General features: G+C 34.7%; 4 protein-coding genes and 2 non-coding genes across 7 annotated transcripts; 2 read left to right on the plus strand and 4 right to left on the minus strand.

Annotated features, from left to right (window-relative positions):
• Positions 1 to 17,577: 17,577 nt before the first annotated feature.
• On the minus strand, positions 17,578 to 23,589 carry LOC125369720. Its single transcript, XM_048372554.1, has 2 exons — positions 22,510 to 23,589; positions 17,578 to 17,634 (listed from the first exon to the last, which is right to left on the minus strand). Exons 1-2 carry the CDS (start codon positions 23,450 to 23,452, stop codon positions 17,594 to 17,596), a joined length of 984 nt encoding a protein of 327 aa, XP_048228511.1. The 5' UTR covers positions 23,453 to 23,589; the 3' UTR covers positions 17,578 to 17,593.
• Positions 23,590 to 26,497: 2,908 nt separating this feature from the next.
• On the plus strand, positions 26,498 to 26,604 carry LOC112535477. The gene has a single exon (XR_003079595.1). It is a non-coding gene; the product is annotated as a small nucleolar RNA R71 (small nucleolar RNA).
• Positions 26,605 to 30,992: 4,388 nt separating this feature from the next.
• Positions 30,993 to 33,971, plus strand: LOC107260750 ((R)-mandelonitrile lyase-like). The gene is made up of 3 exons (XM_015721687.3): positions 30,993 to 31,210; positions 31,587 to 33,099; positions 33,186 to 33,971. Exons 1-3 carry the CDS (start codon positions 31,120 to 31,122, stop codon positions 33,229 to 33,231), a joined length of 1,650 nt encoding a protein of 549 aa, XP_015577173.2. The 5' UTR covers positions 30,993 to 31,119; the 3' UTR covers positions 33,232 to 33,971.
• A 187-nt stretch (positions 33,972 to 34,158) lies between these two features.
• LOC8260826 (probable pectinesterase 67) lies at positions 34,159 to 36,170 on the minus strand. Its single transcript, XM_002522970.4, has 5 exons — positions 35,518 to 36,170; positions 35,226 to 35,388; positions 34,938 to 35,144; positions 34,600 to 34,844; positions 34,159 to 34,493 (listed from the first exon to the last, which is right to left on the minus strand). The coding sequence occupies exons 1-5, from the start codon at positions 35,799 to 35,801 to the stop codon at positions 34,340 to 34,342; spliced, it is 1,053 nt and encodes a 350-aa protein (XP_002523016.1). The 5' UTR covers positions 35,802 to 36,170; the 3' UTR covers positions 34,159 to 34,339.
• Positions 36,171 to 36,415: 245 nt separating this feature from the next.
• LOC8260825 (DEAD-box ATP-dependent RNA helicase 46) lies at positions 36,416 to 44,105 on the minus strand. Of its 2 annotated transcripts, none has more exons than XM_048373464.1 (8): positions 43,811 to 44,105; positions 41,904 to 43,133; positions 41,497 to 41,718; positions 40,866 to 40,934; positions 40,031 to 40,300; positions 39,586 to 39,936; positions 38,038 to 38,315; positions 36,416 to 37,843 (listed from the first exon to the last, which is right to left on the minus strand). In XM_048373464.1, exons 2-8 carry the CDS (start codon positions 43,116 to 43,118, stop codon positions 36,757 to 36,759), a joined length of 3,492 nt encoding a protein of 1,163 aa, XP_048229421.1. In that variant the 5' UTR covers positions 43,119 to 43,133; positions 43,811 to 44,105; the 3' UTR covers positions 36,416 to 36,756. The 2 variants fall into 2 exon arrangements, with proteins under 2 accessions (XP_048229421.1, XP_048229420.1); XM_048373463.1 differs by having other exon boundaries at positions 43,806 to 44,105.
• Positions 44,106 to 47,332: 3,227 nt separating this feature from the next.
• LOC112535480 lies at positions 47,333 to 47,439 on the minus strand. The gene has a single exon (XR_003079598.1). It is a non-coding gene; the product is annotated as a small nucleolar RNA R71 (small nucleolar RNA).
• Positions 47,440 to 72,089: the final 24,650 nt, after the last annotated feature.

The raw sequence follows: 72,089 nt of genomic DNA on the forward strand, positions 1-72,089 counted from the left end.
TTCAGAACGTGTTGGGGACATGGCCAGTGTTAAAACCAACACGGCCGTGTTCAGCCTCCTCATGCGCGAACTTAATTTTTTTCGGCAACTTTGATGTCCAATTCTGCTCCAATTCTTCCCTTTATCACTCTTTGACTTCTTTTGGACCTAATGCACATAAACAGATGCATAGGGTGAGTGTTGGGACCAATTCACATCCAAATGTACATAAAATCAGCCATAAAAACCCCATTTAGATATGTGTATTCTATGCACATCAAATCATCCCATACTTAGCTCATTGCTTGTCCTCAAGCAATCAAAAGTAAAATAAGGAAAATGAACTACTAAGGAACAACACTTAAACTGATAAACAAGCTAGAGAGCCCCTGCACATATCCTTAACAAGCATAAGTCAAGCAAAAAGAAATGAAGCAATCAATTCAAGTATCACAACCAAGTTGCTAACGATTCACAAAATACTATCTCAACAAAATTATTTAGAACCAACTCCTCACAAGATTCACTTTAAATCACTCAAAGTGTTTAAAGGGTAGTGTTTAATCACTCAATGCATCAAATACTGCCTTACTATATGCTTGCTCTTAAATCCTACTCCTACCACTTATAGAGTCAACAACCATGTCAAGAGGTCTTTATAAGGGTTGTAATGGGGATTAGGTAGGGGTAGGTAGATTGGGTAAGAGTTGAACCTGTGGTATTCTGCAATAAGATAAATGACCTGCACACAAGCCACAATAATCACAAGGGATAAGCAATGAACAATAGTCCAAGGTGGGAAATAAGAATCAAGTCAAAATGTAAACTCCCAAAAGCAATTAAACAATTAGCTCACTTACTTTCTTTCTTTTCATCACCCTTCCCTCTTATTCTTCTTCTTATTATTATTATTATTATATATATATATATATATATATATATATAAGTATATATAAGGGAAGAAACATTCACATAATAGAGTGAATTTCTTTCGGATTGATGGAAGCTACTACAAGTTTCCAACGTTATTCCCAAGATAAAAATTCCCAATAAAAATAACTCATATGCAAAATCATAACCCAAAGCAGAATAAAACTAAGTGGTAATGAAATATGATAGAAATGATGAAAGAAGGGGTTATCTACTGAATCAATAAATGAATGACGGCTATTTGGCTAGAATGAAAAACCTAAGTGCCTCTATCATACCAAAGTGTTAAATCTCTTTGTGGCCCTCATAAGCATTACCGAGCAAGTTCTAAAAGTAAAGACAGTAATTGGCACTCTCAACAAGAAATAAATAAAAGCATATAAAGTGTATGCTTATAATTGAGGCTCAATTTCTCACAAGTGTGCTTTTTGAGTAGGTTCCAAAACAAAATTAAACAAACCAAAGCAACTTAGTGCAAAACTCAAACTAATTAACTTACATTCTTTTGCAAGACTCAACACTATTGGTTTTACCCGATCACATGGACATAAATAGGATTTTAAAAGCAAGTCAACAATAAGAGCATCGAAACAAAGTGAAATTTTTTTAAAATTTTACAAAAGATTGCACAAAGAATAAACAAATAACTGAGATGGGATAAATGAAATGCGATATATACACTAGAAAAAGATCCAAATTTTATATACAAGAACAATAGAAACAAAATAAAAAACACACAAGATAAATAAAGTTAAAAGATAAACAAAATACAAGAAAACAAGTGTATATAAATATCACCCACCCCACACTTGAAGGACACACTGTCCCTGTGTAAAAGAAAACCAATATAAGAAAAGAAAAAGGAAAAAGAACTAATACTGCCCTGACTATATCTCCGGAGGGAAAAGAGGTGCATCATCAGGAATATCAGGGCGCTGGCTAGTCTGTGGTGGAGGAGTGGCTGCTCGCTGAGGGTTGGAAGTAGTGTCACCTGCAGGAGCTGGTGGGTCAGTAGGAACAGCGTCGGTAGGAGGCTCGTCAGGCTGCTTTGTTGAAGGATGCTCAGTTGGAGAAGAAGGGTCAGCTGGATCATCCGCTAGAGGAATGTCAAAATGGCTCTGTTCTAGAACCCGGCTCCACGGACTAGCAGGGACATAATCTGTAGCAAAAATATCAGTGGCCATAGAGGCCTCTAACCTACCTCCCTGCTCAATCAGGGCCTGAAGCATAGCCCTGCTGAAAAGCCTCTACTCGAATGGAGTGCTGCTGCTGCTCCTCTGCCAATCTCTGCACTCTAAGTTGCAGCTCTCTAAACTCAATAGGGGAGACTCCTAAAACAGCTGAAGAAGACCGAGAAGGAGCTGAAGTAGACGGTCTGGAGGAAGACTCTGGAATATCAGAAGAAGGAGGTGGAACATCCCGTACCCGGGGGCTCAAGGTGTCGCTCCTCTCTGCGTGTTGCCAAGAGAGCACTCCTCAATCTATACTCTAGTCCTAGCGGACCTTGCCTACGAGTCACCATCCCCATACTAACAAACTAGGGAAGTCCCAAAGTCTCCATCACCCCCAGCTCTGTCGAATGTGGTACTGCCCCCTCCAAAACCCCTAAGCTCCTAGCCAGCTGAGTAATGTAAGTCCCAAAATAAAAAAATACCTTCTTTGAGTTGTTATAGAAGGCACTGATCTGTCTAGCCAACAAGTATCCCATGTCGACTGACTAGCTCTGGTGCATGCTGTAAAGTATAAACAGGGTCGGCTGGGTCACTACACCATCACTGTCTTCCCTGCCAGTGATGGCCCTAGTCAGTAATGCATGCAAGTACCGCAGTCCCTCAGGCAAGTTAGACGCCTTAGACTGGCTGGCACTGTACCCCTTAGCGTCATCAGAAATCTCAGCCCACATCTACGGATATGACATACCAAGCGTGTGTATACAGCCACTATATACCTCCCCAGCTACATCCTCCTCAGTCCATAAACCCAAGTGTACCCCAAACTGTTGTACACTCATCGTGAAAGTCCGTTATGCTAGTTTGAAACTAATAGCATCCGGCTGCTGAAAGTCCCGCAACTGGCTCTGCAGAAAGAAAGTGCTAGCAAACTCCATATTCAACTCCCTATACGTCGACTTAACTATCTCAAAGAAATGTTGAAACGGGGACGTCTCAAGGTATCAGTGGACTACAGCTGCAAGTTCGACGCTCTCTAGTGTTGGCCAGTCTATCCTACGCCCCTTTCCCAAATCTTTGTGCCTCATCGACTGGTATCTCTGCTCGAAGGTGGGCTGCCCGTGGAAAAGTAGGAATCTATGGCGCTGTAGTGGTATAACTAGGCCTGAACTAGTCGGTGCAACGCCTGAGGATCGAGAGGAAGAGGAACCATCGGTCTGCCTCCTCTTGTAAACTCATGATCCTCATCTAGTGGACATGGTACCTGAAAAAGAAATTTTTAGTGCTAAGGGTCAACGAAATTCTGGCAGCATAACGGCATAAAATGGACAAGCCAAACAATTTAATTCGATAAAGTTAAACCGTTCAATGCCCTGCAAAGAAAATTCAATCCACAATATTGCCAACCATGGTGCTAACTAATTAAATTCTCAATTCATCCATATCAAGTCTAAATTCGTCATAATCCATCACAAGGCAAACCAACAAACTAAATAGAACAAACACACTCATTGATGATATGGAGTTCGATCTGGCAGGATGCTTCACGGACCCTGAGCCACCACTGCCCCCTCCTTCAGCGACTTTCCCTACTCCTCATCTTCCAACAGATCCAACCAATGAGGATACACCATCAGCAGACTCCCAGCAGTGAAACACAAACTTGTGCCACTTTTCTTTTTCCTTTTTCTTTTTATTTCTTTCCTTTATTTTATTTTATTTTATTTTCTTGCTTTTTGCATGCTTAATGTTTTATTATTTCCTTTCATTTTTCCTTTCATGTTAATTTGTTTTAGTAGAACACTATGCTTTCCCATTTTGAAATGAACACTAAGTATAATCTTCAAGAACTATGATGTGCGAGTCATATGCTATACCCAGTTTTAATCTTTCTAACACTGTGGACAGTGTTATATTCAAGTGTGGGGTAGGTATCCCTCAATTATTTAAAAGCAATGATAATGGACCATGCTTAGGATGTTAGGACCTAGGTTTTGCATGACATTCAAGTTTAGTTTATTCTTTCGTAATTAATGAATTAATTCACACACTAGTACTTGATTGTCCCTCTTTATCTTCTATTCTTGAAAGTAATTTCACTATATTCAACATGTCAATTTGGTCGAGTTAAACCGATGTTACTTGAGTTCCTTGCGAATTTACAACCTTTGACTGTGAACTCTGATTATGTCAACCTCGTATTCAATTTATATGATGATTCAATTGATAAGCCTAGGAACCAGTTGCAAATTTTAGCCACTTTAAACGTGAGTCTTTAAATCAAAAAATTGAGCATCCATTGCACATTATGCTCATGAATTTTGGTGTTTGAGTGTGCGTTGTATTTACTTTCATTTCTAGAACTTGCTCTGTAATGCTTGTTGCGGTTACATGATTTTTTGAATACCAATAGATGATTTGGGCAACTTAGGATTTTACCACATCTGGCTAAAAGCCTACCTTCTGTTTCCATTAGTCAACCAGTTTGAGCCGTAACCTTTTCTTCATAATTTACACTTAATCACTACGCATACACCATTCTTTACATTTGTCTTTCCTTTCACCCTGTATACTGAGTAATTATGTGTTATGTTTTTGGAATCATGGTGCCTAACATTATTTTTAATTCACTTAATCTTTTCAGTCATTCTTTGATGCTCCTTTCAATCCAAAATTGGATATTCATTCTTATTGTTTATGTCAATAACCACAGCAGCCCCTACATAAGCTGTTGCAATATATATACATAGTATATATCAAAAAAAAAAAGAAAAAAAAAAGAAAAAGGATTATTACTTACTTCTTAGCTTTTAGCTCTTCTGAATCTAACTCTTATGAGCATCGTTTATTTCAAATAAGGCTTAGTGAATACTTTTATTGCTTAGCACTCAGTTCCTGAAGCATTCAGTTCAATTAAGTGCATAATTTTTCAGTATACTTTACACTTCTATCCAAATATTCATACCTTTACCTCAGCCTCATTACAACCCTTGAAAAGACCCTTTGATTTTAGTATTCAAATATTCACGCTAGCAAAGATGAGATTTATGAGCAAGCTTATGATAAACAGATTTTGTGCAGCTGCATTGAGGGAATTTTCTTATTTACCTGTAAACATTGTGAGTGATTTGAGAGATTCCTGTGAGGCAATGGTTCTTAGTCTTTAATACTGATTTGTTATGTAAGTTATGTTTCGAGATGATATCATTATAGTTCTTTCTTAAAGGTATATAACTTGTTAGTTAATTGAGTTTCATTCTTTATATGTTGAATAGGGTTGAGTTATGAACTTTAGCATGGATTCTGAGGGGTGATTGTTGCTTGTGCATGTATTGAGTTATTGATTGCTTGAGGACAAGCAAAAGCTTAAGTGTGGGGTGATTTGATAGGCATCATATTACACATATTTACATGCCCAATTGTATACATTCTTTTGCATAATTATCTCATTTTATGCTAGAATCACCTTTCTTTTGGTTTCTTTCACATTTCAGGTCATTATCGAAAGACATTGTCAATAATCGAGGGAAATACATGCAATTACGGACCAGAATCCATCAAATTGAGCAAGGACTAGCATTCTGAGGGTTGAGCACGGCCTGGACTCCGGCCGTGCTGAATTGTCAAAAAGCTGCTCCTAGAAGTGCCATTTTGGCATGGTTTCCGTAGCCACCACGACCTCCACCATGACCCGTGGTGGCTCAGCACCGGCTTAGGCATGGCCTGGAAGAGGTCAACACAACTAAATGCATAGTTCAAGACAACCGACTCATCTCAGGCCGACCAAAGACAGCTCGACCACTACCGACCAAGGGACTATATAGGCAAAAACGAATTGGTGAATGAGGATTTGATTTTCTGACTTGATTTCCATTATACAAACTCAATTCATTTATTTTCAGACCTCAATTGTCGACTTTGGGAGATCAATTTCATCAATTGAAGGAAGGATTACACTTGTTTCAACATTAATTTGAAGATCAAGACAAGATTTAGGAGCATTCAAGAGGCAAATTAGGGTTTGATATTTTGAATTGGAAAATTAGGGTTTCTCATCCAACTTGAAAGAGAAGGATGTACATGCCTTTAATTTACTTTTCTAATTTTATTCCTTATTTCGTGATGCTTATTAGTATGAATAGCTAAATTGTTGAACCCAATTGGTGTTCCTATGTTTGTGGATTGATCTTAATGTAATGAGATTTTGATTGTCAATTCTTGATTCTTCTTGCTTTTATTATTAATAAGAAGTCACTTTATTCATGAGACGTTGTGAATGGTGGAGTTTAGATTGCTTTATGTAATTGAGAGATTCATTTAGTAATCGGAAAACTGAATAGCAAGAACTGGTTAATAATCACTTAGAGATAAGGGTAATTGACTAGTTGGGTTAAGAATTAACAAAGCTTAATAGAGGCGGGTTAGACCTTAATACTAATCGAATAATCGATCGTTAGGAAGAGATTCTAACTTTAGGTTATTAGGTTTGGGAATTTGGTTATCTCGAGAGGGAGACTGAATTCAGTTAAGACTTCGTCCACGGCTAATTGCAATTGATAATCAATTTAATCTCTATCTTTACAAAAATCCAATTAACTTAGGTCCTTTAGGGTTTGCTTTTCCTTCGAGAGTTTTCCTAAATCTTTTCAGATAATTTGACATTTAATTACTTATTTGTTCATAATTAATCATAGAACAATACTTTATTGATTTCTTTAGGTTATATAATATAAGACGCTACAGTAGGTCTAGGTTCACCCTTTCCCGAGAATACGACCTTGATACTCACCATTTGTGCTAGTCTGCATCGATAGGTTCACTGCCTTAGATTGTAGCTATGTAAAAAGCAATATCAGGTAGCTAAAAATAAAAAGAAATTTTCTACTGTAGTTAGATAGCTAAGTCCTAAAAAAAATTCTAATATAAGAGCTAAGATTAATGATGAGGTGGGGATGATGGTGGTGAGGGAGGATCAAAGTCAACCGATTCGAAGTAATAATCGAGCTTATATACTTGTCGATGTTGACTCCTCTCTACGTTAGCCAAGTGAGAATCGAGTTCGTTGAGCCTGCGGTTAAGGTTGGTATTCATTGTTTGTAATTGGTTCAGTACTTGGTGCTAACCTTTACTACCCCATTCCCATGCTCTTCTTTCCTCGTGGTCAAATTTGTCCTCTTCTTGCTCCTCCCGACTTTGCTTCCCTTGTTCAACACTACTACTACATCTGCTAGACCCCTTGCGATCTACAAAACACATTGGGCCACCACGATTATGTACCAAATTTGATCTAACCAAGGCATGTATATGAAAATTCCCTAAAGAGGGAATTTTCTTATATGATGAGCTCTCCGAATCAAATCCACATAGATGGATAGCTAAACCCGTAACGATGTGTCTTAGGCTAATGCAACTCTTTGGTCTAGCCAGGGTTCTCAATAAACTTTGCACGATAAAATAAGCTGATGAAATTGACTTATTATTATCCAAACACCATAGAAAATGAAGTTCTTGTTTCATTACCTTGCTAGTTTCTTTCCTTCCAAAGATTCCACCACTCATAAACTTTGAAATTAACAAGTAGCAATGATCAATAAAAATAGCATTTCACATAGTATTTAATATCATGTGAATCCTCTCCCGCCAACTTCTTCCAAAATCTATTTATATCAAATTTATGGTGTTGTTCAGAAAGTCCTCCTTTCTTTAATCCAAAGGCTTGAACTATAGTTGCACATGTGATAGCATAGTCATTCCTAAATAATCTCACTTTTATTTCTTTATCATTGTATGGATTATATTGCAATGTAGTAAAATATTCTAAACTTAATTCACAATATAATGGAAGAACTTTGAATGCAAAATCTGTCCATCCTAACTTAGCTAATAAATCCATCATTCTCTCAAATATACGTAATTTCATTAAGTAAGGAATATCTAAGAACCTAGAAGGTATTTGTTCTCTACTTGCTAAGCTCAAAACTCTATTACCTTCTATGTGGCTTCAGATGTCAAATGATGCTCCATACATGGCTAGCATATTTTGTTCTTCATTGGTAGAACTTGAAGAACTATAGCAGTTCATGATTCATGGGTAAAAAAGCAACTTCCTTTCCTCTTTCCTTCCTTGATCTTGATCTTGGGGCCATTTGTTATGTGATAGTACTTAGAAGAGAGAGTAAAGGACTAAAACTTAATAGATATGGAAGAAAAAGTGAGTATTGGGTAGAAAGAGAAAAATTAAGGAAGGAAAAAGCTTAGTTGTGTGTTAATGGTGGAGGGAGGTGAGATGGGAAAGAAAAGAGAATAGAAAGAATATATATATAGAAGAATGGGTTTAGGGTTTTATAAAAGGTATTATAGGTCGATTAAAATTCAAAGTTTGATTAAAGTTGTAAAGTATATCCCAAATACCTTTAAGTTAAAACTAAAAAGAAAACTCAAATAAAAATAAATAAAACAAATCTGCAAGTTAGGTCCGGGTCGCCGCTGGCTGTTAGTGCCCCGCGGATGGTCTCCCTCGCCAGCCAGCTTCTACACCTGCCTCTTCCGTTGATTCTTTCACGCGTCGATTGGGCATCATCAGCGCGCCGTTAGTTTCCTGCATCCAGCTGAATGCGTAGTTGCTGCGCGCCCATCCGTCATCCCATATCTGGCTGGCTCACAGGCTGCTCTGCACCCATGTTGGTAGCATCGAGTCGAGTGGCCAGTGTCCCGATGATGCTCCGCGGCCCGCTGATTGCTTCCCCAGCAAGCGCATGTGTTCCTCGCGGGCCCGTTGTCCGCTGTCACTAACTCTTCTATGGGCCAGTGAAATGCTGCGATGACAAAGCTATGGGCCCATGCGATTTTCGCGCTACCGCGACGTGGCTTGTCCGAAATTAAATTTTTCAAAGTATTTTTAATTGCTTCAGAATATGTCTTAGAGGTTATTAATTAGTCAAAAATATATAATAAAGTGGTTATTAATATTTTAGTATATAAATATATGTAATTAAATAAAAATGAAGAACTCAAGCAAATTTGGACTAAAATTTTATTAATAAATGAACAAAAAACAATTTAACTAAAAATGGAAAATCTAAAGCAAACTAAAATGACTTAAGAAAACTAAATTCCTAACTAAAGATAAGCAAACGTAAGGAATGTCTAAGTCCTAAACTAATTGTATTTCCTTAGGCGTTCTCTCCTTTTTACTGTTAGTGGTGTCGTTCTTTTTTTGGTGTCCTCAACCTCTTTTAGGCTTGTCTAGTTCGTGTATGTCATACTCATATTTCCTTAGATGTCCTCTTCCTCTTTCAGAGTCGGTAATTATGTTACACTCACTTTCATACTCCAAATCTTCTCCTCTCGAATAGATTTTATCAATTAAGTACTTCACTTGATATTTTCTTTCAGAGTTTTCAATTTTTATTATTTTCTCAAGAGTGACTGGCCTCTCTATTAGTCTTGGGTAAGCCCTATGATAAGCATAAAAGGCGGTGATCTCTTCAGGCCTAATGTCATACTCCATCTTAAGCCTTTTTCTTGGTTGTCAATTTTTGAGAAATCCGGGATAAGGGAATGGTGTAGGTGTGGGCCTTCTAGCTCTTTCATCTTTACTTGACGTTAGTCTTGAACTACATGGAATTTATGGTGAATGGAATGGTGTAGGTGCTCTTCTTCTGATTTTTTCAGATTTCCTAAAGGCAAGTCTTGAGCTGAGTGGCTTGGATTTGGGTGTAGAGTGATTTGGTGGTGATAAAGGTAGTGGAGAGTTTACCTCCTCCTTGACGCTTTCTTACCTAGAGTGCATAATTATTAAAAGCTCTTGAGAAGAAAAGAGATTGTTTAGAGTAGCTTTTAATGAAGGGCAAGAAGGGTCTATATATAGTGTTTTCTTTAATCCAATTTTGTCTAGAATTTGATTATGTCTAGTCATTAGGAAATAACATCCTTATTTACCCCTTAATTACTTGTCCTAATTCTACAAGGAAACATAAAACCTAGTTCTACATACTTTTCCACATTCATATGCTCAATGATTAAAACTAAATGACCTTCATGTAATACATATAATCTCATAAATATTTGAAGCATAATATTGACTAGTAAATTAAGTGTTACCACATAAAGTTCCTCTTTTGTACTTGATGATCATGTAGGTACTAGGATGCTTGAATCTCTTACAAGTTCCTAAAAACAATAAGAACAATACTTAAAATTTAAATTTAAATAATAAAAATATAAAAGATATAATATACAAGTGCTAAATTTATTATCTATAGCTAGACATTGACGAAGTTGTTTCAAGTTGGTGGTGCCTCAATGCATTCCACTTCATATCCATAGGTCATTCCTTCATAGTATAGCTTTAAACAATAGCCATTTGAATCGTTCTTGAGTCTTAATGTTACGTAATCTCACTACACCATGAGGTAAAACAGTTATTACTTTGAAGAGGTCATTCCATCTTGATCTGAGCTTTCCTGGAGAAAGTTTAAAGCGTGAGTTAAATAATAAAACTTTCATTCCAGGGATAAAAGATTTACGAAGTAAATTCTTATCGTGTTGCCTTTTGGTCCTTTCTTTGTATAGCTTGGCAATCTCATTATGCCTCACTATGCATTTCTTCTAGCTGTTTAAGTGCAATAGGCACTCTTCACCCGCTTTGGTTAAGTCCATATTAAGCTCCTTAATAGCCCAGTATGCTTTATGTTCTAATTCGACCGGTAAATGGAAAGCTTTGTCATACACTAACCTATAAGGACTCATTCCAATTGGTGTTTTATACGCTGTGCGATATGTCCAAAGGGGGTTCAAGTGTATAGCTCAATCTTTTCTAAAAGGGCACACTGATTTCTCAAGTATTGACTTAATTTGCCTATTACTAACTTCCACCAGCCCTGACGTTTATGGGTGATAAGGAGTTGCAACTCTATGAGTTACTCCATATTTCCTAAGTAAGGTGTTAAATGCCTTGTTGCAAAAATGTGTTCCCCCATCACTCATTATTTGCTTTAGGCGTTCCAAACCTGCTAAAGATATTGTCCTTTATGAATTTGCATACATTAGTATCATTAGTTCGAGTAGCTATTGTTTCTACCTATTTAGACACATAATCAACAGCTACAAGTATATATTCATAACCATGAGAAGGTCGAAATGGTCCTATAAAATCAATGCCCCGCACATCAAACAGTTTAACCACAAGATTAAAGTTTAAGGCATTTCAGTTTGTTTGCTAATATTTCCACTTCTTTGGCATTTATCACATTTAACACAAAAAAACATGAGCATCCTTAAATAACGAAGGCCAGAAAAAACCTAATTGGAGAACTCCGTAGGTTCTTTTCTTACCACCAAAATAACCTCCACAATGCATTTCATGGGAAAAGGTCAGAATGCTTTGTTGCTCATCTTTAAGTATACATCTTCTGATCTTTGATCAGAATAATGTTTAAACAAATACGGGTGATCCCAAAAATAATGCCTACACAGATAAAAATCTTTTCTTTTCTTGCTATGTTAAGTTAGGTCTCATATTACCACATGCCAAATAGTTTACAATGTCAGCATACTATGGCTCATGATTCACCATAAATAATTGTTCATCAAGGAAAGTCTCATTAATTACCTTTTTAAAACCAAGATTGTCAGAATCGGAAATCAATCTTGAAAGGTGATCGGCAACTATATTTTCACTTCTTTTTTTATCTTTTGTCTCTATATCAAATTATTGCAATAAGAGCATCAACCTAATAAGTCGTGGTTTAGCATTAGGCTTAGTTAAAAGATATCTCAAAGCAGTATGATTTGAATGTACGGTAACTTTAGACCCCACCAAATAAGATATGAATTTGTCTAGTGAAAATATAACAACTAGAAATTCTTTTTAGTTGTTGAATAGTTTATTTGGGCATCATCAAGAGTTTTGCTAAATATAATATATTAAATGTAAAGCTTTATCAACTCTTTGGCCTAAAACTGCTCCTATAGCATAATCAGATGCATCACACATTATTTCAAAGGGAAGAGACTAATCAGGTGCCATAATAACAGGTGCACAAGTCTATCTTTTTTTCAAAGTGTTAAAAGTATAAAGACATGCATCATAAAAAATAAAGTTAACACCTTTAGCCAGCAATTCAGTTAAAGGACGAGCAATTTTAGAAAAGTCTTTAATAAAATGCCTATAAAATCATGCATGGCCGAGAAAACTTCTAATGGGGCAATTTGACAATTAAATCGATTTTTGCCTTGTCGACTTTAATACCTTTACTAAAAACTATATGTCCTAACATAATACCATGTTTAACTATGAATTGACTCTTTTCCCAACTCAAAGTTAAGTTACACTCAATGCATCTCTTAAGAACACAAGTCAGATTACTTAGACATGCATCAAATGAGGAGCCAAAAACTGAAAAACCATCTATAAATACCTCGATGTAGTCTTCTAACATGTCAGAGAAAATAGAAAGCATACATCTTTGGAATGTTGCAGGAGCATTACAAAGTGCAAAAGGCATCCTCCTAAACGCAAAAGTTCCAAAAGGACATGTCTTTTCTTGATCTTCAAGTGCAATGGGTACCTGATAAAATCCTGAAACTCCATCAAGAAAACAGTAAAATTCATGTCCTGCTAAACGCTCTAATATTTTATCAATAAAAGGAAGAGAAAAATGATCATTCTTTATTGCAGCGTTTAACTAATCAATACACATTCTCCACCTTGTAGTCATTCTTGTTGGAACTAACTTCCCTTTTTTATTCTTAACAACTGTTATACCTGACTTTTTAGACACTATATGAATAGACTTACCCAATTACTATTAGCTATAAGGTATAAAATACCCTAATCTAATAATTTTTGGACTTTCTTTTTTACCACCTCTTTTATGTTAGGATTAAGTCGTCTTTGTGTATCTCTAACAGCTTTGGAATTGTCCTCTAAAATAATTTTATGTATACACATTGTTGGACTAATACTCTTAATGTTAGAAATTCCCCATCCAATAGTTTTTTTAAGCCTTCTTAATTCTCTAATAGTTATCTCTTCCTCTGAAAGAGAAAGATCAAAAGCTATGATTATTGGGTATGTATTTCCTTCTCCCAAGAAGACATATTTAAGTGTATTAGGCAACTCCTTAAGCTCAACTTTAGGTGGTTCATTAATAATTTCTAATTCTATTCTAATAAGGGAATCTAAAGGTTCAATAGTGCTTTCATCAAGTGACATTGGAATAGCTTCATCTAACTTATCATGTAAGTCTAAAACTTTTTCACCTAAGTTTTCTTTAAATCTTTCTAATGTTAATGCAACTTCTAACTTATCATCCTTATCCTGTAAATATGTTTCATAAATAAAATAATCCATACAATCAACATATGAATATTCATCAATTGAAGTGCTAAGAGATAGAATAAGAAAATCAAACACTTTAAATTTCATAGTCTCTCCCAAGACTATCATAGTCAGCTTTCCATTGTGCACATCAATAACTATCTTGGTAGTTGCCATGAAATGTCTACCAAGGAGTATTGTTTGCTCCTTATCCATTGCTGATGTATTTTCCATGTCAAGAACTAAAAAGTCAGTAGGGATTATCAGTTTTCCTACCTGAATCAGCAAATCTTCCATTATGCCTCTTCGATACTTAATCGACCTATTAACCAGTTGTAGAGATATGGTAGTTGGCTTCAATTCTCCTAAGTCAAGTTGTGCATATATTGAATATGGCATCAAGTTGATGCTTACTCCCAAATTCAATATGGCTTTAGCAACTTTCTTATCTCCCATTGTAATATTGACAGTAAAGCTCCCAGGGTCTTTCATCTTAAGTGGTAATCATTGTTGGAGAACTGCACTTGCGGTTTTAGATGCCATAACTTTTTCATTATTCCCATATCTCCTCTTCTTGGAATTAAGTTCCTTGAAGAATTTAGCATAAGCTGGCATATTCCTAATAACATCCAACAAAAGCAAATTAATGTCAACTTTAGAAAGCATATCAAAAATTTCAGAAAATTGCTTATCCTGTTTGCTTTCTTTCAATCTATTCGGAAATGGATAGGAGGCTTATAAGGCTCAGCTGCCTTATGAAACTCAGGTCCTGAAAATGCCTCATTGTCTTTCTTTTTCTACCCAAGATTGGACTATACTCTTCCTTCTTTCTATACACCTCCTTCAGTTATTTCTATATCAACTAGTCTATCTTCTTTTGATGTACCTACGTAAGAAGAATCTTTCTCGACTAAATTTTTAACATTATTATCGAATAGCTCACCATCCTTAAGAATATTAACTGCTTTAGCTTGCTCAGGTTGACTTGGTAGTTTTCCTTTCTTGTTTTCATGTACAGCTTCAGTAATTTGCCCAATTTGAGTTTCCAATCGCTTCATTGAAGCTTCTATGAAATCAGTTTTCTTTTCATTCCTCTCCATTCTATCATGGACCACTGTCATAAAAGATTGAAGTGTTTTCTCCAAACTTGGTTTTCTTTGAGGAGCTTGTCCTGGATTAGAGAATGGAGGGTTTTGATTCCTTAGGTATTGAGGCTCTTGATTCTGTTACTAAGCTAGTTTTGGTTCCTCAGTATTTGTGGTGGGTTTTGATCATTATTCCTCTAGAAAATATTTGGATGGTTCCTCCATTTTGGATTGTAAGTGTTGGAGTATGGGTTGCCTAAGCTGATAAGATTTCAACAAATTAAGTTGTCATAATCATTTCCTACAATATCCTCTAATGATTCTTCTAGTTGGATAGGTTTATTTGAACTTCTAAGCCAATATTGACAACAAATGAGGACCTCCGCTGTTGTAGAAAGTAAAGAACTTCTATATTGATCTAGAGTTCGTCCTCTAGTACTAAATGCAAATTTTTTCATGGTTACTGCAACAATAGCCAGTAGGGAACTATCGTCCCTGAAGATTCATCAATTCTAATATATCTTAGTGTTTTGGTTCACTCATTCCTATGCGGGTCCTAGAGTCGGATTCTATAGCATTAATGAAGCTAAGAATTCAGACGTGTAAAGGGTTTGTAGTTAAAAAACAAAAGCTAGTCTTTAGAGGTAGAGAGCTGGCTAGGAATGATTCACTTGTTAAGGATTATGGTGTCACTAATGGCAAAATTAGTAATGGATGCTCCAAGGGATCGATTTAGAGGTCGAGGTTTTGCCAGGGGTGGTGTCCAAGATAAAGGGTTCACATGTTACCAAGTATCAAGGACTGGACAAAATCAATCGGAGTAGACGACAGTTTAGCTAAAGGGAGAGAACAAAGTTCTGGGTCCAGTTATTGCAACTCACCATATTCACCATTATTAGATTCAAGAATGATATAGTTATATTTTATAAGTTAGAATAATTTAGATGTGTCCAGCATTAATCACATTTATTTTAAGGGTTTCTCCAAGTGCTAATGCATATTGAAAATAGAACATTTTTCACAGTTGCAGCCAACAATCTATCCAGCAAAACTAAAAGTAAAAAATAAAAAAATAAAAGAAAAATACCAGGCAGTAGATGAGCAACAGAGACACAGAGGAGGACGTCTACGCTTTTGATTTTCTGTCTAGAAATTTGCCTTAATGGTTAAAGACTCCAAACTAGCTAATCCTTTACCACTCACAACCGAAGCTGTTGGTGTCTCTTTTAGTTCATCGAATATAGAGTCAGCACCAGCGTTAAAAGTGCTATTACTATTGTGCTTAACTCGTGCGAGTCAGAACCTGAAAGAGCAGTGAAATCGCCGATTCAGCTAAGGGAATCAGTATGTGAAGATGGAATCAGTATATGTTCTAAAGAGGAATTGAGAGGCGGCGATGTGTTTTATTGTAGGCTTGACTGGCTTGTAGTATGTGGTACTACTGGGCAGTGAAAAAGGTATTAGGGCATTTAGGGTTAGTTAGTAGATAGTAAATTATAAATCTAGTATTATAGTATGTATACTATATTACTAGTATCAGTATACTATGTGACATATTAATATATATAACTTATATTCTTTATAGAGTATAAAGTATATTATAATATTATAGTTATTTTTAATATGTATTTTTTATTTCAATAATAATTGCTTGAATTATATAAAATGATAAATATAAAATAATTTTTTTATAGAGTATAAAGTATTTTATAATATTATAGTTGTTTTTAATATGTATTATTAATATAATATAAATAATTATTAATAAATATATGTAATAAATTCGATTCTATGGTTTGGTCTGGATCAATACAAGACGGATCGGTTATGGTACGGTTATGGTACGGTTTTTACTAAAGAACCAGTACCAACCGTAATAGTAAAAAAATTCGGATCAGTTCAATTCGGTATAAAAACTTTTGGTTAGTTTAATTCTGGTATTTTTCGGTACGGTTATTCGGTTCGGGCGGAAATCATCGAGATCCATGCTCAGTCCTAATGACCACATACCTTGTTGTTTTGTACATTCTTAGTTGAAGCAAGTATCCTAACTCTTTTAGTTAATTCAGCTATTTGCATAGCCATCTCATTATTAGATACAACGTCATTCACTCCTACTCTTTTTGTTCTCATGTTCTTTTGTTGTGAATTGGCTCATAACATCTCAAAGATATTATAAACCTCATCAGCAGTTTTTTCTAACATAGCACCTGTAACACCCCAACTCAAACTTCCCATTGAATAGCAATATATATATATATATAACTTTATAAACATAATTTACTACTTAGTTACAATATACATTCATACAATTTAAGTGGCATGACATACTTAATATATATAAGAAATATTTATACAATAGTTTAATTCACACAAGTTCCCAAAATGCCCCAATGCTTTAGATAACTCCTCTGGCCCACCTGATAATATTGACTGATGCAAAGAGAGCAATGCACAGCTAAGGCTATCTACAACTGCACTAACCTGAAAAAAAATTTTGCTAAGGAATGAGCTAGCGACTCAATAAGCATTTAATTTACTAAACTATAGTATATTAGGCTAGAATTATCAAATCTTTATCAATACAGAAAATTATACCAACACTTAACTAACAATCACAAAATCAACCATTTCAGTTATTCTCATAAACATATAATTTTATCTCACATAATGCAAATAATCTCAAACTCAACCAAGTCAAATAATTCAATTCCACATTATTTCTATCAAATTAGGATCAGATGACTCATCCTTACATTTCCTCACATTTTTAAATTTCAGTAACCACTTGACAAGACTATCCGCCTTGGCTCGGTCTTGCCATCTCACATACTCGGGTAGCTATCCGGCTCGGCTTTCCGATCACACAATATCCATACAAAAGTCATCAATCCTTAATCACAATCATTTCACTTCACAACACATCACAATCAATTCACTTCACAACACATCACAATCAATTCACTTTATAACAAGCCAAAAACATAACTAATATCAACTCGGTCAACCAAGAAATTATCAAGTACTCAAACAGCAGTCCCTACTCAATATACACAAAGTTTAGTCTATTAAATACTTACCAAAAGTTATAGGATAACAAAGTAATCCTATTCTTTTTCTCTTACCACTTCTTTGCCTTTGGATGAACCTATTCACATATTCAATACAAATACAATTCAATCACAAGGCATAAATATATATATATATTTACTATCAATAAAATATCACATTTCAATAAAATAACATATATTCTAGATATTAATATGATGCATGAGATGAATGACAACAAATCAACATATTTGTTGATGAAGGCAGCTTGTAGGTACTGACTTAGAAATTACACTAAAACTTATGTACAATTAATAAAAATCTCATATTTTTCAAAATTACACTTCCATTTTTATAGAAACCATAGCAGAAAGAATCACTTCAAAATCATTGGTATAGAAATAGTTATGGCATTTTCTATACAGCTGCTCAAATTTCCATCTAAACAGAACAAAAAAAAGTTTCCTATTAAATGACCAATCAAAAGAATGAATTTTCTGATGAAACTCTCCAGATATAAATTTAACATCTAAAGTTTCTATAGACACTAATTTTACTCAATTTGGACTTTTCTAGCTCAAGTTGTAAAACACACAATTAGCAACAAATTTCTGAATCCTAAGCCCGATTTCTGCTTAAAACAGTTTCGGGCAGGCCATATTAAGTTCAACATATCTCACGTTATACTCAACCAAAAATTATGAAATTTTTCAGACATATACTACATATATAAATGAACAACTTTCATGTTTAACTCTCTGCTTGGTTCAGACTCTAAATGCCTCAAAATGTCAGCACAAAAACTAGGTCACCTGCTGAACCAAAAACAGAGCAGCAGCAAAATCGAACCTCATAAGTTCCTACTCACACTCAACAATCTGCAAAACCATTTTACAGAGATATTCTTGAGACATATACCTACAACTTTCATGTTTGAAAATTTTCGAGATAAAGCCTCTAAGGTCACGAAATCATAAGTGAAAAATCTGCCCAGAAATTTCAGCTTCAAGATCACAAGTAAAAGCATGTTTACTCTTGATTAAACAATTCCAAAACACATAATCATCAACAATTTCATACCATTAACCCTAATTTACAGCAAAATCAAGCAATTAAAATTACTCACCTTTATTTTCCTTGAATAAGAAAGCCCAAATCTTTCAAGCTTAAAAGAAGAATTTGATTTTCACTTACTAAAAGTTTTGTAGAGTTTGATTTGGAAAATCAAAGTTGAAGAAGGAAAGGAGAAAAATGAGAGAGACAAAGAAGAAAAGGAAATTGGAAAGCATACGTAGATAAGAACAAATGAAAGAGGTGGTATATTGGTGTAGAAATAGACAAATTAGAATTTAATCCTCTTTCTTTCTAACTTTCCAATTTAGTCCAAAATCATTACTTTTCAATTAAATCAATATGTAACTAAATAATTTATTTATCTACCACATAATATAATAAAATAGATCATATATAATCATGATGCAAATGACATGTTTAATGACATGCTAATGAATATTAATTATTAATAAAAATAAATAAATAAATTTGGTTGTGACAATTCCTACCCACTTAGAAAATTTCGTCATCGAAATTAACTAATCGCCAACAGACATGCCAAATAAGCTCGGGTATTTATCCATCATATGCTTCTCTACTTCCCAAGTTGCTTCCTTAGATGAATGTTGACTCCATTTCACCTTTACCATAGGAATTTCCTTGTTTCTTAATTTTCTAACCTGTCGGTCTAATATCTGAATCGGTTCTTCAACATATGTGAGTTTCTCAGAAACTTCAATTTCTGGTATCTTGATGACATGGCTAGGATCATATCGATATCGTCGAAGCATAAAAACATGGAAAACATTATGTACTTGAGCTAACTCTGGGGGTAATGCAAGTCTATAGGCTAAAGGACCAACCCGCTCTAAAATCTCATACCGATATATCGAGGGACTTAGTTTACCTTGTTTACCAAATCGAAGGATACCCCTCCATGGTGATACTCTCAAGAAAACCTTATCCCCAACTTCATACTCAATTTCCCTTCTGTGTTTATCTGCATAGCTTTTCTGTCTATCTTGTACGGCCTTGATACACTGCTTCGCAACTTGTATCTTGTCTACTATTTTTTGAATAATTTCAGGACCTTCCAATTGTCTCAACCCTTCTACATCCCAACATATAGGGATTCTACATTTTCTCCCATATAATGCCTCGTATGGTGGCATACCAATACTAGAATGAAAACTATTATTATAAGCAAATTCCATAAGTGGTACCTGTTCATCCCAATTTTCGCTATACTCTAATGCACAAGCCCGTAACATATCTTCAAAAGTTTGAATGGTTCTCTCAGATTGCCCATCTATTTGAGGATGAAAAGTAGTACTGAAATGCAATTTAGTTCCCATTGCCACTTGTAAGCTCTTCCATAAATGAGATGTAAACCGAGGATCCCTGTTTGAAACAATGAGGTACACCATGCAACCTAACAATTTCTTTCACATATAAGTTGGCTAGCTTATCCAATGAATCATTCTGTTGAATAGGTAAAAAGTGCACTGATTTTGTTAACCTATCAACTATTACCCAAATAGCATCATTTCTCCTAAAAGTGCGAGGCAAACCAACAACAAAGTCCATAGTAATTCTTTCCCATTTCCACTCAGGTATAATTAAAGATTGTAATTTACCTGCAGGTGATTGATGTTCTGCTTTCACTTGTTGACAAGTTAGGCATTTAGCTACATATTCTGCAACTTCCCTCTTCATGCCTAACCACCAATAATGTGGCTTCAAATTGTTATATATTTTTGTACTCCCTGGGTACATTGAATAAGGAGAATTGTGAGCCTCCCAAAGAATCTTTTGTTTCAATGCGGCTACATTAGGTACATATACTCTGGTTTTCATAACCCACATTCCATCATCTCGCTCGATTAGTTCACTTGTCTTACCATCTTGCACCTTCTTCTGTAACTTCTTTAAGTATGCATCACTACCTTGTGCATGTTTGATCTCATCTAGTATCTGGGGACTAGTCTTCATTGTAGTCAATAATACCCCATTCTTTATAGAAAAATGCATATCCATAGCTCTTAGCGAAATTAAGGAACTCATCTGATATGAAATCATACCTGCAACCCTTTCCAAAGTCTTCCTACTAAGTGCATCTGCCACAACATTTGCTTTTTCTAGGTGATAATCAATGGTATAATCATAATCCTTCAACAATTCCATCCATCTTCGTTGCCTGAGGTTCAACTCTTTCTGTGTAGGTATGTACTTTAAGCTTTTGTGGTCAGTGAATATCCGAAATGTCTCTCCATAAAGATAATGTCTCCAAGTTTTCAAAGCATGTATAATTGCAGCTAATTCTAAATCATGTGTAGGATAATTTTGTTCATGAGGTTTAAGTTGTCTAGAAGCATAAGCAATAACCCTTCCATTCTGCATCAATACACAACCCAAACCATTAAGTGAAGCATCTGTATAAACTACATATCCCCTCCTTGTATAGGTAATGTAAGTATAGGTGTTGTAATCAATCTATTTTTCAACTCCTCAAAACTAGCTTGACATTTATCATTCCACTGAAAAGTCACTTGTTTCTTTAACAGATTAGTCAATGGCTTTGCTAAAATGGAGAAGTTCTTCACGAATCTTCTATAGTACCCAGCCAATCCCAGAAAACTACGAACTTCTGAAATATTTCTTGGTGATTCCCTCTCCTGAATAGCCTTCACCTTAGATGGGTCCGGTTGAACACCTTGTGCAGATATAATATGCCCCAAAAATGCAATGTTATTCATCCAGAACTCACATTTACTGAACTTACCATATAACTGTTTTTCTCTCAAAGTTTGTAATACTGTTCTTAAATGATGTTCATGGTCTTTAGAATTTTTGGAGTATATCAAAATATCATCAATGAAGACTATCACAAATTGATCAAGATACGGTTGAAAAATATTATTTATCAAAGACATGAATGCTGCAGGTGCATTGGTCAAACCAAATGGCATAACAACAAACTCATAATGACCATATCGTGTCCGAAATGCCGTTTTAGGTATAGAAGTCTCTCTAACCTTTAATTGCCAATACCCAGATCTCAAATTAATTTTGGAGAATACAACTGCCCCTCTGAGTTGATCAAGCAAATCATCAATGCGAGGTAAAGGATATTTGTTCTTGATAGTAACTTGGTTCAACTTCCTATAATCAATGCAAAGTCTCATACTTCCATCCTTTTTCTTCACAAACAACACTGGAGCTCCCCACGGTGATATACTAGGTCGAATATAACCTTTCTCTAATAAATCCTCAAGTTGCTTTTTCAATTCCTGTAATTCTGCCGGTGCCATTCTGTAAGGTGCTATAGAAATAGGAGCAACTCCTGGAATAGTTTCAATTTCAAAATCCACTTCTCGTTGAGGTGGCAATCCAGGTAATTCTTCTAGAAATACATCTGGGAATTCTTTGACTATTGGTACCTCTGAAACCCCTGGACTAACAATTCCAGTGTCTACCACATTCACAAGATAAGCATCACACCCAAATTTCATTAAATGAAAAGCAGTAGCAGCAGAAATCAAACATGTAGGTACAATTTTCCTGTCACCCGTGAACACTGTTTTTATTTCCCCATCTATAACCATTTTTACTTCCTTCGTTAAACAGTCAACTATGACATGATTTCTAGATAACCAATCCATTCCCAATATCACATCAAAATCTCACAAATTGATCACAATTAGGTCTACTGACATATTTGTACCACAAATCATCACAGAACAAGCCCGAACTACAGTATTCACCATTATTACTCCTCCAGCAGGCATCGAAACACAAATATCATGTCCTAAAGATTCAATGGCACAATGCATTTTCAATGCAAAATCACATGAAATGAATGAACATGTAGATCCGGGGTCAACTAACACATATGCATCATGCCTACAAATAGGAATTATACCAGTTATTATCTCTGGAGAAGTAGTTGCTTGCTGCCTCGTAACAACATACACTCTTGCCTGCGGTAAGGATTGGTTCGCATCTTCAATATGGACATATGCTGCTGTAGCTGCACTTTTACCTCCCCTACCTCTTCCACGACCAGTCGTTGTAGGTACTACATTATCCCCAACACTACTTTGTCCTCCTGAATGGTAGGTACTCGATGCTCCTCTACCTACCACACACTCATTGGCATAATGCCCAGGTTTCCCACATCTATAACAAACCTGCACTCTCGGTCCCCAACACTCTCCTGAATGGGTCCTTCCACAAGTGCCACAAACGGGTCTATATCCTCTACCAGTAAACCTAGAATTACCTCGCATGTTCACTGATCCACCACTTCTACCCAAAGTTATACTACTTGGCCCTCTAAGTTGATAACTACCCCTTCCTCTAAAACCTCCTCGCTGACCTCCTGATCCTCCCCTAGGTGTAAATGAGGTACCTCTAGAGAAAGATGGAGTAAATGTCCCAATTATCTTCTTTTTCTTTGCTTCTAATATATTTCTTTCTAAGAATAATTCTTCTGCTCTTGTTGCAGCTTCCAATAAAGCAATAAAGGTAGGTGGTTGCACTGCCAACTTTTCACGAATCTCCAATCTCAAACCCCTCTCAAATCTATTTCTCTTCAGTTCATCAGTTGCCACTTCCTCTGGTGCATACCTAGATAACCTTGTAAATTGTAATTCATAGTCGACAACAGACATCTCATTTTGTTTTAATTCAAGGAATTCAAGTTTCTTCCTCTCTTGATATATTGGTGGCATATACTTCATCTTGAACTCCTTTAAGAATTCTTCCCATGTCATTGTCAATGGTTGTGTTTGGCTACTTGGGACTGTCTCCCACCAGTTTCTAGCATCCTTAAGAAATAATGAGGTTACATACCTCACTTTCATTTGGGTTGTCGGTTGGGTATTAAATTGTGTAAACACACCTTTAACAGACTTTAGCCATTCCTCTGCTACAATTGGATCAGTTGTCCCCTCAAACTCTTTCCCGCCATGCTTTCTTAACTTTCCAAAGTTTGCATCCAATGCAGTGCACGTTTAGTGGAGGTGGTGGTCATTGTTGAGCTAATCTTCTTAACTCTTCAGCTATTTGCTGAGCATACCCTTCAGCTTTTCCTTGTGACTGTTCATTTTCATGCATCTGTTCTTATTCAATATGATGTGCATGAACTGACTCATGTGAACTTACTGGGCCAGTGGAGTACTCATCCATGCCTATATCATTAACAAACTTCACAACAATAAATGGTTGTGCATAATTACTATATGCTTGCATATTATGCTCTTAATCCCCTCTATTCCCATCAATTCAATCACACAAGCATTTAACATATTGGAACATATTAAAAATTTCAACTCACTTTAACATATCACAACACATACACACCTTCATATTACATAACATAAACACAAATATAAGTACTCAAACTTATGTCCCAATGGTCTAATCCCCGCTCTGATACCAAAAACTGTAACACCCCAACTCAAACTTCCCATTGAATAGCAATATATATATATATAACTTTATAAACATAATTTACTACTTAGTTACAATATACATTCATATAATTTAAGTGGCATGACATACTTAATATATATAACAAATATTTATACAGTGAGTTTAATTCACACAAGTTCCCAAAATGCCCCAATACTTTAGATAACTCCCTCCCGATAATATTGACTGATGCAAAGAGAGCAATGCATGACTAAGGCTATCTACAAATCGCACTAACCTGAAAAAAAATTTGCTAAGGAATGAGCTAGCGACTCAATAAGCATTTAATTTACTAAACTATAGTATATTAGGCTAGAATTATCAAATCTTTATCAATACAGAAAATTATACCAACACTTAACTAACAATCACAAAATCAACCATTTCAGTTATTCTCATAAACATATAATTTCATCTCATGTAATGCAAATAATCTCAAACTCAACCAAGTCAAATAATTCAATTCCACATTATTTCTATCAAATTAGGATCAGATGACTCATCCTTACATTTACTCACATTTTTAAATTTCAGTAACCACTTGACAAGACTATCCGCCCGGCTCAGTCTTGCCATCTCACATACTCGGGTAGCTATCCGCCCGGCTCAGCTTTTCCGATCACACAATATCCATACAAAAGTCATCAATCCTTAATCACAATCAATTCACTTCACAACACATCACAATCAATTCACTTCACGACACATCACAATCAATTCACTTTATAACAAGCCAAAAACATAACTAATATCAACTCAGTCAACCAAGAAATTATCAAGTAATCAAACAGCAGTCCCTACTCAATATACACAAAGTTTAGTCTATTAAATACTTACCAAAAGTTATAGGATAACAAAGTAATCCTATTCTTTTTCTCATACCACTTCCTTGCCTTTGGATGAACCTATTCACATATTCAATACAAATACAATTCAATCACAAGGTATAAATATATATATATATTTACTATCAATAAAATATCACATTTCAATAAAATAACATATATTCTAGATATTAATATGATGCATGAGATGAATGACAACAAATCAACATATTTGTTGATGAAGGCAGCTTGTAGGTACTGATTTAGAAATTACACCAAAACTTATGTACAATTAATAAAAATCTCATATTTTCCAGAATTACACTTCCATTTTTATAGAAACCATAGCAGAAAGAATCACTTCAAAATCATTGGTATAGAAATAGTTATGGCATTTTCTATACAGCTGCTCAAATTTCCATCTAAACAGAACAGCAAAAAGTTTCCTATTAAATGACCAATCAAACGAATGAATTTTCTGATGAAACTCTCCAGATATAAATTTAACATTCTAAAGTTTCTATAGACACTAATTTTACTCAATTTGGACTTCTCTAGCTTAAGTTGTGAAACACACAATTAGCAACAAATTTCTGAATCCTAAGCCCGATTTCTGCTTAAAATAGTTTCGGGCAGGCCATATTAAGTTCAACATATCTCACGTTATACTCAACCAAAAATTATGAAATGTTTCAGACATATACTAGATATATAAATGAACAACTTTCATGTTTAACTCTCTGCTTGGTTCAGCCTCTAAATGCCTCAAAATGTCAGCACAAAAACCAGGTCACCTGCTGAACCAAAAACAGAGCAGCAGCAAAATCGAACCTCATAAGTTCCTACTCACTCAACAATCTGCAAAACCATTTTACAGAGATATTCTTGAGACATATACCTACAACTTTCATGTTTGAAAATTTTCGAGATAAAGCCTCTAAGGTCACGAAATCATAAGTGAAAAATCTGCCCAGAAATTTCAGCTTCAAGATCACAAGTAAAAGCATGTTTACTCTTGATTAAACAATTCCAAAACACATAATCATCAACAATTTCATATCATTAACCTTAATTTGCATCAAAATCAAGCAATTAAAATTACTCACCTTTGTTTTCCTTGATTAAGAAAGCCCAAATCTTTCAAGCTTAAAAGAAGAATTTGATTTTCACTTACTAAAAGTTTTGTAGAGTTTGATTTGGAAAATCAAAGTTGAAGAAGGAAAGGAGTAAAATGAGAGAGACAAAGAAAAAAAGGAAATTGGAAAGCATACGTAGATAAGAACAAATGAAAGAGGTGGTATATTGGTGTAGAAATAGACAAATTACAATTTAATCCTCTTTCTTTTTAACTTTCCAATTTAGTCCAAAATCATTACTTTTCAATTAAATCAATATGTAACTAAATAATTTATTTATCTACCACATAATATAATAAAATAGATCATATATAATCATGATGCAAATGACATGTTTAATGACATGCTAATGAATATTAATTATTAATAAAAAAAAGATTTGGTTGTGAGAGCACCCCCATCTGCATTATCAACCATATATTGATATTATTTTGTTAGACTATCATAGAATGATTGGTTGGTAACAGGAAGTGGGTATCCATGGTATGGGTATTATAGTAAAAGTGATTTGAAGCGATCACATGCTTCATGAAAGGATTCAGTATCCTTTTGATAAAAGTTGAAAATTTCGGCCCTTACTTCTTTGGTCTTTTAATGTGAGTAAAATTTACTCATTAATTTTTTTATAAACTTCATCCCAGGTTTTCAAAGAATTAGGAGGTAAGGTCATTAACCAAGCATTTTCTTTCTCTTTTAATGAGTAAGGAAAGCATCTCATCCTTAATTGGTTTTTATTTAGTCCAAATAATGGGAATGTATGAACTATGACATAAAATTTTCTAATAAATGTTAATGCATCTTCAATAGGCATACTATAGAATGAAAGAAGCATATTAAAATGAATATTCTTTAATTAATAATTTCTAGGTGCATCATCTATAACTATGAATGAAGTAGTGTTACCAATTATGGGACGAGCATAATCCTTCATAATCATTTGCCTTTGAGTTGTAACTTCTCTTTGGTCATTAGCTATTATTTCAACCTCTCCTTCAAATTCTTGTTCTAGCTTTTTTTCAAGTTTTTCTTCTCTTGGAGGTACAAACTCACTCTTTACTTCTTCGTCTCCTTTTGCCTTTTTAACACTTGATCTCAAGTTGTAGGGATTTTGAGTTGACGAATCACCTGATGTTGTGTTCTTGTGTGTTGTATGTTTATGTGTTTTTATTTTATCTTTAAATTTTGTTTAAAATTGACATAATTTCCCAGCAACGGCGACAAAAACGTGATGTTTCAAACTTAGTACTCGCAAGTGTACGAATCAAATGATAGTATAGACAAGTTCACCACGAGGTCGATCTCACAAGAAATTGTAGAGCATATATTATAAAGACCAATTATCACACAAAATAGTAAAAATAAATCTAAACACTCTAAGCTAATATTTTGAGAATGATTTTAAGGTTTAAGAAAAAAATTAAATAACTAGAAAATAAATATGCAACTAGAATGATTAATGTAAACTATATGATAAAATAGCATTTAGTCTAGCTTATACTTAGTAATCCCCTTATTTTCTTTAATTCCAAATCTAATGAATGAGATGGTGATGTGCCTTTTTCCTAAGTCACTTAAGCTAATGATGCAACCTAGGTTTCTTATATCAACATAAATTAAAATAAAGATGATGTTCCTAATACTTTTAACCTAAAGATTTTCATAACAAATATTACTATTATATTGATATGATGGTCAACCAATAATAATAGATGAAACCAATACATGTATGAAGGTAAAGAAATCATTCATTAAACCCATAATATATAAAGTTCATACATAAATAAAAATCCAAACTAAACACTTATGGAACTTAGCCTGACATATTTAATCTAATGGTTATTATAATTAAATAGAAAGGCATAAGATATATAAAACAGAAAATTAAAACTCCCTCAAAATTCAGATGTTCTTCGATGAATGGAGAAGATTGATCATCACTCTCCACGTCCTGAAAAGCTTCTTTGATTCTTGAAAGAATAATGCCAAGACTAACTAAATGTTGTAGAAGATGAACTGTAGGAAATTCGCAGAGAGAAGAATAATAGATCTCCCCCTTATTTTATTAACCTCCACTTCTTATAGAGATTTTTTTTTTTTAGAGTCCTCTCACCATAACACTACTATAGTTATCATCTTAACTATCCTAAACAAAATAAACAACTTAAGAGATAATTATCCTTAATTACATTATAACTAATTAATTTTTCCTTCGAGGCCTTGATAAATTTGGTCAGATAGTTCACGTATCTTTATTTTGAGCCTTTTACAGTAGCAGTTCAATTAAAGCCCATTTATGCATTTTTGGCTCATATTCTCTTTCTTTTGCTAATATCACCAGAAATTGGACAAGAAAATTAAAGTGAAGTAAAAAGCACATATTTCTACATATTATGTATCTGAAACATATCAATAAATTACTAAAATACTAAAATACCTTACTTATATATACATAATATGAATCTATCAATAAGCGATTAGGTTTAGAAAATTGATCAATTGTTTTATTAATCGAACTATGCTTGATGGGTCCAAATTATATATATGTATAGATTGTTTTAGGCTTTAATTATATATCTTTTGTAAATAATACGGTGAAAATATATATTTATACCTCATTTTAACTTAATTAGCCAATTTCATATAATATTAGCCAAAAAGAGAATTATGAAGCAAAATACAAAAAAATGAATCCAATAGGATGTGTTTGTATGAAGAATCAAGACCGAGACACGTGGACCTATTATTTTAAGAGCTAGCCGAAAATTACATAACTTAGAGACAATTTAGTCTTTCATTATTTAAAGATTTTCAACAAGTTATTTATTTATAGCTAATTAGGAATTGTGATAAGGACAGTCTTTTCATAAAACTTATTTTTAGAGAAAGGCTCTGCAAAAGAAATATCTCCAGATTTAGATTAAAAAGGATTTAGAAGCATATATCAGTAGCACCTTTTCAATCTACATTTTTCCACCATTCATGTCTTTGTAGTTTTCTCTATAGTTCTTCATCACAAATATTTTATTTTTTAGTTTTTCTTTTAAGATCAAAAAAACTTTTAAGGATAGAAGACTGAGTTGCCTTGAAGATATTTTCAATTTAGAGTCGGTTTTTACTTTGGATTGTTTCATTTTTATGTTTAACTATTAATTACCATGACAATGGAATTAGAGATGTTAAGCTAAATTTTCTGTTAGTATTTAGTTAAGCTTTTTCTACTTATATATGAACCTTGTATTTTTATATTTAATGAATGATTTTTTATTCAATATATTTTATTAATTTCAATTATAATTGTTGCTTGACCATCATATTCATTTAATGGTTATAGTTGTTATAAACATTTTTAATTTGTTATGAGCATTCTTTATTGATATAAGAGATTTTAATTATATTATTAGTTTGAATAATTAAATAAAAAAAGAAACATCACCACTCATTTATTAGGTTTGTGATTATTATTATTATAAAAAATGTACTACTAATTGCTATCATATAGTTTTCTTAAATCACATTATTTGCATAATTACTTTATTGTTTTATTTATTTAATTTATGAATTTTATTTTCTTAAGATATTGGTTTAGTGTGTTTAGATTTACTTTTTAGAATTGTTTGTTTGATGATTAGTTTTTATAATAAAATCTTGCTGCACGTTCTTTGACAGATCGACATTGAAGTATTTACCGCTTATAATATATTTTGTTTTGTGCATTTGCAAATACTAAATTAGACACATCAATGCTTATCTTAATATAGACTTTTATCTATTTTATATCATATTTATTTAAAATGCCCGTCTATTATTACTTCGTTAGTTTATTTAATTGAAGTGTTGAAATTATATACTAATTTAACCAAAAAGATAAAAGAATTAGAGACTAATTTACTTTAAGAATTAGAATTTTAAGGATTAATTTGTACAATTAAAGTTAATTTACTTGATTTTTAGTAATTTCACACTTCATCCACATAAAGTAATTTATACTAGATGAAAGGGTATAATTTTTTGAAAAGAGGGATATAAATAAAATATAGGATAAACCTTAAGAAGCTAATTGTAATTATTTATTCATTAATATATGAGATGATATTATATATCATTGTTTTTCATATTATATTGCTTATCCTTAACATTTAAAAATTATATATTTTTATTTTTATATTATATAACTTTATAATAAAAACTCATTCCTTAAGAATTTTTATTAAATAGTCGTTAATTGGATATAGTTATATACTATTTGTCTCGTGAGTTTTGATGTAATATATAACTTGTTTTCTGTATAAATCCTTTTGTATTTTGATGCAATTAAGAAATTAAATTTATAAAAAATATATCATCAAACTTTTTAATAAAATTATAATTATAGTATAACAAAATTAATAATAAAAATAATAACTAATATATTTTAATAATTTAAAAATTAAATTATATAAACTTTCAATAATTTAATAAATATAAATACTTTTAAAATATTTAAATTTTACTAGAATTTAATTATATTAAAAATTAAAGTAATTAAGTAAGACTAATTAATTATTATTGTACGGACACTAAATTTGATTTTGCAGAGAAATTAAATAAAAAATTCTAATATAATAAATAAACTATAAAAGGTAATTTGTATATTGTATCAAATGTTAGAGACAAATAGTATAAAATCATATCTAGTTAACGATTATTTAACAAAAATTTAAACAAAAAAGATTTTTAGTATAAAATTATAAAATAAATTAATAAAAATTATTTTTAAATATTAAAGAATAGTTAATAAAAAAATACAGATATAAACAGTAATTATCTCTTAATATATATATATATATTTCTTTTTCCCATATTCTTATTCTTTATAACGACATTAGTTTGTTTAATGTTATTAACGGTTTCAGGAAAATCTATAGATTGATCACACTATGAATAAGAGCATGGCTCTAAGTTACATCATAATATAGGAAATCATAGCTCAATACTCTATTACGGTTCCTAACTGAGTCTCTAACCAACTGACATTGCTCTTCTCCCTGCTCTCTTTCTCTCACAACAAAATTGTCTCTCTTCCAAGAAAATTTACTTTCCGAGAAAAATATAACGAAGATGACCCATTTCTTTTACTACTATTCTGCATTGCTGTTCATTATTATCTTCATTGCACCTGTTTCTCATGCAAGACCACATCCCCAACCAGGTTCTTTCTCTTCTTATTTTCTTTCTTTACTTTCTGTGGAAACATTTATTATGATTTTCTTGGGAACCAAACAACCGGCCTTAATTAGCTTTTTGCCTTCTCCACATGCATACCCATTTCCCTAAATTTGTGTTCTTGTTGTTTCTGTACATTGACCATAATTAATTCAAGAGTCCCGTTTGGTTGTTGAGAAAATACAAGAAAGTAAAGAATCTCGAAAATATTTCATCTTTTTCTTGAATTATAACTAAAACAACTATTGCCAAAAGGCCCTAAGTTCATATTTTCTTGCTCTTCGGAAATATCATCGCTTGATTTAGGGCATTTTTCTTGAATCAGCACTAATCAAATTTTCTTTTCATGAATGTGTATACAGACCCAAGTTATCAAGAGTTTGTAGTGAATGCTACGGATCTGCCATCAGAGGACTACTATGATTACATAATTGTTGGAGGTGGTACTGCTGGTTGCCCATTGGCTGCTACTTTGTCACAATCTTATAGAGTTCTTCTTCTTGAACGTGGTGGTGTTCCTTATAGTAAACCCAATGTGATGACCCAAGAAGGGTTCCTCGCTACACTTACTGAAGTCAATACCTTTGATTCCCCTGCTCAGTCCTTCACTTCTGAGGACGGTGTCCCTAACGCTAGAGGCCGAATTCTTGGTGGCAGCAGCGCTATCAATGCCGGCTTTTATAGCCGCGCTGACACAGAGTTCTTTCGGCAATCAGGTGTCAATTGGGATATGAGGGTTGTGAATCAGTCTTATGACTGGATTGAGAAAGCAATTGTATTTAGGCCTGAGCTTAGGAACTGGCAATCGGCTGTTAGAGATGGCTTGTTGGAAGCTGGGGTTGATCCATATAATGGGTTTAGTCTGGATCATTTGATGGGTACTAAGATTAGTGGCTCTACTTTCGATGGGTCGGGAAGGAGACACAGTTCAGCTGATCTTCTCAATTATGCCAATGCTCGGAATATTAAAGTTGCTGTACATGCAAGTGTGGAGAGAATACTACTGGCTTCCACTTCCTTCTCAAGGTCTAAGATTACAGCAATTGGGGTGGTTTATCGTGATCAAAGAGGACATTATCACCATGCAATGGTGCATGACAATGGTGAGGTGATACTATCTGCCGGTGCCATTGGAAGTCCACAAATGCTATTGCTGAGTGGCATTGGACCGAGACCTTACCTATCAACCTGGGGAATTCCTGTTGCATATCATCTTCCATATGTAGGGCAGTACCTCTATGATAATCCTCGAAATGGTATCTCAATCGTGCCTTCCATCCCACTAGAGCACTCATTGATACAGGTGGTTGGCATTACTGATGTGGGGGCTTATCTTGAGGCAGCTTCCAATGTAATCCCATTTGCATCTCCTGCTCGTTCCGTTTTCATTAGGCCTCCATTTGCACCTCTGTATCTCACAGTGGCCACCCTTATGGAGAAAATCACTGGGCCACTTTCTACTGGTTCACTAAGGCTTGCTTCAACAGATGTCAGAGTGAATCCAATTGTTCGATTCAATTATTTTTCTCATCCTCTGGATGTAGAAAAGTGTGTAAATGGAACTCGCAAGATAGGGGATGTGCTGAGGAGCCGGTCTATGGAGGACTTCAGGTTCCATGAATGGTTTGGAGCTCGAAATTTTAGATTTGTAGGGCCTGCTCTGCCTATTGACCAATCTGACTTTCTGCAGATGGCTGATTTTTGTCATCGAACTGTTAGCACCATATGGCATTACCATGGGGGTTGTGTTGTGGGGAAAGTGGTTGATCGTGATTATCGGGTCCTTGGTGTTGGCTCACTTCGTGTTGTTGATGGCTCAACATTTACAGTATCTCCTGGGACAAACCCTCAAGCTACAGTGATGATGCTGGGGAGGTATGCATTTGCTTTTAGTTTAGTCCAATGCTGTTCCTTGAATCTATTATTCTTAGAGAGAGAAACTGATTTGTCTTCTTTTGCAGATACATTGGGCTGAAGATAATCAACGAGCGAACGAAATATAAATGATCCTCGATCCCTTTTGTGCTGAGAGAATCCATGTATTACTGATCTGACAGATTGATTTTACATCTATCGTTCCTGAAAATAGTTACTTGTGCAATTCCTATAGATGAAACGTGCTGCTGCAGAATCACTGGCTAGTTTCATTCATTCATTCTAAACAACAAAATGTATAAAGAAATACTGACGCTTAGTTCAAACAGTGTGACTGAATAACTGTTGAAGCAGAGACTGCTTCTTTGTTGTTTTGAGTTTTGCTAAAGGAGTACATAGCATATGAAATGTTTGATAAGCATGTCTTAGAAATTGTATATGTAGCTATGACTGCATGGTGAAACAACTCTCCAGTCAGCTATTGACATTTTTGTACTTTCAGACTGCAATCAAATTCTCTGTACAAAGCTTTTTCTAATTCTTGACAGAAATTTTTTCCTTTGAATATCACATCTTGATTGTTAATTTGGATGTGCATCAATCCTTTATTAAGCTGTTAGTGTTATTGATTGTGCTATTGCTGAGATGTAATGTTTTTTTTTTTTCTTTTTTCTGATCTAGTTATTGATTGTCATTGCAGTGCTACTTATTTTCTTCTACCTAGGATGCATTATTAGCTGAAGAAATCAACCTTCTTCTATTTTTTAAGTCTTGTTTAAATATTATTCTTTTGAGTTCCAAGTCTATTTAGAGACTTTGACCTGTACGAAACCTGACCAATGAATAAATGGGGCACTACCTGTTCCTCTAGAGTATAATTATGTTCCTGGATGAAGTTGGTGGTCTTGGCATTATAAGACAATCAAAAGACACAAAAAGTTACAATCTTTAGTACATTAGAAAATTCAATGGCATCCATAATTCAGGTAGCCAAGAAAAACAAGAAGGCAGTGCTTTCCCATTAATGGAGGAAACAGCTTTCGAGTTTTGAGCATAATAAATAAAAATTATAACTGGTTTTGTATTTAGTTTCAATGATATACAGAATATAATCAAGAAAAGTCATAGAAATATGCCTAAAGTAAACACTGAGATATAGAATTGACATTGAGTGGCAAATATGCCATTTGGAATAAAACAAGAATTAATGGGTGACATGCATCCAAAATCACTGAGAAATTCAAAGCCAAACTGGAAGCCATTGTTGGCCATCTATGAAGTCAATGGACATGAAGGGTTCAGCTTCTGCTTCAGTAAGTTGTTTGGCCCACTCAACACGATCGGTGGTATCAGCTCCTGGTCCATGGCATTTGTACTCTGCTTGGAAAAGGTTTCTGCTCCAATCAAATTAAGAGAGCATCATCATCATCCTTTAGTTTAAACATGTAGAAAATGACCAATTGAGGAAAAGAAAAGAAGAAAGTTTGAAGGGTTTCTTACTCTGTGGTGCCACTGTAGCTCCAATTAGTCCAACCTCTAGGATCAATAGTCCTAGAAAGGTATGTCTTTGCAAAAATAGTCCTGGAATAGGCACCTTTAGCTCTTCCTAAGTAAACATCACCAATACCATAAACCTTTCCTTTGACAAAAACAAACCCACTATCATCATGTGATTCCCTGTTATGGGCAGTGATGGACCCATGGATCTTCACCCTCAAGTCTGCAATCACAAAGAGCTCACAGCTCTGCATTTGATGCAACAGACACTCCATTGTTAGAATAAAAGAACTTGAATGCAAATGATGATCTTATATAATTGATGGGTGTCAACTGCTTACATGGAAAATTGATCTTGCACGACCAAAGATAAAGTCAATTGAGCCTTGAATGTAGCAGTGGTCATAATAGTGTCTGCCTTTGTAATCAAATAGAGTGTTGTGGGTGCTGTAAAATGCACAGTGGTAGAATGCAACCATGTCTGCACCCACAAATGCTGCTACTGATTGGTTTTGAGAGGTAAAAGCCACCCCAGTGGGAGCCTCATTCTACAAATGCCAACAAAAAATTCTTAAAAGAGAAGAAAAAGGCAATGATGCTTCAGACAGAAAAGAGAGATATATTTGTACCTTGATACTAATACCAAAAGCAATGAAGTGTGGGGCTTCTACAGTAAATGTGGCAGATGCCTTGTTATCAGTAGAACTCAAGGACCAAACCAGGGCTGTCCTTCCTTTTCCATTCCCTCTCAAGAAAATATAGGGTTTGTTCTTTGGAATGTGTACCTTTTCTCTGCAACCCAAAATGTAAAATCAGAAAAAAAAAAGGTAAAATACATATATATATATATGTATCATCCTTCTTCACATATAATGAAAAAAAAAAAAAGTATTACTAATAGAATAAGAATGAACAAGTTACCTGTATACTCCTTTCCTAACATGGATGATAATCCATTTAGAATTGTTTTGAGGAACAGCATTGATGGCTTCTTGGATAGATGTAAAATCACCTTTTCCATTGATGTCGACCTTGATGGTGCGATTGGTGCCTATTTTCTGTGTCAATAAAGGAGAGTCTATAACTGTTTGTGCAGACAAGGCATAAGCATTGCCTGAAAAGGAGATGGCAACGACTGCTGCTAAAATGGCTGCCTTGAGAAACAACACCAAAGGAGACACAGAGGATAAAGGCATCCTTAACATTATTATGTTCTTGTCGTGGGTGAAAGAATGTATTTTTTTTTTTTTGTCTTTTTCTTTTTTGTTCTTTTCTAATAATAATAATAATAATTAAATACTGATTACGTTTAAATGGAAAAAGAAGAAAAGAAATTAAATGAAATGAGGTGGTAGTTTGTCTGTTTGTTTTGGAAGGAAATAACTGGCCATGGGTGTCTATGGTTAGGAAGCACCTCTCTTTTTTTAGAGGGATTTAACAGAAACTTGTGTGGTTCATATGTGCTTTTATTAGTTTTTATTTGTGCAATAAATAGAATTCTTTTGTTATTTTTATTGCCTTTTTATAGCAATATGCCAGATGATCGACTATGTGCTACTTTTTCTTAATAAAATATAGTAGCAAATTTCATTGACACGGTGCCGTGTCATTTTTTAGAAAACTTTTATTTTCTATTCATGTGGTAAATCTTTTAAACATCATAATGTAAGAATTTATGTTATTGTTTGTTATCGATTGAGAAAATAAAACAAATAAAGTCTATTGCTAGTAAAGGATTTTTGGCAAGGCTGATGATAAGATTTAGAGATTTTGAGTTGGCCATTAGATTTACCAGAAAAGAGCAATTGACAACTGAAACTGACAAAAATCAAAATAAAGCTCATGAATAATTCTTTCATCCCACAGTAAGTTTTATAACACAACACCCAGCAGTAGGAACATGGTACAAGTTTTCTTGTGGGTCAAAGCTCAACTACACTGTAACTCAACTGAGACCAAAATAGTACTTTGTTTGAATTTTGATACTTCATACATATCGCAGATTTACTGTGGGAGCCCAAAATTCCTTCACTATCACTTTTGTATCAATTAACCACCATAAATCCCCAGCAATGCTACAAGCCCCAGGTCACAACAGCATTTCAATAATTAAAAATTGGACACGCTGCTAAAATACCTACAAGATGTATAATTCATGACTCAAGTTTCAGGTACTGATTCTATGGCTGGGGCTTCTAGCGCCTCTGGATCCACTGCCACAGGCACAGCATTCTCAACCTTCGGTACCTCCTCTGCTCCTGAATGTACATTCCCATGCGCACCTGGAGACATAGGAGACATCCCTGATTCAGGAGCTTCAGATCCTGGAGCTGTAACATCCTTCTCATCAAAGCGTGAAACACGTGGCCTTTCAAATCTGTCATAGCTTCGGCTTCGGCTTCGGCTACGACGAGGACTACGGCTATAGCTACGACTACGACGAGGACTACGGCTGTAGCTGCGACTATGACCTCGAGACCAACTCCGACTACGACTACGACTGCAACTCCAGCTCCTACTTCTGCTACGACTGCGGCTATAGCCCCATGTTCTAACTCTTTCAGGACTACGGCTAGAACTTCTATCCCTACTTCTGTCAACAATTTCTCTTCTACCATCAAACCTTCCTCTTCCACGTCCACGTCCACGACCATCCATATTGTTGTAGCGATCATGTGGGCCGCCACGTTCACTCCTGCCCCAACCAACATTACCACCAAATTCACGTCCCCTGTTTCCACGACCAAAAAATGAGTCATTTCTCCCACCACGGCCCCCAAAGGGGCCATCCCTCATCCCACCACGTCCACCAAAGTTGCCATCCCTCATCCCACCTCGTCCACCAAAGTTGCCATCCCTCATCCCGCCACGACCACCAAAACCGCCATCCCTCATCCCGCCACGACCACCAAAAACACCATCCCTCATCCCACCACGACCACCAAAAACACCATCCCTCATCCCACCACGACCCCCAGAATCCCAGCGCCCGCCACCTGAATCAAATCGGTTCATCCCACCTCGATCCTTGCTTAGACCAGGCCCACCACGCAATGCCATCTCTCGTACCTCAGGGGGCACATGCTGGTTAGCTCCCTCCAGCACTTTAATCAAATCAGGTGCATATTTCCAGTCCTGCTCTGAGAAAAAGGTGTAAGCCACACCGGTTGCACCAGCCCTCCCAGTTCTGCCAATTCGGTGGACATAATCCTCAATCCCAGTAGGGAAGTCGTAGTTTATCACTACCCTGTAACACACAAGACACAGTCAAATTGGAGAAAATAATAACAATAACGAAAATAGTAATAATAGTATCACAATTTAAAATCTAAATCAATAAATAACTAAACATGCACATATATAATGTTCAAGCTCTTTGTCCTATGCAGCAGCAATATTTTCTACCTACTTCCATTTATACAAACAAATAACAAGTTTAACCTTATATCTTTGATATCAAGACCTCGGGCAGCAACATCAGTGGCAACTAAAATTGGTGACTTTCCACTCCGGAACTGATTTAAAACCCAGTCTCTTTCACCCTGAGACTTGTCTCCATGAATTGCAGCTGCCCCAAACTGGTGCCCAATGCTACGTGCAAGCTGGTCACACAATCTCTTAGTGGAGCAGAAAATAATAACCTTTGAACCTCTCTCTTGTGCTCTAAGGATCTGCCCCAAGCGACTTTCCTTCTCCATTTGCGGGACTACTTCTACATACTGCAGAATCAATTCATATCGTCCAGCTTGGTATGAGAACATATGACGTGGACAAGAAAAAAAAAAAAAAAATCAAAGGACCAAGAGGTTAAAATTTTGGTTACAATTTCAATACCCAAAGGGTATTTGTGTAATTTCCAGCTTTGCTGGAACAGTAGTTAAAATTTATTTTAGGATTTAATCTTAATAATTATTATTGAGTCTTGCTCTAAAACCTTGTTCGATTTCAATAAAGTGTTCATTTAGAGAATCCTTTAAAGATTAGGAGTCAAAATCTTTAGGTTTAGGATTAGTTACACCAATAAACATCTAGGCTTGTACAATTTATTATTCAGTTTTAGATTCACTAAGATTTATTGCAAATTGCTTCTCTAGAATTGTGCGTCTCCAATTCCATTTAGGTGTGACTCCTAAACCTTCTAGTATCGACTCTTTGAAGTTTTGTTGTCTTTTTTGTTTCCTTTCCTATTCCTCTTTATAGAAATTCAGACCTGAAATTCAATTTTAAACCTTTATCTTCTGTGAAAATCAACATAGAACAGGTTATCGAAATTTGTCCTACATCAGCATAGATAGACCTCCAAAATATAAGAAACGTGTAAAAAGTTTATAAAAGAAGGGAAAGTGTAAAAAAAGTACCTTCTGATAGGCACTTTTGCAATGTTTTTGGGTTTACCGCTCATACTTTGCACTTTGATATCACACCAACTAATATCACTAGCTTTCTACGATTTGACAAATTGATATATAACATTGATTTCTTATTAATAAAATCATTTAATGAATGAATTTATCATATGAACTCCTGATTAATAAAATCAACATGTATTTTTAATTTTATTAGGAACAAAAAGAAATAATTGTCAAAATAAGTTTATGAATAGGAGTATTCTGGTAGTTAGTTTGATGGTTATAACTTAAGAAATGATTCTATTATTGAAAGTCCATGTTATATTAATATCGCATAATAAGATAATAACAGTATTAGTCAGTAGGGTCCTAAAGTACTAAAAAATGAAACATGATGCCCCCAAAATGTGTTTAAAAAACGAAAAAACCACCACAGCTCTCGAGTATAAAAGCATCTAACCACATGAGTAATTTTCTCTAACCCTTTCCTTAAGAAAATTGAGGGAAAAACCAATTATCATTTATTTTTTGAAGAATAGAAGGAGATTTAGGCAAAAAATTCAAAGTGTTTTACAAATACAGCATAATGATAAGAGGCATTCAGACATAGAAAACAAAACTGAACTACTTCAAATCTTACCTGTGTGATGGACTTGTTTGCAGCAAGTTCATCAACACTGCCAATGTTCACCTGAACTGGATTCACAAGAAGATCATTTGCTATTTTCCTCACTTCTTTAGGCCAGGTTGCAGTGTACATAAGTGTCTGTCTCCGCGGAGGTATCTCATTCACAATTTTGCGGATTTGAGGTTCAAAACCCATATCAAGCATCCGATCAGCCTCATCAAGCACAAGGAGGGAAACTTGCCCAAAATCTATCTTCTTCATTTCAAGGATATCATTGAGTCTACCAGGAGTTGCCACTACAATATCTGCACCTCGGGTTAGTTCTTTTAGTTGAGGGCCCTTCGGAGCTCCACCATACAAGCACTGCAATTAGAGATGGAGGCATATGACAAACCAATAGTTCAAAGGCAAATTATCTGTACTACAAACTACTCTAGTGGCGAAAGATGTGACCCACCGTGCAAGAGACCCTTGATGACCGTCCAAATTTTATCACCTCGTCTTGTATTTGTGTGGCCAACTCTCTTGTTGGAGCCAAAACCAACACAGTGGGGCCATTCTGAGGATTATTCCGACATTGCCTGAGAAGAATGAAGGCAGGAATCAAGTACCCCAGTGTTTTACCAGAACCAGTTTTTGCAATTGCCACTATATCACGATTCCGTAAAGCAATTGGCCATGTTTGTGCCTGGATTGGAGTAGGAGCTAGGAACCCAGCATCACGTATCTGAAATAGAAATGCAATTAGACAGTGAGAAACAAAAAGTTACATGCATAAATTTATCTATATGTAATGAAAACATTTTAAGAGAAACAAATGACAAAAGCAACATGTTCTGGCCCAAAAAAAAAAAAGAAAAAGAAAAAAAAAAAAAACTAAAATCCACAGGTATACGGTTGCTTACAGAAGCAACTCGAGGCAACTAAATAGGGCAATTAAGACATATGAGGCGGAGCCAATAAGCAAGAAATCCCAGTCACATCAGGTGTGAATTGGACAAATGGCAAACCACCCTTCTAGAAGATGCACAAGAAAGGCTCCAACTGTCCATTTTGCAGCATCCAAAAATCAGAATAGTTGTTGCATGTATAAGTGTGCCAATAGCAGAGCAGCGTACGACATATGCTCCTCGTCTGGAGCAGATATCGCACCTGCGACAAGTGAGAACTAATGAGTTTAAAACAATTGAGAAGGCAAAAAATATCTCAAAACACAGTGAAGCAGATCCCATATGTGGCTCTCAAAACCCAATACATAGAACCTAAAAATAACACCCCGTAGTACAACTTACATCGTTCAATATCTCAGGAGGGAAACCACTGGCCTCAAATGTGATGAATGGAGCAGGAACATCGTCACCCTATGCAATTAAAAGAATAAAGCAAGTTACATGCAACTCAAATCGAGGAAAAAAACCTGCAGGTACAAAAAGATAAGAGGCACAAGGCACAAATACAATCCAATGAGAAAACAAAAGCTTCCATAAGAAACAAAAATGAGAACTTTGGAGAAGGAAGAAGGGACAATATATAGACAAAGAATACTACATGCTAAAGTAACATGTTGAAAGCATAAAACCCATCTATAACCAACAAAGGGAAATAAGAAGAGAAACACCATCCCCTTGCTGAATTTCACATTATGGACTACACAGTTGTGTTGCTGAAAAGCCTGAATTGAACTTAGTAACAAATCATACACATGCATGGTATATAGTTGCATTACATAAAACTTTGAATTTAATTTAGTACTAACCATAAAATGCAGAGTTATTAGACATGTAAACATATATTATTCAAAAAAAAGAGACCTACATACACACATACGAGTTTGAATTCAGCACCAAGATGCATTAATATCCATTTGTACATAAATGGTGAAAGAAAGCAGATACATATTGAAAATCCAATCAAAATACAAACCGTAGCTGTAACTTCATGCACTTGGCGATAAACTTCTACAGATGAGAGGTTCTTAGCATCTAAAACTGCATCAAAAGGAGGCCTTATGACAGCATTGTTTGGAAATGCAGGACGACCACTAGCATTATTATAAATATTGTGCATGGTTTGGCCAGCTGAATTAAGTCCACCAGCATAACCTTGTGAGGCATTTTGAAATGGCATATCAGCCATCCTTGACTCCTGAATGAACAAAAATCATAAAAGGAGAAGATTTATAATATGCATCAAATCCTCAATAACACTCATGCTAAATCATTTTAAAGCAAGGAAAAGAAGATGGGCCATTAACACATATTTTCACCAAAATTGTCCCCATTAACGCATAAGACTAAAATGGTGAATGGTTATTTAAACATAAAAGGAACCTGCTGATTTCTCTCCATTGGTATGGCTGCAAGGCTAGGCTGACCAGAACCCACTGCAGGCGGCCCTTCCATTTTAGAACTAAAGTAGTAATCATCGCCAGTCCTACCGTGCATATTAGCCAAAGTAGACTGCTGACTGGGCATCATCGATGAGCCACCATGATTTTGGAACCTAGGACCATACTGCTGATGAATTAAATCAGCCCCACTTTGCTGCACCTGGGCCATGGTAGCAGGCTGTTGCATATTGACAGCAGAACCATTGAACTGCTTAGGTTGACTAACATGAGGACCTGCCTGGGACGTTGAAACTGGATTGCCCCCCACAGGGAGGCTTTGAGAGGATGGTGCACCAGACTGTTGGAAATGAGATGGAGAAAAGTTGGTTTGGTTTCCCTGTTGAAAGTCACCTTCCCCCCTCTTTGGTAATGGAGCCTTATAATCAGGTTGATTAGGAAACTGCTGCTGTGAGCTTGGTTGGTTTAGTGGAAGCATATTTTGCTGATACGCCATATAATGCTGATATGTAAATTGCTGTCCTTGTTGTTGTGGCACCTGTAAGCTCTGATGCTGCAGCATGTGCTGCCCACCTTGTGGAGGCATCTGCTGAATGGCTTGTTGTTGCAATGGCTGCTGTGGCAATTGCTGGCCTCCATGCTGAGACATCTGCTGACCCATGTGTGAAAACATCGGTTGAACTGGATGCTGCATCATTTGTGCTCTCAGTTGCCCTGGCTGTTGCATGCCCTGTGACATTTGTGAACCTTGTTGTTGGACAACCTGCCGATTAGAAACTTGCGCCCCTGGGAGCCCCTGTTCCTGTGGCATTAATTGTCCATGCTGTTGAGGCAACTGGCTGATCTCTTGCCCCTGTTGTTGTGTCACTTGAGCCTGCTGAGGTAACTGACTGCTCTGTTGCCCCTGCTGTTGCATTGTTTGCTGAGTGGTTTGAGCCACCAAGCCACTCAGTTGTACTGGATGCACCACTGTTATCTGAGGCAACTTAGGTATAACAAGAGGAGGAGGTGCGCCAGGTGGCAATGGTGGAGGCACTGAGGCTGGTTTTTCATACTGTGTGACATTGGTTTCAGGGTTCCAATAGTATAAAAGGCCAGTACTTCCATCAATCAATCCCATCCAAGGTTTAGGGAGAGTGGGATCCTCTGGGGCATAACGCGGTCCAAGGGAAGCAGATGATGGTTCTGCAGTTGCCATTCCTGATATACTAATCTACAAAAGAGTAAGCACATTAACCACTATATAAAAGAGAGAAATTGCAAACCCTTGATTGTCAAATTCAATTTCATGCCTACCAACTAGATTAACTGATAGAGTTAGTCGGTACATTCAAAGACAAACTATATTTTGCTCACACAAATTTAAAACCATCTCAGAACCACATAATCTAATCAAAGCAAAATCTTGGTAAGGTTACTCATGTTAGAAGTAATTACTCATATACATATTAGAACTCATTCCATTAAAGTCTTTTTATCCACCTGATAATTTGAACACATATAAACCCAATAAGAAATAACTGTTGAAAGCTAAAGAAGCTAATAAAGTTCTGCCATATTATATGGATTTCATTTGCATATCAAGTATTAGTTGCATGTATCCTTTCGCTTGTTTAATTTATCCAAAATTGTAAAAACAATTGGTAAAAAGAAAATAATCTTCCTCAAACCCTGAAAAGTAACAAGCATTTAGTTTCGACAGTCAGATTAAAAAAAACATACATGGTTCATCAAACCCAAATCATCTAAAAACACAGATTAAATTTATCACACCCAGTAATTATTATTCTTATGATACAAATTAAAAATTCTTGCATTTCGTAGAAAATGTGAAATCATTTAAAGAAGAGAAACAAATATAAAAAAAAAAAAAAGTAAAGCTCACCCAACTCGAAACTGAAAGTCGGCGCGTGAACACCACGCACCGTCGTCGTCGTTGGGGTAAGTTGGATTAGGGATTATAATAGGATCGAAAGTGGCAAAGTTTCTGGCGATCTAATATCTGCAACGAAGATGCGGATTTAGGGTTTAGGGTTAGGGTTAGGGCTAGGTGACCGGAGTTTGCCCCCTTTTTATTATTCTTAATCTTTCTTCTGCTTCCCTTTATGGTCCAGACTGAAACTGCATATTTCGATATTGTGTTTGGCTTTTTAAGTTTTAGCCCTCTCTTTGCATTTTATCTCTGCGATAACAACTGGTAGTTCTTGTTTTTTCTTCCTTTACTGTTATAATTTTATTTAATTATTTTATATTCTATAAATTTTTTTTGCCCAAATTTCAGTTTTACATGATTAACAATCTATAATTTTATATATAACAAAAATAGTTTAACTATGGCTACGTAAAAATATTAAAAAAAACATTTATTATTTTATTATGAATATTAATTCATAAGAAATTATTTTTTTCTCTTTAAATTTATAATTATGATTTTTTAGATTTTAGTTTTTACATATATACTCTTATTAATATTTTGATTTATTTATTTATTTATTTATTTTATTTTTTATAGTATTTCTTACTATATATTAAGTTTGATATTTTTTTAATTTTAATTTATTTATTAATTTGGATTACATTAATAAATAATGTTTTTTCTTTTGTAGTTTAATTTTTCTTCTATTCATTTTAAACTATTTATATATCTTCTTTTTCTTTTCAATAATTTATTTTTTTATTTTTTTATTATAGAAAAATTTAATCATCAATAAGAATTATAATAATAATTATAATAAATAAATTATAATAATAATCATACTTAAATATTGTATAGTTGTTCACAACTATGAGCCGGATATCGTGTATCACGAACGAAAAAAAATATGAATACGGATATAGTCAAATAGTAAAATTTATCTTTCCCAATAAGAAGACGCGAGTTCGATTCCCGTTATCTGCCCAAGTCTAAGGTAAGTCCAAGGTAAGATAATTTTATAAATAGGATAAACAATTAAGTATAATTGATCATGATAGTACAGTGATTCTATTCCCTATCTTCTTTCTTTTCTTTCCTCCTGCTCCAAAAAAAGAAAAAAGAAACCTAGTTAGTAATTAATTAATTACTAGTTAACAGAAACAACCCTAATTCTTAAAAAAAAAAAATTTCCTAAAGTTCTTTGTTCTCCATCATTTAAGCCTTTGCTTTTCCGTTTACTTATCTTATGCTTAGTATCTAGTCAAATTATATAATTTTATAATATTTTATAATTTCTACTTATAAACAATTTTAAAAAATAATCTAAAAAATTTTATTTTAATAAAAAGATATTGAAATTGATGTAGGGATATTTCACCTACAAATTAGATCTATTTAGCACCCAAATCTATAGAAATTGATGCAAATTGAGATGAATATGACTACTCTCACATTTTTTATTTTTATTGTTGTAGGATTTAGCAATAGAAGAAAAATCAAGAAAAAAGGATGTCAAAGAAGGGAGTAGCATGAAGAAATAAGAATGCATCAAGAATTCAAGATCTTTATGTGATCTAGTATTTGACACGACCCGTGTAATTTTATAAAGAAAAGCAATACGGACCGTGTCACTTTAAAGAAAAGCTATTGTGTTGTGACATGGTTCGTGTCAATTAATGAAGGAAAGCAATATAGTCTATGTCAGTTTTCTAGGAAGCTACTGTTTTATAACATGGACCATGTCGAATCATGAAGAAAAGTGACACGGTCCATGTCACGTAGGTTTCAACTCTAAGAGGTTTTTCACATGTTGACATGGTCTGTGTCACTTTATGTAGAAAACCAGCACGATCCGTGTCAAGCTGGAAATTTCATTTTAATTGAAGGACACATGGCAACATCAAGAATGTATATAAATACCCATCATTTAGATATTTAGAGGAAGAAACTACACCAAGGAGTCATCAAGGAAAGAAGAAAAACCCTAGAATAGATACCAAAATAAAGGTGATTTCAAGACAGCTCTACAAGTGAAGTTGGAGAGCAAAGCTATTATTTCTTAGTTTATTATTTTTAAATTGGTTGAATCCTTGTACTTCGTGATTTTATAATCTTGTAATGACGCTAAATTCTTTATTTTTCTTCTTGGAGATTGAACTTTTGATGAGGAACAACTAAATTATTATTGGGGTTATGGGTTAACTTTATGAATGTTGGATTTTAATTTTGAGTTTAATTAATTTGAAACCCTTTTATTTTTATGCTCAAGTTTTATGCTATAGCTGTTATTCTATTTTGTTTGGCCGGCAAATATGAATTCATTTCTGCTTGAGGTGTTGATTAAGAGGTTTGCACCCAAGGTGCTTGATGAAATGCTTGCCTTGGGAGTTTGCTAGGTAGAGATGCCTCTTAGAACCCAAGTGTCACTCTTCTACCTAATTGTGTCTTGTGAGCCTTTAAGATTTGTGGGATTGTGATTATTTCTTGGGTGAATAGGTGAGAGTTTCCCTCAAAAAATGAGTGAATTCTTTGGAGATTAAAGGTAGGAGTTAATCACTTACAAGGTTAATTTAGTTAATTTAGGTGGGTGAAGCACTATATATTAGGAGCATTTAATTAACTCAAGTAAAAACCAATAGGATCTTAGTGAGACCATTATGCCCTAGAAATCCTTAAACTTGAAATTCTCGCTTTATCTCAATTAGCTAGAATATAATTTAGTAGTTAAAGTAGTGCTAAAGTTGATTGTTAATTTCTTTTAATCCAATATAAATTGTTAGATATTAGTTAGCTAATTAATTTCAGTACTCATAAATTCAATCTTCGTGGGACGATACTCTACTCTCACTTTATTACTTTTGTGTGATTCGTATACTTGTGGGAATTTCACAACAAGTTTTTGGCGTTGTTGCCGAGGATTATTTTTGTGATATTGATACCAAGTTAGTTACCAAGTTATTTTTGTATTGGTGCATGCAAAGAACAAAAAGTTTTAATAGTGTGCTTGTGCCTTTTGATATGGAAATAAAAAGAACATTCGATTGAATAAAGCTTTGAGAGGAAGACCATCACAGTTACCAATCATGGCTTATCAAGAGAATCATTTTTCTAGAGCACCTAATAAGCAACATGCACCACCACCGGAGAATGAGAGGTCGATTATGGACTTCACTGTATATTTTGCCTAAGGATAGCAAAGGTTGGAAGCAAATAATTTTGAGATAAAGCCGACGATCATTCAAATGGTTTAAGGTTCCTTGTTTTATGGGTTGGCTAATGAGGACCCAAATGCGCATATTCAATTATTTTTGGATTTGTGTACCACATTCAAGATTAAAGGAATAAGTAAAGATGAGGTTCCTTTAAGACTTTTTCCATTCACTCTTAGAGATAAAGCAAGGATGTTATTGAATTCTTTGCAACTGGGAATAATTACCATTTGGGATAAGCTAGTGAAGTGTTTTCTTAGCAAATATTTTCCACCAGCAAAATCATCCAAGTTAAGGTCTGAAATTTCAAATTTTAGACAAAAAAGGGATGAGTCGTTGTACGACGCATGGGAGAGATATGAGGATCTTTTGAGGCATTGTCCACATCATGGGCTTCCAAAGTGGATGGTAATGTGCAATTTCTATAATGGGTTGGTTTCTTCCACTAAAGATACTTTAAATGCAGCGGGTAGAAGAAATTTATAAAAAGAAATTAGTAGATGAGGGTTATGAATTGATGGAGAAAATGGCCTCCAGCAGTTATAGATGGACGAATAAGACGACCAAGATGTCTAGAAGAGGAGGCAAGATTGAGGTGGACGTGTTGATAGCCTACAAACTCAGATTACTAGCTTAACAAAGCAAGGCTCCATAAATTGCAGTGCTATTAATGCTATAAAATTTTTATGTGTGAGTTGTGCAGGGGTAATGTTCATACAAGCGTAGATTGTCAAGTGGGAAACCCATTTTCCTCATCTTCATCGGAGCAAGTGAGCTATATTGGAAACTTTGCAAACTCGCATGTCAACAAACCTTATTCAAACACCTATAACCCCGGATGGAGAAATCATCCGAACTTGGATGGGGTAATCAACCTAATGTTCAAAGACCCAAACCCCCCCCCCCCCCCCGGCTTTTAACTAGCAAATTATAACTCTCAACCTCCAACCCAAGACAGGAAGCAAGCTTGGGAAGTTGCTTTAGAGAAGTTTATGAGAGTTGTCAATGATAAGCATGATAAGCTAGAAGCAAAAATGGATCAAATTGCAAACCATCATTCTTCCTCAATCCATAACTTGGAAATGCAAATTGGGCAAATTGTAAGTCCCTAATTCAAAGGCCATGATGGAGTTTGCCAAGCAATACCGAGAATCCGAAGGAACATTGCAAAGCCATTTCTCTTAGAAGTGGAAGGGAAGTAGATCTCAAGGTGGGGAAAAAAAGAGGACAAAGGTAAGGCTAAGGTTGATGAAGCCACACCTCACATTGATTTAGAGGATGATGCACCAATTTCCTCTATTTAAGAAGAGCTTGTTAAGGAAGACAAGGAGGATACTACTCCTCTACCACCAAAGATCCCTCTATATAATCCTCCCATTCCATATTCTCAAAGGTTGAGAAGAAGCATGCAAATGCAAAGCAATTAGCCAAGTTCTTGGAGATGTTCAAGAAGCTCTAAATTAATATCCCATTTGTAGAGGCTCTTGCCCATATGCTAACTATGTAAAATTTTTCAAGGAGCTCATCTCCAATAAAAAGAAATTGGAGGAGTATAACACCATTTCAGTGATAAAAACTTATAGTGAAATGGTGCTCAACCGAATGCCACAAAGCTTCAAGATCTAAGGAGTTTTACTATCCTTTGTACATTAGTAATATTGAATTTAAAAAAGCTTTACTAGATTTAGGTGCAAGTATTAATATTATGTCTTTATCTATTTTTAGGAAGCTTGGACTAGACAAAATGCGACCAATAAGACCGTGTCTCCAAATGGCGGATCGTTCAGTAAAGCAACCACTAGGAGTAGTAGAAGATGTCCTCGTTAAGGTGGAAAAATTCTTTTTTCTTGGTGGATTTTGTTGTCTTGGATTATGAAAAAGATAAAGAAGTTCCAGTCATCTTAAGGTGACCTTTTATAATGACTGTTAAGATCATCATTGATATCTTTAATAGTAATCTTGTATTAAAAGTTGGAGATGAGGAAGTGAAGCTGAATGTTTTTCAATCCGTAAAGCATGAGGATGAGGAAGAAGCTACTTGTATAAGAGTTGAGATTCTAGATGAAGTAGTGGAGGAGTTTAGGAAGAAAGTAATCCTAAAGAGAAAAGAAGTGAAAGAAATTGAGTGCATAATAGAGGAAGTGGGAAGTGAAGATGACTAACAAAATACGTTTTGCCCTAAAATCTTGTAGAATGATGAGTTAAGAAAAAATTTAACACAAAATCTCACCTCCATTCACAAACCACCAAAATTAGAGCTAAAACTCTACCTTCTAGCCTTAGATATGCTTTTCTTAGGCCTAATGAGACACTTCCAATAATCATTTCAAATACTCTTATCCCGGGGCAAGAAAAAAAATGGCCAAAGATAGATGGACAGCCTTGAGGTGGCAAATTTCTGACATCAAATGGATTGATCCTTCATTTTGTATGCACAAGATTCTTTTGGAGGAGGGTCTATGGGCAACGATTTCGGACGCGCACCCAAGTGTCTTTCGCGATTACGACATTGCAAGGCTTTTCAACCTAATCGGGAATGCGCTAACTAGTCATAGAGACTAGCGCGAAGATGGAAATCGCCACCTGAGTAATTCACCGGGACACTTTTACTAATGGGTGATGTTTCTCGATTTCATAAGGAAGCTTACACTATAAATCCAGAGATGGATCTAAAAGCCAACTTTCCTATTTATATATCTTTGTCTTTAATTTTATTGTTTAACAAACTATTCCCTATAAATGCAATAGTTATATTTCTATATATTAAGCATTACAGCATATGAGGTCCATCTAAATCTAGTCCATTTTATTAAGCCCAACCCATGTTTGAAGTTATTAACCTAATTTATTAGTTAATTATGTATAAGGTCTACCTAGCTAGCTCGATTACAAATTATTCTTTAATTACCAAGTTTTTAACCTAAATGGGCTACATCTTACATGCCAAAACTTGATTTAATGATATTATTCTAAGTGAGTTGATTAATTAACTAAATATGACAAAGCCCATTAAGTCTAATTGGATTTTAATTTAAGCCCAAACTTACCAATATGTTAACCTAATATATTATAAATTACATGCCAAAGTCCAAATTTTAGGACCTAAGTCTAAATGTTCAATTTTAGTTAATAATCATATAACAGTTATTTGTCATTATCAAAATAAAGAAAGTAGTAAATCTAATTATTACAATCCTTCCTACACTAATAAACTTAAGAAAAATGACTAATCTAGGTCAAATTTGGCAAAAATCAGCAAAAGGACTTGAAAATTCGCAAATTAAGACAATTTGGAACGATCGACCGATTGATGACATCATAGAGCCGATTCAGCTTAGCGCACAGGCAGTTAGTGACATTACAAAGCCGATTGGCTTTAGGGCTTGATTATGGTCGGTTTTACAATTTATTGGATCCTCCCTTGTCCATAAGCCAATTCAACATGCACAAAAGATAAAAACATAATTAAAACTTGAAAATTTAAAGTAAAAATCATAACAAAATAAATCAAGTTAAGCCAGAAATCATAAAAACAATGCAAACCCTAGAAAATAAAAAAAAACTGATAGAAGGCAAATAAAACTTCATATAGCATATCCTAGATTTTAATCTCGCAACCCTAAAAATTCAATATGATCGTATAATCAAAAGAATAAATTTAACATATGCCCTAATTATTCCAATCATCATATTCAAAACCTAATAGAAAATATATTATCATATTCAAAACCCAACATGTTCATATTTTCATATTCGAAATCCAGCATGCATAAACATTACAAAAATATATAAAAACATAAAGAACCCTAGATTTGATCATATAAATCATATAAAACATTTGAAATCAATCTTAACATGTTCCTAAAATATAAAATGAAAGAACCAGTTTTGTGAAGATAGGGATGCTGATGATATTGGATTTGGGAAACTCTTAGGTTGTCACCGTTGAATGCTGATCTTTAAGTCTTTGGAGATGATGAGGTGATAGAATCAAAGATTAGTTAAAAATCTAGTGTCGTCTAGGGTTTTAAAAATCTTTTGTCGTTCTATTGCTTAATGAATATATCTAACTCTAGATCTAGGGCATATTGTTCTATTTATAGCATTAGGGTTAGGAAACTCTAGATATATTATATAAGTGTTAATTATTTAAAATAAAAATCATTGATTATTTTTTCCTTTTATCAAATTAATATCTAATAAAATAAAATAAAATCTTTTACATTCAAATAATTATCACAAATTACTATTAGAAATTTCTTTTCATCAAATTTAGAGTTTTAAGTAAAAAATATGCATAAAATGACGTCAAATTTTGAAAATAAGCACTATGTAGAGCTGAGTGGCTTTGCACAGAGTCGATTCGGCTCTATGCTAAGCCTATTGACTCCTTGTATAGCCGATTCAATTATACACAGAGCGGATTGTGGGCAAAAACTTTAAGAAATTTTGGCGATTTAGTCCTTGAACTAATGAGAATTGTTGTTTTACCCCTAAAAGTTAACTTTTTTTCTGATAATTGAGTCTAAATTAATTCTAGAAGAGTAACTTGGGCTCGCCTGTCCTCAATCTTCGAGACTTGAGGAAGGCAGTAACTTTCATCATAAGATTTTTCATAATTCCCTCGATATCTAGATCTAGAAAACGGGTGCTGATAGAGTCATAAGCTAAGAGTGGAGCATAAAAGGAGGTTGAATCCGCACATGCAAGAAGTGGTAAGAGCAAAGATTGTAAAGCTTAAAAATATTGGGATTATTTACCTAATCTCCAATAGTTATTAGGTGAGTCCCATCCAATGTGTACCCAAGAAAGGAGGGATGACCGTGGTAAAGAAAGAGAAAGATGAGTTGATTTTTGTAAGAGTAGTAAATGGATTGAAAGTACGTATTGACTATCACAAACCGAATTCAGTCATAAGAAAGGACCATTTCCCTCTTCGTTCATTGATCAACTTTTAGAGCGTATTACAGGTCATATGTACTACTGTTTTCTAGATGGCTATCTCCAATTACAACCAAATAATGATTTTCCCCAAAGATCAAGAGAAGACTATATTTACATGTCCTTATGGACTATTGCTTATGGGAGGATGTCGTTTGGTCTATGTAATGCACCGACTACCTTTCAATGATGTATGTTGGCTATCTTTTCAAATATGGTGGAGGATTGCATGAAGTGTTTGTGGATGATTTCTCGGTGTTTGGGGACTCATTTGATAAATGCTTGAAGATTCTTGATAAAGTACTGGATAGGTGCAAGGAGACAAACTTAGTGTTGAATTGGGAAAAGTCTCATTTCATAGTTGAACAAAGGATTGTGCTTGGGCACAAGATTTCCAAGGAAGGGATAGAGGTGGATAAAGCCAAAATTAAAGCCATAGAGAAGTTTCCTCCACCAACTACGATAAAGGGGATAAAGAGTTTTTTAGGTCATATGTTGAATTTTATCAGCATTTCATTAAAGACTTTTCTAAGATTTCTAAACCTCTTCGCACGTTATTAATTAAAGACACTCCATTTCAGTTTGATAATGATTATCTTTTTGCATTTAATAGGTTCAAAAAAGGACTCATATCAGCTCCAATTCTAGCCACCGAATTGGTCACTACAATTCGAACTTATATGCGAGAGATGTGGCCATTCGAGCTGTCCTTGGTCAATGGAAGGAAAACAAACTTCATGTCATTTGCTATGCTAATAGAACCATGAATGAAGCACAAGTGAATTATGCGACCACAAAAAAGGAGTTGTTGGCTATTGTCTTTGCTTTTCATAAGTTTAGGTCTAACTTGCTAGGGTCGAAGGTGAGGTCTTCACGAACCATAACACCATTAGACACCTTCCTATAAAGAATAATACAAAACAAGGTTAATGTGGCGGATTCTACCTTTCTTTAAAATCTTATGGTGATGGGTTAATAAGATTTCAAAAGAAGAAATGAAGAGTATCTTAGAACACTATCACTCAACGGAATATGGGGGTCGCTTCGATGCCAATAGAACCACAACAAAAGTTATGTGGTTTCTTTTGGCTAACTTTGTTTGTGAATGCTCAAATCTTTGTGAAATATTGTCATTAATGCCAAAAAGTGGGAAATATTTCGAGGCGAAATGAGATGCCTTTAAATTTGATGTTAGAAGTGGAACCTTTTGATGTTTAGGGAATAGACTTCATAAGTCCTTTTCCACTATCTTTTGGTTGTCAATATATCCTAGTGACAGTGTATTATGTGACAAAATGGGTAGAACACAAGGCTACAGCTACAAATAACACTAGGGTGGTGGTAAATTTCTTGAAGAGTAATATCTTCACTCAGTTTGGAACACCGAGGGCTATAATAATCGATGGGGGACGCATTTTTATAACCACCATTTTGAAGCTCTTCTAGTGAAATTTGGTATGCACTACAAGGTAGTGACTCTATACCACTCCCGAACGAGCGAACAAATTAAAATTTCTAACAAAGAGCTCAAATGGATCCTTGAAAAGACAATCAATGCCTCTTAAGAGGATTATCTGACAAAGTTTGACAACAGATTATGGGCATACCGCACAACATATAAGACACCCATTGGGATGTTATTATATAGGTTGGTCTATCGTAAATTATGTCATTTGCCTGTTGAACTAGAACATAAGGCATTTTGGGCTTAAAATATTGAATTTTGATATGAGGAAAGCCGGAAAGAAGAGGCTTCTTTAACTAAATAAGCTGGAAGAATTGAGGCATCAAGCTTATGATAATGCCAAACTTTATAAGAAAATGACAAAGAGGTGGCACGATAATTTGATCATTCAGAAAAGTTTTCATGAAGGTTAATTAGTGTTACTTCTCAATTCAAGACTCTGGTTATCTCCTAGAAAGCTCAAGTCAAGTTGGCCCAGAGCTTTTAAAGTAGTGCAGATGTATCCATATAGCACAATAGAGTTGGAAAATCCCCAAGGCGAAAGGTTTAAGATCAATGGACAAAGAATAAAGGCTTACATGGGAGGAGCATTCCAAAATCATGTAGGTACGATGGCTTTGCTCGAACTAAAGTGAAAAAATGGGTCGAGATAATGACCTTAAACAAGTGCTCTTGGGAGGCACCCCAAGTTTTAGTTGAATAGTAAGTTTAATTTTGTTAGAAGAAATAATCTCAAGCTAAATTCAATTTTGTGTCCAATGTAGGTTGAAACAACAGAGTGTGGATGCATGGAATAAAGAGTAAAGAATGAAAGAACCACCAACGCGAGTGATACCTCAAAAAATTTTAATTCTATTTGTTTGTTTATTATTTTGATTTGAGATATTATATGTGTTAGTGTATTGTGAATCATGCTCCGTGGAAATGTTTAATCAATATGATATTTGGGCAAAGTATGGATGAAGAAGGATGGAAGGAAAGAGTAAAATCTCAATGCAGCAATCAATTGTGACATGGTCCATGTGGGTTTTATCTTATAACCATGGTCCATGTCAAGTTTTAGAGGATCTTTTTTTATGACACGGTCCATGTCAGGTTTTAGAGGACCTTCTGTTTTATGACACGATCCATGTCAGGTTGGTTCTAAAAGTGACACGGTCAGTATAGGACGTGATGTGGAAAAAGTATAAAAGCCAACTTTTGGGGAAGCTAAGGCAACATCTCTTTCTAAACTTTAAACCCTAGCCTTTAACCATTTTTATTTCCTTCCAAACACATTTTGTCTCTTTTCCTCTATAAACTTTCTTCCTTTTTTCTCTCTAAAATCTTTATTTGTAAATGGCAAGTGGTCTTGAGCTAAAAAAGGAAATCTATAGCAAAACACCATAAGAATAAGAAATAGGATGTTGATACTCTATTTCTATGGCTCACTATCTTTCAAAAAGAAAAATACATGATTTTGCAAGATAGGGGGCATGAACCAAACTGCTACTTATGTGAAGATACATTAAGGAAGTTGGTTTGTAGGAGAGAGCATGTGTGTACATATCCACTGTGGGTTGGGACTACTTTGTAACAGTCAAGCCAAAAGCCTATTGCCAACTAACACCCATTTTCTTGAGCACCTTAAGCATAAGAGGTTCAAAGCAAAATACTCAAGTGTGTTTTAAGGTATCTAACCATATGATGTTCAAGAGGTCCTTAGAGGATATAAAAGAGTCATTTGGTTTTCCAAAAGATGCTACCATCAAGGAAGACCCAGGTTTTGTTAAGCAAGCATTTTGGAAGTGTCAGCACCTATTTTTCTAATCTAGATATCGAGGGAATTATAGAAAATCCTATAATGAAAGTTATTGCTTTTTAAGTCTCGGGAGGTTGAGGACGGATGAATCCTAGTTAGGGTTGAGAATAATTTAACCAAAATGTCAATATCCATTTCTCAAATCTAGATATCAAGGGAATTATAGAAAATCTAGTGATGAAAATTACTGTCTTTCTTGAGTTTTGGAGATTAAGAAAGGGTGAATATGAGAGAAGGATAGGAATAATTGGACTTAAAAATTACTTTTTAGAATCAATTTGGACCTAATTAATATAAAAAAAAAGATTGAGTGATAAAATGACAGTTTTCACACTTTAAGGAACAAATTTCAAAATTTTCAAAACTTTTGCTACTTAGAGCCAATCGGCTGTATCCATAGCTGAACTGGCTCTACACAGAGCCGATCGGCTGAGCATAGAGCTGAATCAGCTCTGTGTAGAGCTGATTGACTTTATACAATATTGATTGGTTGTCATCCAAATTCAACGTTGTTTTAAGCTTTTATAAGGTATTTATGATAATCATTGAGTTTTTAAATATTTTTTGGATGATAATTGTTTGAAAATAAAATATTAAATTCCTTTCTTATTTGATATGAATATGATAAAGAGAAAGGATAATTACAATTTATTTTTTAATAAAGGATAATTACAATTTATTTTTTAATAATGAAATAATTATCAGTATCCCCTAGGGTTTCCTAACCTTACCCCTATAAATAGAATAGTATCGCTTAGGTCTAGGGTTAGCAGGGCTTAGCATAGAAAGGCTGATTAAATTTTCTAGCTACATCAATCTATATAGAAACCCTTAGCAAGCCATTGAGAAAGAACTGCAAAACTAGGAGATCCATTGAAGAACGATATAAACTTTTCTGAAATCCCAAAAAAGCATAATTGTATTCCTATTTCCTCTTTGATTCAACAGCTTCCTCATCATCTGAGACTCGCAGAACGAGAACCAATGGTGACAACTTAAGGGTTCTCCTACATCCACATCATTAACATCTCTTCCCCTATTACTTTTATATATATATTTATTTATGAAAACATATTAGGAATTTTTTAAATGTTTGTTCCACATAATTCACATGATTAGATTAAAATTCCTTTTTGTTTAGCATATGTTGATTTTATTGAATTTTGAATATGATAATGAGAACACCTAGGGTTTTGAACCTAATTTGATTTGATTTTGAACTTGATTTGTTAATAATAGATATAATTAGGTTATATTACCATTTTTTGGTTAATTTTTTCTCTCCGTGCATGTAAAAATTAGTTTTAGACATAAGATCGAAGAAAATCGCAAAAAAGCCACATGAAGCCCTCATAGTTGATTGGCTTAATGTAGAGCTGATTGGGCTTTGCATTAAGCCAATTAGCTCTTCTCTCTTAGCCAATAAGTGGTGCATAATATTAGGCTAATTTTCGAGTTTTTGATGTATTTTTAGCAATTTCTTGTATTGTAACTTGATTTTTAGGGTTTTCTTCCCAATTTTTAATTGTAGGCAAGTTGTAATAGCTAGATTCACTTTCTACTCTTTATTTTATTTTATCTATGATGGATGCTAAATATCTACTATGTAATCTCCAACTAAAACTGACACATAGACAGTAGTTCTTAAAATTGGAGTTGGTGTAAAAATTGTAGTTAATTAGCTTACTTAAGATGGTAATTGAGCCTTAAAATTAACATAGACTTTATGGGCTTTGCCATACTTTAGTTAGGTAAAATTGGACCATATTAGATTTAGGATCACTAAATTGGACTTTTTCATAAAAAGTAGTATATTAGGCTTAAAGGCTGGAAATTAAGCATAATTTGTAATTGGGCTAGACTAGGTGGGTCTTGTATATAATTAATTAGTAAGTTAGCTTAATAACTTTGAGTATGGGCTGGGCTTTAATAAAATGAGCTAAATTTAGGTGGACCTCACATGCTGTAGTGCTTGATGTGTAAAAATATTTATGTTGCATTTATAGAAAATAGCCTGTTAAATAATAAAATTAAAGATAAATATACACAACTAAGGAAGTTGATTTCCGGATCCATCTTTGAATTTGTGACATAAGCTTCCTTATAGAATTGAGAGACGTCACTCATTAGTAAAATTTTCCCGATTACTCAGGTGGTGACTCCCATCTCCGTGCTAGTCTTTGTGACTAATTAGCGTGCACCCGATTAGGCTGAGAAGTCTTGTAGTACTGTAGTTACTAACAGTTGGTTGTGTGCCTAAAACCGTCGCCCCTAGTGGCGATTCCACTAGGGATAAGAGAAGCTAATTCTAGTGTATGTTTATCTTTAATTTTATTATTAATGAGATTCTTGCATCACTATGTTTTCACACATTGGTCCCTATAGCCCTAATGGCATCGGTTAGTGGTTCTTTGGTTCTACTCGAACTCTAGAATTATGATACTAGCTAACCATCACTCACAAGTAATGAGTCAATTTTCTTCATCGCATGGACCCTTGAGTGAACACTTTTTATTTTTGGGAGACCTTTTATCCTTATGCAAGCTCAGCTCATGGTAATGATAGTAGCAATCTCCTTTAGAAATCCTATTGCTTACTATTTGAGATGTTTCTCCTTAGAAGTATTCAAAGCCCTAGCCAAAGAACATGCGGAATCAGGCAACTAGGCCCTAAATATGCAGCATTTATACTTACATTAGGAAACATCACCTTGTTTGTTTTACTTTGCTTTGAGAGAATATAACATGCACATTGAGCCTATTATTCCCTACTAATAGAAAGCCTAGACACAAAATCCTAGGGCAGAAAGACTTACCATGAACCATGTGCAGGAGTAATAAGGTTAGAAGAATGATTTATATATTAATGTGCGTGCTAACCCTTTTCTTTTTTGTCCTTTTCATAGCACGTGAATTATGCATCTCATGCATTACAAGCATCATACTAACCCTTAATTTTGAGCCATGTAGACACTCATTTGGGTTAGAGGAGCCAAAATAGTGGAAGGTTGGAGAGGATACCAATCTCACCAATAATCCAGATTGTGTTAGAGCTCCTTGAAAAGCCAAGACATTAAGCTTCCACAAGTAAGACTAGAGTTACATCTAAAATGGCCAACAAAAGAGCTAATGAGCAAGATGTTGAGATCTTTAAAAATGCTGTTATCAATGATCTGAGGGGTGTGATCGGGGAGGAACTCTAACAGCTTTTGGCTAGGATGGCTATAAACCAAGCCCTACCTACCGCTCCGATTGCACTGGCTAATCCCCCTACTACTATTGATCTAGTTGCAATTGTAACTGAAACTGCTGCTGCCACTGCAGTTGCTGCCAATGCCAATGCCGAAAACCCTACTTCTAGAATTTTTAGGATTTTGATGAGTATGTGTTGGACCAAGCTAAAAGGGAAATAATCCTTGCCACTAATGAAGCTATAAGTGGCTTAAGTGCTAGGCTTGACAAGATGAAAAGGTATGGTGGAAATCAAAGGGTTGGACCCAACCTATGATTTCGAGGAATTAGTGTTAGCTGGTGATGACAAGCTACCTGTGAAATTCAGGATGCTAGAGATGAACAAATTCAACGGGACTGGTGATCCGAAGGTTCATCTGAAGTAGTATGTCACCATCATGGGAACTACACAGCTGAGTAGGACCTAAATTGTCAAACTATTTATGCTGTCACTAGAAGGACCTGCTGTAAACTGGTATCATGGTCTGGAAAAATCCATTAAAGCTGAATGGTTTGATCTATGTAATTCATTTGATAAGCAATATGACTATAATACTTAGTTGGAAGTCTCAATTAGAGTTCTTGAGTCTACTAAACAAAATCTGAATGAGTCTTCCGATTTCTTGACTAGGTGGAGAAACAAGGCTGGTTTGATGAAAAACAAGCCTTCTAAATAGAACTAAGTCCATATGGTGGTCCGAAATGTTCTTCCTAGTTGGGTCGAAAGGCTTCAGATGATGAATCTAAAGACTTTCATGGACTTGTATGATGATGGGCTTCGAGGAAATTGAGAATGACAAAAGGAAGACTGCGCGAACTGATGAAGGACAAATTATCAGGCTGGAGGGAGTAGAACTCTTGATGTGAATGTCGTCCAATAACTAAGGAAGTTCTCTAACTTCAGGCAATCTCTCTCAAAGATTTTTGAAATGTTAGTATATAATAGCATGCTCTAACCAACCACCCTAAAAAACCTACCTTACCAAAATGCACCTAGTTCCAAGCCCAAAACCTACTATAAGTTTCACCAAGCACTCGGTCACTACACAAACAATTGCATCTGGATGAAACATGAAATTCAAGACCTTATTGATGCTGGAAAATTGACCGACCTAGACCAGCCCAGTACTAGAAGAAACCCTCTGCCAAAATACAACAACACACCACCAGTAAACCAAGTGTCCATGATCACACTCAACTTCAGTGAAGGGGAGGTCATGAATTCTTTCGAGGACATACTTCCACTTGAACCAAAACTAGAAACCAAGCCAGATAGCCCACAAAGAAGCTTCACCAAGCTGGGGGCACCACTATCAGTCGTGTTCTGTCACCTAAAATGGAGCAAGAAACTCAAGCCCTAATCGCCTAAAAATAATCCTAAACCTCATAATGATTAGTATTGTAAGGATCATCAGGCTTTTGGGCATGCGCCAGACTAGTGCAACTGTCTCAAGTACAAGATCTACGACTCGATTAATTGTGGAGAATGGCAAGTTGAGCAACTCCCTCGGTATAAATGTGAAGATTTACTGGGTCAACCTTCAGGCAAATTCGATTTAAGGTTTGCTATTTGAAGCCTCCTTCGGCTGACATCTGAATTGAGAACATTGTGCCAAGTGGCTGAGGATCAGAAGACAAAGCAACCTGTGAGCCTTGTCTTTTGGAGGTTTGGAAAGAAGGGGAAAATAAGTCGGTCATGGCTATCAATATCTAGTATAGTTTCAGAGATGAGTGTGAGGTCTAAGATGCCAGGGCGAAGGATATCTAGGTAGACAACGACTTTGATAAAACAGCCGAGCTAGTGGGTAAAGACACGAGGGTCCAAGAACTAAAGAAAGTCAAGAAAGCTCCTGAAGGAGATAATGTATTACTAGAGCAGCTAAAGAAAGAAAAGAAGACAATTGACATATAGGAAGCCGTTAATGCACTCCTCGGATCATAAAAAGACTTTAATGCAGGCTATGTCTAGCATAAGCATTAGTATAATGGCTACTTTTGAGGAAATGATCAAAATGGTAACTGACAAAACCACCGAGATGATCACTTTCTCGGATGAAGACCTATCACTTAAGGGAAGAGACCACAATAAGGCTCTTTACATAGCAACAAAGGTCAAAGGGGAAAGGACCCTATATGTAATGGTAGATGATGGGTCGACCATCAATCTGTGTCATTCTTGTATACTCCTTAAGCTCGAGATGATCATGAAAGACCTGAAGCCATCAGATATGGTGATAAGAGCTTATGACGAGATAAAGTTAGACGTGGAAGGAATGTTCTTAGCACTAGTAAAGATGGATCCTATTGAATCTTTGGAGGAATTCACTGTCTTGGACATCTTATTAACTTTTGCAACTGTTATTGGGAAGAGCATGGTTCCATACCCTGGGAGGAGTGCCTTCCATTGTACATCATAAGGTCAAGTTCCTATATGAAGGCGAAATAGTGACCATTAACACTAAAGGTTGTTAGGTTGTCTCGGCTATTCAAGAAGCTGTGAAGGAGCTGTAAGCCTCTACTAGGTTCTAAGTTGTTGTTCTCTATGAGGACTACATGGATCTTAAAGTAGCTAGTATGTTCAAAAAGATGGATTTCATGCTTGGAATAAGGCTAGGAAAGAATTAACAAGGCATTGCAGAGCTTCCACACTTCAAAGATCAAAACTCTACACTGGCTGGGTTACCATGAAGATGGAAATAAGGGCAAATCAAAGGGTAAGACTCTAAAAGACTTATTTATCTAAGAGTACAAGACTTACTCTTGGAAGCTTGAACCTATTACAATAGCTGGGACTAAGGTGCTAGGATTTAGGATATTCAAGAGTCTGATTGTTGACAGGATGGTTGAGTTCAGCATCAAGGAAATCCATAAGAACATCACCCCCAAGGCCGAAGAGCTGAAGTTGGAAGAACTCGCCACTACGCTTGAGAAGCTGAATCAATAAGAGCTAGCTGCCTTGATAGAGGAGTAAATAATTGATGTAATAATGTCCATTCTTTATGAGGATGATTTTTTTTCATTTCAAAGATCAATGATATGAACAATAATTTTGCTTACTTGTGCGATATTTTTCTTGATGGTAGTTGCATTTTGATAATCATGACATGTGCATATTTGACATCAATTTCATACAAATTAATTCATTTAATTTAGGCACAAATGAAAATCTATGGAACATTGGAATAGCTCATGATATAACTCTTGAGGAAATGAGAGAATTAGAGAAAATAATGGAAAAAAGGAAAGAAGTATTTGCTTGGTCCTACGACGACATGCTAGGGTTAGATAGGAAGATAGGAGCACCACATCCCAATCTATCTGCACATGAAGCCAATCAAGCAGAAAATGAGAAGGCTAAGGCTGGAGTGGGTAGAGAAGATTTGGGAAGAAGTTGCTAAGCAGGTGAAAGCTAATTTCCTCGATGTAGTCGACTATCCTGAATGATTGGTGAACATTGTCCCAATTCTGAAGAAGGATGGTAAAGTAAGAATGTGTGTGGATTATCAAGATCTAAATAAGGTATGCCCTAAGGATGACTTTTCTCTTCATCACATAGACGTCATAGTTGACAGCACAAATTTAAGTGCTATGTACTCTTTTACTTATGCTTTCTTCATATACAACCAGATCATTATGGTAGTCATAGACAAACTGAAGACAACATCCATTATTAAATGAGGGACATACTACTACAACATTATGCCTTTTGCACTAAAAAATGTTGGGGCAACTTATTAGAGAGCAGCCACCACCTTGTTTCACGACATAATGCACAAGAAGGTAGAGGTATATGTAGATAACATGATGGTAAAGTTTGAAACAAGGGAAGGGCATTTCCAAGCCCTTTATAAATTCTTAGAATGAGTGGAAAGATATAACCTAAGGCTTAATCTAAAGAAAAGTGTATTTAGAGTAATGTCAGGAAAGCTTGGGGCATATAGTGAATCAACTAGGAATAGAGATTGATCCAAACAAGGTAAAGGCTATTCAAGAGATGCCAACTCTGAAGATAGAAAAAGAGGTTAGAGGATTTTTAGGACGTCTATAATACATCAGCAGGTTCATTTCTAAACTCACAATGATTTGTGATCCTATATTCAAACTCTTGAGAAAATATCAACCCGTTATATGGTATGAACACTGCTAGAAAGCCTTTGACAAGATCAATGAGTATCTAACGAAGTCGGCAGTACTAAAGCTGCCAAAGCATGGAAAACTGTTGATTTTATATTTGGTATTGGAACAGGAAGCCATAGGAGTGATGGTGGCACAGTGTGGGCCTAATGACGGAGCATACAGTCTATTATCTCAATAAGAAGTTGCTACCTTATGAGTCAAAATATAATATCATAGAGAATATGTGTCTAGTCATGATATGGGCTATGAGAAAGTTGACACATTATTTCTAATCATATAGGGTACAAGTGTCACTACTCGATCTATAGGCCCGTGACCGGCACTAGGGAATGGGTAGGCTTAAGGCCACCAAATCCTGTAGTAAGCCTGACCATTCACTAATTCAATCAAATTGTAATCCATATTCAAACCATTAGCACTATTCCATAATTAAACTTTAACCATCGGATACTATATTTTAAATTTGGTCTACCAGCATAAATAAGCAAGACCTGAATTTACATAAAATTACAAAACGATAAGTCTGAAATTTCTACTGTGGAGATTCTAGAATTTTAAGAAGTCAAACATACCAAAAATCAGTTACATTAAATCTGAAGATGAAGGAAGTCGGGCTGCTAGAGGAAAAGAACTACAGGAAACTAACAAACATCTGAAAAAAACAGTTAAATTTGAGACTGTAAGTCTCGAGATTGAGTTGAAATCATACATTCAAAAATGAATACAAATATTTCAATAAAATATTCATTTAATTAAAATAAAATACTAAGTCATGCAAAAAAAAGTGTCATGCCATGCTTCTATAAAGTAAATCTTACATTCTATGGGATGAGTATCTCAGCAGAACCCTAACTCCCAATGCTAACAATCTCGGCTCTCTCATTCCAACAGAATTGGTGCCGAGAGAGCGAAGCTCGACTAGGGTCCTTAAATCTTGCCTGGTCACTTAAATTTCCAATAAAGCCGGCGCCCAAAGAGCAACGCTCGACCAGGGACCTTTACTCCGGCAAACACACTTTATTCAGCCCAGAGAGTTAAACTTGACCAGGGCAAGTCCTAAATCATTCTTCCACTACCTGACTCAGATTCATACCGGTGCGTACGCGGTCCTGATGCAACCCATCAGGTGGCAATATTTTACTGCCGTCTCATCCCGAGTCATCATGCAATCATAAAATCAATGATGAAGAAATGACATATATGAATAGTAAATAAATGAATAATTTAAGTCTATAATCAATTAATCACAATTGCTATTTAAAATCTGCGCATGACACATACATAACAGATATATGACTTTAACTCACAGTTTTGACGACCTCCTAGCTCTGCTTCGATGCCTCGAGTGGAGCGAGTCGAACTGACAGATTATCTAATCATGGGAACAATTCAATCAGTGTAAAAAATTTAACAAATATCCCTAGGCCCATACTCCTAGAACTTACTGTCTAAGAATTTAGACTCTGATAGATTCTATCAAAAATTCGGTAGAACCTCCCCTAAACACGGACGTCTACCCCCTGTATAACGAGTCCAGGACCAGCTAGAAAAGACTTCAAATTTTCAACAATTTATTTAACGGGAGTCAGGCCACCAAACTACATTATTTTTCCCGACTCCGCTACACATCACAAATCACAAATTGCCATACAGTCAGACACTATTTATTTCGACAATAATCCTCAAATAATTTTTCTAATGCTCAATACAATAATTAATCACATAATTCTTATTAACAAATTCTAAAATCAATGGGCTAGAGAATTATCGAGACGCTTGATCACTCGGTCGACTCGCCTCTAGCCATCGGAGTCCGATCGACGATTCGAACACGACTACGGACTCGAGACACGCATTGACGATGATTCTAGCACCTGATCCTCCGACTCGACCCCCGATCATCTGAAGAAATTTACAGACGATCTTGGCCGTCAATTTTCAAACGGAGTCCGATCGTTGCGAAACTAGTGCCACTGGAAAGCTTGAGTTGAAGGGAGTCCGTATATACCTTCTGATCGGGCAAAGCTCACCGGAGACGGCCGAAAAAGCTCAAAATTTCTACCGGTTGTTCCCTATCGCTGCGGCCGCCACGCCGCTACACCAGACGATTTGGCCATGGATAACCGTAGCCGACTTCTTCTCCTCCCTCCTCTCTTTCCTCGATCACCCTTCCTTTTCTTTCCTCTCCTTATCGCCATTAGGTCCCCAAACTTTTCTTATTACCATTTAGTCCCTCATCTTTTTTAATTACTAACAATTTCTCCTTACAAAATTTCTGTTTAACCCTCCAACTTTTCTGTGTCATTACAATTAAGCCCCTAACTACTTAATTTTGGCCAAATTACAATTATTAAAAATATAGAATCACTTATTTACTATTACTTTTAAATGTGAAATTACTAAAATACTCTTACCGACACATTTAATTATAAAAATACCAACCATAAAAATTTTCATCAAAACTCCATATTAATAAAATTATACTTTTAGCCCTCATTCCAAAATTAATTGTCAAATTAATCACAACACTTAATTAACTTAAATAATCAATTTGCTAACTCTTTTCCAATTTAACCTAGCATCATTTGCTTATTAAAATTTGCCATTCCCTAATAAATTCTTTTATAAAAATATTATCTACTAATTCTTTCATAACTTACAAATATAAAATTTAATTCATATACTCATAGGGGGAGAAAATCAAGACTAAAAACATAATTTATTTCCTAAGGAATTTACTTAATTAATTTATTTTGAAAATCAAACTAATTAGATATAGAAAAATAACTCCGTTATTTTTATCTAGCATTGAAATTCTATTTTAAATCATCCCTATTAAATTAATTAAAAATAAAGTAATATTAATTTAAATAAAAACTCGTTATTTATTATTACTAATATTATTATTATTAAAAAAAATTCTGGGTATTATAACAAGCAATCTCGAAAATAGACTCGATGAGATACCTATTTGAAGCTCTATCTCTTACGAGAAAGCTGGCTAAATGGTTAGTACTCCTAATAAAATTTGACATCAAGTACATCACCAAGAAGGTAGTCAAGGGTAGGGTTGTAGCAAAGTTCTTAGCTCAGGATGCGATTGAAGGAGATGACCCTTGGGACTTAGAGTTTCTTGATAAGAATCTGAGGGAAAGTGAGATTCAAGAGTAGAGATGTACTTTGATGGAGCTTTAAACGTAAGAGGTACAGGGTTAGGGGTAGTTTTGATTATGCCAGAAGGAGAAATGCTACCGATGGCTAAGAGATTAGATCTTAAATGACCAATAATATGGCGGAGTACAAAGCATGTTTATTTGAATTAGAAGTAGTCGTGGTAGCAGGAGCAAAGTCGTTGATAATCTATGGGGAATCTATGCTAGTGGTCCAACAAGCCATTAAGGAATGGGATATAAAAGAGGAAAGGTTGAAACCATATGTCAATTACCTCACGACTTTGGTTTGTAATTTTTCTAAATATTCATTCATACACTTGTCGTGCGATGAGAATCAGAGGTTTGTACCTTGTTTTCAAGGAAATGAGTAATGCAGATTTAAATGGACTAGAAGAGAAGCCATGGTTTTACGATCTAAAGAGGTTTGTAGAAGACAAGATGTATCCAGAGGAAGCAACTATAAAAAAAAAAGTATGCGCTACGGATACAGGCAAGCAATTACCTCAACCATGAAGGAGTGCTGTACAAAAGAATGGCTTCAGGTGTCCAGCTCTTATTTATTACCAAGTCAAAAGCGCAAGGAAGTGATAGAAGAAATGCACAAAGGAGTGTGCGGGCCTCATATGAACGACATAGTATTAACCATAAAGATTATGCCTCAAGGCTCTTACTAGTTAACAATGCAAAAGGATTGTATAGCTCTGATAAGAAAATTCCATGAGTGGCAGCTTTATAGTAACCTAAGTCATGTACCTCCGACTGAGTCACATAACTTAGCATTTCCATGGCCTTTCACAGCTTGGGGAATCGACATCATCGTAGAAATAAAACCTTCTTCGAATGGTCATAGATACATTATAGTGGCGATCGATTATTTCTCCAAGTGGGTTGAATATGAGTCATTCATTGCTTTGGGGGCAAGATTAATGGCTAGGTTTATAGAGAGGAATCTAATATGCAATGTGTAGTCTCGCATCACGTTGTAACTGATAATAGCATGTGACACCTGTAAAGGATGTCAGACATACATTGTATGCAAAGACTGATACATAACATATTTCTTAACTATTAACTTTTAACTCACAAATTAATATGTATAACAAAAACTATTTATATGAGTCATACATATCACACACCAAAAAGCTCACAACATCAAATAGTACACTTTTTTTTATACACATAAAATGCTCCAGATTTATACATGATAATGAAATCCACTAGACATGTCACGTCCAATAAAGAAAAACTGAGGGCGACCTCCTGCTGACCTACCTGACACAATGCTAGTGCGACAGATGTAAATGTTTCGTCAAAACCAATTATAATTCTTCTAATCCTGAAAAAGAAATAATGCAGAGGAGTGAGCCTGCAACTCAGCAAAAGAATAACATAATTTTCTATGAAAAATAACACAATCAAACGTGTAGTATTATCAAACATCAAACCATTTGATATTTAATTATGACTTTATAGTGTTTACATAAACCTTGTCATAGTATTTTCTTTAGGACAACAATGAACTTGTGAATTACATTTAATTCCATAATAATATATATATATATATATATATATATATTTTTTTCATAGATCCCCATACGCACGTACCAACCATAATCTTATGGGAATTCCATATCGCATACGTTGCCTCATTCACAAGTAGTATTGCGTCCTTACAATCATCCGACCATAATATATATATATATATATATATATATATATACCATTTAAATAATGAACATCTCCATAATATATAAGAAACCATAATAATACCTATGATATACCAAAAACATACCATATTCCAATATGGCAGATTTAATAGTATGCATTCACAAATACACCAAATATTCCACATTAGGAATTCCAAAACCATATTCTCCAGATCAGTAATATTATAAGTCTAGATTAATTTGAAACTGATTTTACATCAAATGGATGTGTATAGAAAGAGAAACATCAAAAACATTCTACCATGGTCAAGCTGTCAATAAAATTAAGCAACAGAAAGTATGATCCAGATTGGCCATCAAAACAGCAAAATCAAGCTTCCTCTATTTCTATAATATTTGTAAATTACATTTCAAATTTTCTATAGTAATAAGTAGCACTCCATTTGGAGTTATAAAACTCTAGATATGGCTAAATAAAATATATTGTTCATATTATAACAGGACACTCGAATTCACCATTCAACATTCATATAAAACATTAAGTTATTCACTTACCTTTGTTGCTCCCTTCCCTTTGCTTGAGCTTACTTGGGTGTCACCCTCATTCCAAATTAGTTTAGCTGAAATAGATCATAATTCACTTATTTTTAAACACCCAAAGTTAATAGAATTTCATATAGCATGATAACATCACTAAACTCTCTACATATGTGTGGCTGCCAACTATGATAGAATTAATAGGGTGAATTTAAAAATCCACCAAAACTTCTATACAACAAATTTCATAATGAAACTTTCCAGATCACTAACCTTATGTGTCTAATATAATTTAAAACTGATTTTGTTTCAATTGGAGGTGTATAGAGAAATATACGTACAAAACAATCCACCTTACTCAGACCAAAGATGGAAACTGAATAATAAAATGTATTCTCTTATTATACTAATATAGAGCCTGATTCAGATCGAGCTAAAGAAATAAAAGTTTTAGATGACTCTTTAAAGTTTCTATATCATTAAAGAACACTCAATTTAAAGCTTCCTAGCTCAAGATATGATCAAAAAAATAAGACTGAAAAACTAGGTCTTTAGAACTCGAATTCTATGTCTTCTAAACCCTAACTTAAGTTAACAAAATATTAAAATTACTTACCAAATAAACCTCTAAAGCCTTTGTAGATAAAGATTAAGATCAAAATGGATTTTAAACCTCCAAATTCCACTTGAAAATTCAGTTTTCTTTTTTCTGAAGAAGAAGAAGAAGAAGAAGAAGAAGAAGAAGGAAGAAGAACTACCACATTTTCTTTCTTCTTCCCCTTTTCCATCATATTAATAATTTTTTTTAGGTTCAATTAACCCCTTAATTTTTTGCCATTAATCAACTCAATCCCTTAACTTTCTAATTCTTATTATGGACTTAATTGTAACATTTATAATATTCTTCTATTTAACATTAGCACTAATACCATACATATCTCATGCATTTCTCATATCTATATGATATGCATGTTATAAAAATAAATGCAAATGTATTAGGTGGGCATTACATAGCATGCAGTCCATTAGTGAAGCAGCAAACTTGTTATTAGCATAGGTCTTCTCCGTACAAACCTTAGGCAAATGGAGTGGTGGAAGCAGTCAACAAGAATTAAAAAAGTACTCTCGAAGATGGTATGGAATCACAAGGATTGGCTGTTTTGGTTACCATTTGCACTTTGGGGGTATCGAACAACTAAACGGACATTGACTAGGTAGGAGTACTCTTTAGTTTATAGAACTGAAGCGGTTTTATCGATGTAGGTGGAGCTAAAGTCTTTGAGAGTTATATTGGAGGCAAAAATACTATAATACCAATGGGCTGAGTAGAGATATCAACAGTTGGCTCTAGTCGATAAAAGAAGGACGAAAGCCCTATATCACATGCAGTTGTTTTAGAAACGGATAGCTAGGGCATTTAATAAGAAAGTGAAGCCAAGGAAGATCAGAGCTGGAGATTTAATGTTGAAACACACAAGACCTACCATGTTTAGCACAAGAGGGAAATTCAAGCCTATTTGGGAAGGCCCGTACTTGGTAAAGAAAATCCTGCCTAAAGGTGCCGCTAAGATCTCAGATCTGGAGGGAAACGAGTTCTTCGAGCCAATCAACCTTCAAGAAATACTATATATATTAGGAAAAAATAGTCTACTAACCAAAAAACCTAAAAAAGGGCATGGTGAGGCAAAAATCAAGGCAATGAAAGAAAAATCTTTAGTTAGAAAATTTGAAAAGACTAGTTGATAACAAAGTTGTATCATAAGAAATCAAAATGTACCCATTTCAGCCTTTATTAAAATGAATAAATTGTTTGGAATTCTTATCAAATGTACATATGTCTGTTTATTACCGTACACACTAACTGAAAAGAATAACTAAGTTGAAGTATTAAGTAAAATAAATAAGATCTAAAAAGAAACATATTTTTCATTAAACCGTAAAATTTTACCCCCTAAACCAATCAGCTTAGCATAGAGTCGAATCGGCTCGGTGCAGTGTCGGTCGGCTCTGCGCAGTACCAATTAGCTCTATGCAATGCCAATTGGTCCAAAAATCAAATTTTTGCATCGTTTTTTAGTATTTGTCACTTTAAAATGAAAAAATAAATAAAAGATACATCTTTTACAATGTTTTATTGATAATTTTTCAAATTTTTAATGATTTTCTTAATATTTTCAATATTTATCGATAATTATCATACAACATTTTGATAAGTCCAAAAACTAAGTTTTTTTTTATTATGGATATTTATCAAACAAATTAGAATGTATATCTAAGTTTCTAAGATTTCTTTAAACTTTCTCCTATAAATAGAAAAGGAAACCCTAGGCTTAGGGTTTGGCAATTTTCAGTAGAACGAAAGTAAATTTTAAATAATACATACACTTCCAAAAATCAACACACAAACCTTAAACACTCTACATTCCTACCCTATTTTTTATTCAACCTCCTCCTCATTATCTGAAATTCGAGGATATGCACAATACAGTGACAACTTGAGGGTTACAAAGTATCCACATCATCATTTTTCCCATCTCTTCTAATTTTCTTTATTGTTTTTCCTATTTTCTTTATTAGAAACAAGTTAGGGTTTTGTGGTTTCTTTCTATGATTGTTATTTCTTTTAATGTTATATGTGTTAGAATTAGATTTCTTATATGATTTACATGTTTTTATGATATGCATGTTTCATGGGTTTTGAAGCGGATAACTTCTATATTCTTGGATTTTGAATATAATAATATGAACATGTAGGATTTTGAATACGATAATATAATATTATTGGGTTTTGATATACGATTAGTTAATAAGTAGGTAAGCATAATTGATTTATATTTCTATGCAATTGAATTAAATTTTAGGATTATATAATTGAGATTTAGAATCTGTCTTAGAATATTATATTTGCCTACTATTTGTTATAATTTTTTTAGGGCTTGTATTATTTTTTTAGGTTTTCTAGTTAAATGTCATGTTTTTTATGCTTCTTATTTCATTTTACATATTTTGATCGATTTTCTATCTTCTATTCATGTGAAATCAGCTCCTAGGTATGAGAAATTGAAGTAAAAATCATAGAAAGACCATCTGAAGCCTAGAGCCGATCGACTTAGTGCAGAAATGATTTGGCTATATGCCCTAAGCCGATCGGCTTTGCACATCTTGGCCCATGATTTTTGGATTTTTAGTGTATTTTGGCGATTTCATGTTCTATACTTAATTTTTAAGCATTTTCCTTTCATTTTTTTAGTTGTAGGAAGGGTTGTAATACCTAGATTTAACTTTTCTATATTTTTATTTTTGTTTTATGCCTAATATATGCCAAATAACTGAGATTTGATTACCTAATTAAAACTGGATACATACACTTTAGGCCTTAAAAGTTGGAATCAACATGAAAATTGTAATCCATTAGGTTAATCAAATGGTAATTAAGCTAAATCTAAAATTAATATAGATCTAGCAGGCTTTGCCATGTCTTTAACTGGATTAATTAGGTCATATTAGATTTAAGAACATATATAATTGGCCTTTGTAAAAAAAGTAGTCCATTTAGGCTTAAAGGCTGGAATTAAAGCATAATTTATAGTTGGTTAGACTAGGAAAAGCCTTGTACATAATTAAATAGTAAAATTGGTTAGTAAATCAAACTTGGTTTGGGCTTGTTAAAATGGGCTAGACTTAAGAGGACTGCATATGCTGTAATGGATACTTGTAGAAATACAACTATTGCATTTACAGGAAATAGCCTGTTAAAAAATACAATTAAAGACAAGAATACAAAAATAACGAAGTTTGCTTTTGGATCCATCTCTGGATATGGCGAAGCTTCTTTATTTAATTGACAAACGTTACTCAATCAGAAAAAGCGTCCTGGAGAATTACCAGGATGGCGCTCCTATCTCTGCGCTAGTCTCTATAATTAGTTAGCGTGTTTCTATTAGGTTGAAAAGCCTTGCAGTGTTGTAGTCGCTAGAGACACTTAGATGGACACCCGAAACTACCACCCATAGTGGCGACTACGCTGGGAATAAGAGAAGATGATTCCAATGTATGTTTTTTAATTTTATTATTTAGCGAGTGATTCTTACATC

This window comes from Ricinus communis, chromosome 4 (assembly GCF_019578655.1).
Source record: "Ricinus communis isolate WT05 ecotype wild-type chromosome 4, ASM1957865v1, whole genome shotgun sequence".
Classification (NCBI taxonomy): Eukaryota; Viridiplantae; Streptophyta; class Magnoliopsida; order Malpighiales; family Euphorbiaceae; genus Ricinus; species Ricinus communis.

Bases quoted from the DNA above. Each gene is read 5' to 3' on its own strand.
- LOC125369720 (XM_048372554.1), bottom strand. From the start codon at position 23,452: ATGAAAGTGAGGTATGTAACCTCATTATTTCTTAAGGATGCTAGAAAC. The intron at 17,635-22,509 runs GTATAATTCCTA...ATATGTGAATAG, and splicing joins TTCTCCAGAGATAATAACTG to GTTCATCCAAAGGCAAAGAA.
- LOC107260750 (XM_015721687.3), top strand. From the start codon at position 31,120: ATGACCCATTTCTTTTACTACTATTCTGCATTGCTGTTCATTATTATC. The intron at 31,211-31,586 runs GTTCTTTCTCTT...ATGTGTATACAG, and splicing joins AAGACCACATCCCCAACCAG to ACCCAAGTTATCAAGAGTTT. The intron at 33,100-33,185 runs GTATGCATTTGC...CTTCTTTTGCAG, and splicing joins ACAGTGATGATGCTGGGGAG to ATACATTGGGCTGAAGATAA.
- LOC8260826 (XM_002522970.4), bottom strand. From the start codon at position 35,801: ATGTTAAGGATGCCTTTATCCTCTGTGTCTCCTTTGGTGTTGTTTCTC. The intron at 35,389-35,517 runs GTAACTTGTTCA...TTTGGGTTGCAG, and splicing joins GTTAGGAAAGGAGTATACAG to AGAAAAGGTACACATTCCAA. The intron at 35,145-35,225 runs GTACAAATATAT...TGGCATTTGTAG, and splicing joins CTTTTGGTATTAGTATCAAG to AATGAGGCTCCCACTGGGGT.
- LOC8260825 (XM_048373464.1), bottom strand. From the start codon at position 43,118: ATGGCAACTGCAGAACCATCATCTGCTTCCCTTGGACCGCGTTATGCC. The intron at 41,719-41,903 runs GTTCCTTTTATG...TTGTTCATTCAG, and splicing joins CAATGGAGAGAAATCAGCAG to GAGTCAAGGATGGCTGATAT. The intron at 40,301-40,865 runs GTAAGTTGTACT...TTTCTATTTCAG, and splicing joins CTCCTGAGATATTGAACGAT to ATACGTGATGCTGGGTTCCT.